The sequence below is a fragment of the Podarcis gaigeae genome, assembly GCF_964106915.1.
Source record: "Podarcis gaigeae genome assembly, chromosome: 13".
In the NCBI taxonomy this organism is placed as follows: Eukaryota; Metazoa; Chordata; class Lepidosauria; order Squamata; family Lacertidae; genus Podarcis; species Podarcis gaigeae.
In genome coordinates, this window is record NC_139689.1 from 52512771 (window position 1) to 52584859 (window position 72089).

The window sequence follows — 72089 nt, forward strand, 5'->3', positions numbered from 1 at the left end:
AGCCCCCCAATTTACAATAAGTGCCGACACAGAAAAAGGCCTCTCCTGAACTGCCATTCTCTGCACTCCTGAGGCTGCTACTCTTAACATCTAGCAGGGTCTGTATGGATGGAGACAAATATTGGGCTACCTTTGGCTAATTTATTGTTTCTACTGCATGATTTACTTATGCCTGCACAAGTCCCTTCTGGTTGCAACAAGGGGAGGGTGCACTTAGGGGCAGCACCTCCACCATGGATGAGCACATATGTATTTACCCAGCATGCAAGACATGACCAATTCGTATTTTGGGCGCTTGTTCATCATCCATTGGATCCCAGAATAAATTCATTTATCTGACAGGCAAAGATGCTCCTTTTCACTTTCAGTGCCTCTGTCAGTGTGCCACTGTTTTTCAGGGATGATCACAGTTCTGTAGAATCACTGCACCAAATCCAGGCTATGAACCAGTGTTCCCCAACCTGGTGCCCTCCATATATTTTGAACTGCAGTTCCCATCATTGCCAGCCGGCATAGTCAATGGGCAGGAATAACATGAGGGCTTGGAGGGCATCAGGTTAGAGAAGGGTTCTGTAAAGCCTCTAACGAAATTTTAAGCAGCCTACGGTAACTATAGGATTTTAACAAGGTAATCGTAATCAACACAGTCCACACCTTGGTCTGCTGGGCTTCCCAGCTCCATTCATGTGCTGGATGACAGGCTTGGTATGAATTCCCTTACCTAATCAGCCATCCCCAAGAGTTGCTTGGACTGGGCTGGACAACATTTCAATACTTGCAACCTTTCACAGCAGAGATCACATCTCTCAGAAATGTCAGTTCAGTCACCCCGAACACACGATTTCCTTTCTTAAATTTGTAGCTCTTGTCGTTTCTGAAGACCTTCCCAAATCCTTAGACCACATTTAGCTAAGGCAGAACCCCAAACATTACTTTTGTCCATTGATGCATCCCTTCATCATTGTGCTTGTATATGTGATTCAGACAGGGGAGGCTGATGCTGTTGGGATGCAAGACACAAAGTGATACCTCCCAAAGGCAGTTTTACATGGACAAAGTTTGGGGTTGCCCTCTGTGACCTGTAACTGCTAAAAGTCTGAAGAGGCATCTAGTTTTCTGAAAAATAGCCATTCACAAATTATGCCATTATGTCCTCTCTAGTGGGGAGTCTGAAATTCTTTTTCTAGGTAAGACATGTTTAGGTTTCTGGGATTACAACATACTCACACATTTCCATTAGATGTACTAAAATGGTTACATTGGCTGACCAGTCTGCTGGTTCCTGAATCTTTGTAATCTACCTGTAAAGCAGGGGTAGCTACTTTGTGGGTCATACAGCCTCCCCCCAGAAGTCCTCCTTCCTGTGGTCTGCAGGAACTCCCCCCCTCCACAATACTTGTCAATGACATCATTTGGGGGGGAGGGTTTTTTTTAAAAAAATATCCCTGTGGTTTTTCACCTTCTGCATTGTTCCTGGTTTTGCCTGACTGCCCCGCAGCTAGTTTTAGATATTTATGAATCTAGTTCCTTCCCTCCCCGTTTCACATTGTTTCTACAGCAGCTTCTGCTGCTGTTTGCTTCCATGTTCAGAGCTCAACTGGCTTTCAGTGAACACTCACCTGATTGTTGCCTACAAATTCCCTAGTGGTGTTGAGTCATTGGCTGGTGAGGCTCTAGCTGCTTGCAGGATCCATCATGGAAGTTGCCAGATGTTTTCAGTCAGGCAGCCGCTGCCAATCAACTATTGTGAGAACAAATGGGAGTGATCACATCTCTTTGTCAAGCGATGGAGAAAGCCAAAGTAGTCAGTGGCAGGCGATGGAGGCAATGAGACAATCTAACTTACATCAGCAACTTTAAGCAAAGGGCAAACATTTTTCCAGCAACTGGCCAATATTGTTGTTGTTGGCATCTACCTGTCTCAAGAGACGATGGAGTGTACCTCCGGGATGTGTGTGATGTCAAACTGTTGTTTTAGCAGCCCTGACGTGGCCTGGAGGTCCTGGGCTGCCCAGATGAAAAGACCCCTCTCTCAGCCTCACAGATGTGGTCCAAAGGAAAGCAGAGCAGTACATTTGGCACCAGCTTGGCTGCAGGTAAAAGGTAAAGGGACCCCTGACCATGAGGTCCAGTCATGGCCGACTCTGGGGTTGCGGCGCTCATCTTGCTTTATTGACCGAGGGAGCCGGCGTACAGCTTCCGGGTCATGTGGCCAGCATGACTAAGCCGCTTCTGGCGAACCAGAGCAGCGCACGGAAACGCCGTTTACCACCCCGCCAGAGCAGTACCTATTTATCTACTTGCACTTGGATGTGCTTTCGAACAGCTAGGTTGGCAGGAGCTGGGATGGAGCAACGGGAGCTCACCCCGTCACGGGGATTCGAACCGCCGACCTTCTGATCGGCAAGTCCTAGGCTCTGTGGTTTAACCCACAGCGAGTTGCTGGAAAAAGGAGTACAAGGCACCATCCAGCCACCTTAGGGATTCCACTCGGGATTTGTGTAGGCTTTACTTTATAAAAACCCTGCTCACGAATGGAACACACTCAAACAGGGTGGAAAGGGTGACATGGCTGCTGAGTGATACTGATGACTTCGTAACTTATATGTAGAACTATATGCGTTGGCAGCTAAGAAGATCAGGAGAAAAGAACTAGATAAAATAGCGGTCAATTGCAAAAGTGATTCGGACATTTAAGCTGGCATATTCTACCTGAGAACCCCCTGCTATTCTATCGTATGCAACAAATAACTTCTAGGATATTGGACTGTGGTTTATTGTATTTGCAGTGCCTGATGTTTTTATGGTTATTGTTGCTTTTCTTTTTGTTCCCTTTGTGAATGATGCCATGGCCTTTGGCTAGTGCAATAAAGTTTTGATGATGGTGTGCATGAGTAGGCAAACTAAGGCCCAGGGGCTGGATCCGGCCCAATCGCCTTCTAAATCCGGCCCACGGACGGTCTGGAAATCAGTGTGTTTTTACATGAGTAGAATGTATCCTTTTATTTCAAATGCATCTCTGGGTTGTTTGTGGGGACTGCCTGGTGTTTTTACATGAGTAGAATGTGTGCTTTATTAAAATGCATCTCTGGGTTATTTATGGGGCATAGGAATTTGTTCATCCCCCCCAAAAAATATAGTCCGGCCCTCAACAAGGTCTGAGGGACAGTGGACCGGCCCCCTGCTGAAAAAAATTGCTGACCTCTTAGTGTTTACTCCTGGGCCTTTTCTTCTCCCAAAGATATTCCGCAAGGCAGCAACACACATTATATGCCAACTGGCTAGTAAAAAGTAGATAATTTTAAAAGGTATGCTTAATAATCCACTGCGGGAGGCAGTGGTAGACAGGAGTGCCTGGCGTGCTCTGGTCCAGGGGGTCACGAAGAGTCGGACACGACTAAAAGACTAAACAACAACAACATGTTTAATAATCACTGAAGGACACGGGGCGGGTTAAACTCTGACGGTGTAGCGGTGCTTGTTGAATTTAATGAGGCAAATAGGTGTGTGATTTTGGCTTCATTATTTATTTAATGAAATTTACACACCACTTGATTGTAAAAATAATAATCTCAAAGTGGTTTACAAAAAGACAACGATAAAATCAAGAAAGATTCACAACCCTACTTTAAAACCTATAAAAGCTGAAATACTTAGAAAGTTGAGGCAATTTTAATCTATTTTAGTATCTGGGTAGGCTTGTCTAAACAAGAATGTTTTAAGTAAGAGCCAGTGAAGCCGTCTCCTTGATCTGAACAGGCAGGGAGTTCCGAAGTGTAGGCACTGACGCACTAAACGATTGAGGTCTTGCAAATCTGGAATGGGTATTATGCGGCACCTATTGCAGTGCCAATTCTGCCAACCAAAATGGCCGGGTGGGCACGTGTGGGAAAGGCTTTACTCACAGGATCAGGTGTTTTCTTAAAGAAACCATTTAGAACGTAATCATTCTCAGTTATAGAATAAAATATATATTTACTTTGTGTTTTACTTTAAAGTGAACCCTGTGCTGTTTTCTACCACATTTATCCATAGCTACTGGTTGGTATTATAACTGACAGATATATTATAATTGAAATGGTATTTAGATGGAGGTTGGCAGTGATAGAAGGATTAGATAAATATGTAAGAGTTTTGAACCTAAATTAAAGAAAACAAAACACTTTAGGTGGGTGAGTTCGCCTCCTCCAAAACAAGTAATGTTGGAGTTGAAGATGGTTCACCACAGTGCACTGCTTGCAATCTGTGCTACAAAAACAGTTTTACCCCGTGATTTCTGTAAACTGGCCTCATCCTGCTTCCTTGTGGTATAATAATAATAATATAATAATAATAATAATAATAATTTATTTGTACCCCGCCCATCTGGCTGGGTTTCCCCAGCCACTCTGGGCGGCTTCCAACAAAGATGAAAGATACACTAAAATGTCACATATTAAAAACTTCCCTGAACAGGGCTGCCTTCAGATGTCTTCTCGATGTCAGGTAGATGTTTATCGCTTTGACATCTGATGGGAGGGCGTTCCACAGGACGGGCGCCACTACCGAGAAGGCCCTCTGCCTGGTTCCCTGTAACTTGGCTTCTCGCAGCAAGGGAACTGCCAGAAGGCCCTCGGAGTTGGACCTCAGTGTCCGGGCAGAACGATGGGGGAGGAGACGCTCCTTCAGGTATACTGGACCGAGGCCGTTTAGGGCTTTGAAGGTCAGCACCAACACTTTGAATTGTGCTCGGAAATTATCTCCCATGCCTTTAGACTGTGGGAGAATGGTGCACTGATGTGGGTATCTGAAAAGGAGTTAATCCTGTGGATAGGGCCAGCATACCAGTTCCATTGATGTAGCCACAAAACACGTCTCTCCCCTATTGGTCTCTACAGCCACAGCAGACGCTGCAACCCTTCAATGGTTTGACCTTACCCCAGAAGGCACACTCCCCCAAAGTCTCCTGAGACGGACGGATGCCAACCATGCACACACAGAAAACTTGCAGATGTGCAGGATTTCACCATAAGGAGTCAGCTGCCACACCACTTGGGCTACACGTGAAAGGTGCTTAGGTTTGTTTGAAAGTGATGAAACTGGATCTAGGTCAATTGACACACTTTATAAAGACTAAATTGTGAGGAGGTATGAAGTGGAAATCACGGCAGATGGTGACAGCAGTCACGAAATTAAAAGACGCCTGCTTCTTGGGAGAAAAGCAATGACAAACCTAGACAGCATCTTAAAAAGCAGAGACATCACCTTGCCAACAAAGGTCTGTATAGTTAAAGCTATGGTTTTCCCAGTAGTGATGTATGGAAGTGAGAGGTGGACCATAAAGAAGGCTGATCACCGAAGAATTGATGCTTTTGAATTATGGTGCTGGAGGAGACTCTTGAGAGTCCCATGGACTGCAAGAAGTTCAAACCGATCCATTCTGAAGGAAATCAGCCCTGAGTGCTCACTGGAAGGACAGATCCTGAAGCTGAGGCTCCAATACTTTGGCCACCTCATGAGAAGAGAAGTCTCCCTGGAAAAGACCCTGATGTTGGGAAAGATGGAGGGCACAAGGAGAAGGGGGCGACAGAGGACAAGATGGTTGGACAGTGTTCTCATGGCTACCAGCATGAGTTTGACCAAACTGCGGGAGGCAGTGGAAGACAGGAGTGCCTGGCGTGCTCTGGTCCATGGGGTCACAAAGAGTCGGACACGACTAAATGACTAAACAAAAAACAACAATAAAGTGGAAAATTGATGCATAATCTCATTTTCCATCAGTTGGTGAAAAGTATGGCATTACTGTTGATCTCGCTGCCACATAGGGTACATCTCAAAAGTAAACTGGACACTTGCCTATGATTCCTTATAGTCATCTTCATTGCAGGATCTTCAGTTATGAAATGAAGAAGAAAAAAGAAACAGATATTTTCAAATATTACAGTTACATGTATTTGGCTTAGGTTATCGTTGACCATTGTTTTGAATCAAAAACATGGAACTGTTAAATGAAGGATAATCCCTATGTACAAAGAGATGTTTTGAGATAAATTTGGGCAGCACTTTATATTTCCACCTTAAATCCTCAGAAGATGGCACTTGCTTAAGGTTCTGAAGATGGGAATAAGATCTGCGAAAAATCAGACAAGTGAGCAGAAACAAAATATGACTTTTTGCCCCAGGGGTAATGGAGATGGAGATGAATCCTGACAGGCACACACATGACAAGGCCGAGGCAGAGCAGGAACGGGTGACTCACAAATTGTAGTGGCACGTTCTCTCCAAGGGCTTCAGTGTGCGAGTAATGCCTGAACGATCTTAGCCACGATCACATGAGGAACACAATGGCTGGCTGGCTGTTGAGCCATATAATAAAACCCCAACAAATTAAGTATAAAACAGCCTCTGGTGAGTCATAGTCCTAATTAGAAAGAGAATTAACAGGTATTAGATTAGCAAAAAACTCCCTGCTAGGAAAGTACATAGGGGACATTATTAAAGAGACTGACCTTTTTTGTTTGGTGTGTGTATGTGCGTGTTTGTTTCACTGAATTTGATCACACTTTTAATTACTCCTGCCACCATCAAGAACTAACTGGATTCTTTCAGTTAACTACTAACGAGTAGAAAGGTTTATAAATCATCCTGGAAGGCAGAGGAGCAGAAGGAATTACAGACCCACAAATTCTTACTCTGCGCTAAACATCACAAATATCATGTTTGCTTAGTTTCTCTCGAATGGGCTGCATCACTCAGAGCACTATGTATAGTTTGGCTTATTGGTTATACTTTCTTGAGTGCTTCGACAGACACTCTTCTTTTTGCTAGCTTAGGCTCAATGAATACAATTTGGCAACTGACTAAACATCTAGGATATGGTTTCCATACGTCCCCGTTTCCCAGGGATAGTCCACGGATTTACAAATCTGTCACTGGACAAAATCCGTCCACAGAATGTCCCCGGATTTCATTTAATGTCCCTGGATTTATATTTTAAGTGTTGTAGATTTATCAGTAGGGAAAGAATGTTGCGTGATTGGTTCAATGGCACAAGACTTCTGGTGAGGCAAAATGGCGGGCGCCACAGCAGCGAGCAGCACCTGAAGCCAGCCAGAGCCAATGCACTACGAGGCTGGCTCTGGGCTGCTGAGACTGCCACTGCCGCTGCCAAGGGGGAACCGGGGACACCTGGTGCATCAACTGGGGGAACCGCTGACCCCCCCACATGACCCAAATAGAGCGAGGAGTGAGAGCGCCCGGCCACCTGGCCGACTGCCCAGCGGCGCTCTGGGGCCAGGAAAAACCCTGGAGCCGACGTAGGGAGAAGGAGGAGAGGAGAAAGGAGGAGAGAGAAAGAGGAAAGAGGAAAAAGAGGGAGCCCCGACCTTGCTGCGCTGCTGCCTCCACCACTGCTGAGGAGGAGAGGTAGAAGAGCACCAGGAGGGCAAGGACATGTGGCCGAGCCCACGCCCAACCTGAGTCTACTCCACAATGGCTAGCGCTCCAAGAGAGTAGGCAGGGACCCAGAGGAAGGCTGCACAACAGAAGAGACCACAGAAGAGAACACATTACAGTGGTACCTCGGGTTAAGAACTTTGTTTCAGGATGAGAACAGAAATCGCACAGCGCAGCAGCAGCGGGAGCCCCCATTAGCTAAAGTGGTACCTCAGGTTAAGGACAGTTTCAGGTTAAGAACGGACCTCCAGAACGAATTAAGTTCTTAACCCGAGGTACCACTGTACTTCTTAATTTTTTTAAAAAATAATAACAACTTTTTTTCTCTTTTAAAAAAAAGTATCCCTGGATTCTTTGGAAAAAATCTGGTAACCTCAATCTGGGACTGAAATTCAAAGTAGTGAGGAGATCGCTCTGTCAGTGCAACCATTACTGCTTGCCTGATGGAATGAGTTCCCCAGTCCTCCCACTCTGTCCTGTTCAGGGGGATTCTCCCAACCACCATGAGCTACTTTGTGGGGTGCAGAGGACCCCACAGGGGGAAGAGAGGACGGGCATCCGTGTTGTGTTATCGGGATGTTGTAGTGGCTTCTGCTACTGCAACTACATATTTGTGTCTACCTCTATGCGTTTATAGCTGCATCTACTTGCATTCATCTCTCATGACATCTGCTCCCCCTTACGCTGCCTCTATGTCTCTGCCTCTCTCGTTTGCTACGTTTGTCTCCCTCCGCCCCACTGTTGGCTCATCCATCACCAAAAACTGGGGTCAAACTTTATCTCACATTGGTGGCTACTTTTCTTTTGAGGGCAGGGAGGGGCGGGAAGCAGCTCAAAGGCCCCCATCCAGGTATCACCCCTTTTAGGGAGTCCACACCAGTTTCTTGCTGAAAACCCCTCACTGGCTGCTCTTTTTGCATTGGGAGGGAAGCCTCACTATAGCAGTTTGGGAACATTTTTGTAGGGTCGGTTGTGTGTGGGGAAAGGACTGCTTTCCCTCCCCACACTCTGAAGTCTCTTTGATGCTTGGCTGGCACTGCAACTGCTAATTATATATTTAAAAATATGCATATTAATTGTGTCTACACACAATTAACATCAGATCGAGTTTGGGCCTTAGGGAGGTCTGAGTGTCTTGATATAAACACACACACACAGAGACCACTCGGATTCTCTGGATATACCATACATACACTTTTCCAGCTTTACTGAGAAACATATGCAGAGATAATTTCTCCATAGGTCTTTCCCCATAGTTCTTATTCATGTAATACTTAGTTACCCTAGAGATTTTTTTAAAAAATTGACTGACTCATCTTGAAAATTTTGCATGTGAATTTTCTTCCCGTAAATAAGCCCATGTTGCTGAAGCTAATTTAGTACAGGTAGACATTGAACTCAAATGCTTGATAGCAGATACAAAAGTGTTTGCTTCTACCTTTTCTCCACAACCTTCTCATTGCATGGGCTCCATGAGATATTCTCACAAATCAGTACAGTTGACCATTTTATAAAGAGAGGCTGCATGGGTAAATAGGAGAATGAAATTGTGCCATATTTTCATAAACCATACCTATTCTAGTTTGCTACTTTGCAGTTGATACAATTGGGAGTATACTAATTTTAGGGCTGTGTAAGTCCCCTGTCCCCCAATTTGGTGTTTTGGATCAGGCCCCAATTCAGTTTGGATCAATTCAGACCTGATCTGATCTGATTCCAGCCTAGAAAATCCCAGTGAATATTTGGAAATCCAAATATATGATCCTTCCATAGATTTGCACTGGGAAACCAAGAAGGTCATAATTCTTTGTTTCTTCACATAGGTGCATGGAATTTGTAGGAATTAACCACATCAAATTTCTAAAGCTTGCTTTTTTTCAAAAGATAACATAAAAAAGTGAAAGTGAAAGGACCATAAATAATTTATTCCTTGCAAATTATAGACACGTTTGGAACATGATAAGGTCTGATCTCAATTGCTGAAGGAAATTGCATCTGCCTCCAACAGTGCATATAGCTGCTGTAAAAATGAACACATTGCCTAAGTTAACTTTTCTTTTTCACACAGGATGGATCTCCCACAAACAATTTAAAATTTGGCAAAGAGAATTGGACCATTTTATTTTTAATGGGGAAAAGTCAATACTGAAAATGAACTTACTTTACATACAAATGAAAAAAGGTGGGTGAGGGATTCCAGACTTTCAGCGAGACCAACCAGCTTCATCATTTAATATTTATTAGTTTAGACAATAAAATAAAGACATGGGTGCAAATAGAAAATATTTCCGTAAATGGTCTCCTAATTAGTGTTTTACTGTAAAACCAATGCAAGAAAAATCTTTCAGTAGCTCTTTACTTATTAGTTGGATATGTAGAGGTATTACACTTATTACTCCTCATTGCAACCATAATATTTTCATCCACAATTCTATAGCAAACAAAGGCTTGAACCCTGGCAATCGTGGTGTTAGAAAGTTTTTTTCCTTCACCTACATGATTTTTTAATATATTAATGGTAGACCTGTTTCTGAGCTGGGGATTCAACTGCCAGTGTTGGTTTCAATGGTGGCAAATTTAATGATTTCGTTTAGCATGTCTGCCCCTCACTCACAGCTTTTGAAAACATGATTTCAGCAGCCTCTAATCAGGTTTAATTTCTTCATTATATACTATATTACTAGACCTCGATGGTGGAGATTTAAGTTAAGTGACCTTTTAAAAGTCTGGGAGGGAAACTGGGGAATAACACTTGATGACAAAGACTGGTCTAACCACACTGCTTCCTCTTAAATCTGAGGATGTGTGCTTAAGCTGGAACATTGTTGGGATGCAACACCTGCAAAACTTTCTCACATATTGCTCAAATCTTCAACCTCTTGGTAAGGATTACCAACAGCTGGCACATACCACCATGTGTGGTGACGGTGCTGGAAAGCATAAGCCTTTTGGGATGCCATTTTTGCTGCCCATCACCACAAGCAAGTACTAGGATGGAGTAGTCTGACTAGGGGTGAGCTAGTGGGTGGCCAGTGGTGGTGCTGCTACTGCCAGCACCTCTGCCTTGGGTGGCACCATGGCTGCTATGGGCATGTCTCATGCCAGTGCTAAGCTTCAGAAATTATACACTCACAGTATGTGGGCTGCTTGTGCACCGACAAGACTAACTGGCACACATGTGCGTGCATGCATTTCCCCCCTCAAATGCTAATCAAGATAGACACAGAACAAACATATAAATGAAATGCAAACTTAACATTAAAACTAGGGCCAAAATGGGGAGAGGGGATAAGGCATGGGTTGGCAAACTAAGGCCCATGGGCCAGATCAGGCCCAGTTGTCTTCTAAATCCGGCCTGCGGACGGTCCGGGAATCGACATGTGGATCGCCAGAGTGTGGATCGCCAGCGTGCATGTTCTTTCCCTCTCCCTCTCTCTCCCTCACACGGCGGCACTTTTCTCCTCAGGGATGGAGCAATCTTTTCCCACGCTGGGCGCTGTCGGCGGCAGGAGTCGGCTCGCCTGCCTGCCTGCCTCAGTAGGGCGGCGCTGTGAAGGGGGCATGTGATGCCAGCTGCTGCTGTGTTCTCCTCCTGCTCCCTCTCCCTCAGTCTGCTCTTCCTTCCCTCTTCGAGCCCCTTTTCTGCGCCACTTCCTTGTACGCTTTCTTTGCCACTGCCGCCTGCCTGCCTGCCTGCCTGCCTCCTGCATTCCTCCCATTCAGGTAGGTTATTGCAGTGGCCGCTGTTATGTACTGAAGTTCTCACCCTGGGCCAGCAGGGGGATATTGTAGATAGTTTTCACTCAGGTCCACATATGCAAATAAGGGATTGAAAGTGACGTTCAGTGATTGGATAGTTACAGAAAGTTGTTACTGTTGCATTGTAGTGGAGCTCTATATAAGCAGGTTGGCTGAACCCTTCAGCTCAGTTCTGTTCTGGCCTGTGAATAAACAAGAACTGTTTGAAGAATTGCTGTGTCATCTGATATGTTCACCCACATCTAAGCAGCCGCGGCCGCCACTTGTGCGTTGGCAGGCGGCTCCGTTCTTCTCCGCGATGCCTCTTGGGCAGCAGCAGGTGGTGGGTAAAAGCTCCGACGACGCCCCGGTTCCCCTACCTCCATCCATGGCTCCTCTGCCGGGGCTACTGCTTCTGTCTTCGCCGGCCAGCGCAGCCTCCAACCCCGCCATGGTGCCTGGCTGGCTGGAGAAGCCCAATTGTGGCTATTGGAATGACAACTGGGACAGGTAAAGTGAAGCATCTTTAGGCCTCTGCGGGTGGGCGAAAATTGTTCATTTCCCCCCCAAAATATAGTCTGGCCTCCCACAAGGTCTGAGGGACAGTGGCCTGACCCCCTGCTGAAAAAGTTTGCAGACCCCCTAGGATAAGGGCAGTGAGACTAACTAAGCAAAGACATAAAATTTATGTAACGCTTGATCATTAACCAACCAACTTCAAAACAGCTATCTTTTTACTTTCCAACACCACCCACTTCCAGGGCAATTATAACTAATTTAAATTACGTATTGCACACAGCTTCAGGAGAACTAAAGCCAATACAGTGCATGTGACTTAAGAACCTCTCGATTTTTATTGTACACCCCCTGACCAGTGGCATGTAGCAGACCATCACATTAAATAAAATTATGATACTGGAAACCTCTGTCTTGTGCTTTTTTAAAAAAATAAGGATGTAATTTGGATTGATTTGGGGGTGGGTCTCTACCTTTGCTTGATTTCTGTTAATGCGGAAAGGACACAGACACGTACTTAATGTATGGCAAAATACTAATGAATAATCACCATAACCTATGGCTCCTGCAACATTTTCTATTTGTGCTTTCTGACCACATATAACTGAGGGCAAATTTAAAAGGAGCCCCTGCAAAGGAAGGGGAAAATGGAGCGCTATCATAAACGAGCCCTCCACCCCAGTGAAAAATGAAGGTTTGACAGAAAGGGCTTTCAAATGAAACACAGGTGCACATTGGGAAGTTTTTTGGGGGTGGGGGGAGTTTGAGCTTTGCACTGTGGGTCAAACTGTGTAATTCGGGGGACTGGTCTAAGGACCTCTAATTATTGGCTCCAACTGCACATAGCAAAACACAGGTGTGTGCCACTAATGGAATCATAGAATCATAGCATGGTAGAGTTGGAAGAGACCCCAAGGGTCCTCTAGTCCAAACTCCTGCAATGCAGGAATCTTAACTGAAGCGTCCAAGACAGATGGGCATCCAATCTCTGCATAAAAACCTCCAAAGATGGAGAGTCCACAACCTCCGAGGGAGACCATTCCACTGTTGAACAGCTCTTACTCTCAGAAAGTTCTTCCTGGTGTTTCTCGTAACTTGAATCCATTGTTTCAGGTCCCACCCTCCAGACCAGGAGAAGGACCCGAACCATTGAATTCAAAACCCCTATTTGGCAGGGACACGTGAGGGCATGTCCCAGTGTCCCTGCCACTCCCAACCTTTCTCTGTTTGGTGCAAAGATATTAAGGGGGATTGGATTGTAAGCCTGTGTGGGTGAGCACACATGTCTCCTCTTGATTCGGAACTCAAATAAGAAAGGGTTCTGCGGAGAGAAAGAAGTAGGTTGCTGGAACCTCTAAAGCTGCTTTATAGCAGGTCAGATCAATGGTAGATTTCATTCAGCATTATCCACTGAGTCTGTTTATGTCCCACTCATTTTGCTCCATTGCAGAAGTGCATGATAATTTGCCAAGTTAAAAGGTGGCAACCCTGAGATGATGTTCTAAAGCTAACAATAAAGGGGGGGGGGAATCATCCCCCTGACCCTTGTTCGCAATCCAACAAGTGTAGAGGCTGCAGGCTTAACTTGGTTCACTGCTGCTCTCTCATCCCTCTACATCCAAAGGGCTTTGGTACCCTTTTTCTCCCTTCCTGGGGACTCCATCAAGAATCTAATTTTTGTTGTCTAGCATTTCCGTCTAGCATACACACTGGTTAACTCAAGCAGGGGAATGTTTTGTTCAAGCAAATGCTTCAGCATAAAAACGAGTGAATTCCACTAGGTGCTGACATTCCAGATCAGTCCTTAGTGGTCTGGCTGACACTGGGTTATACTTATCAAAGTTGGTTGGTAGTAGAGTGGCTTGAATTATTCATCACTACCAAGTGACTCTTCTATCTGAGAAAATTCAAGGCGGAGGTTGCTTATGCACACAGGCAATTGTTTTCAAAACAGCTGGCACGAACAAATTGCAGCAGCACCAAAATTGCAGCAAGCCTTTTAGTTTTGGGATTGTATGGGGTGTTAGGGGAAGGGGTAGTACCTCTGGTGGGGAACATGTCACACTGCTTCTGGGGTAGTTTGTCCACCTTTGGTCCCCGCCCTGTGGCTCCTAGAAGCTTTCAGCATGCAAGTGGCCACAACCTGGGAAGAAACTTCGATTGGCAGGTGAAGGGTAGCCAATGGGTCTCAAACCCTTGGTGAGTCAGGGACTTCCCTTGCATGCAAAGACAGGCTCTGACGGATTGAGCAGACAAGACTAATAGTGCGTCCAATGGTCAAGAAGGCGGTTACTGCATGTGCCATAGAAGAAAATGAGGGACAGGTGGGACTCGTCCACCTGAGAAGGTGGTCCATCTAGGAGAAGGAAAACTCTGATACTAACCCTCTGCTGCCTTGCAGGATATATTTGGGAGGAAAAAAAGCTGAGGAGTAAACCCTACACAAATCCGGAGTGGGGTTGAATGGTCATAGAATCATAGAATCATAGAGTTGGAAGAGACCACAAGGGCCATCGAGTCCAACCGCCTGCCAAGCAGGAAACACCATCAGAGCACTCCTGACATATGGTTGTCAAGCCTCTGCTTAAAGACCTCCAAAGAAGGAGACTCCACCACACTCCTTGGCAGCAAATTCCACTGTCGAACAGCTCTTACTGCCAGGAAGTTCTTCCTAATGTTTAGGTGGAATCTTCTTTCTTGTAGTTTGGATCCATTGCTCCATGTCCGCTTCTCTGGAGCAGCAGAAAACAACCTTTCTCCCTCCTCTATGTGACATCCTTTTATATATTTGAACATGGCTATCATATCACCCCTTAATCTCCTCTTCTCCAGGCTAAACATGCCCAGCTCCCTTAGCCGTTCCTCATAAGGCATTGTTTCCAGGCCTTTGACCATTTTGGTTGCCCTCCTCTGGACACGTTCCAGTTTGTCAGTGTCCTTCTTGAACTGTGGTGCCCAGAACTGGACACAGTACTCCAGGTGAGGTCTGACCACAGCAGAATACAGTGGCACTATTACTTACCTTGATCTAGATGCTATACTCCTATTGATGCAGCCCAGAATTGCATTGGCTTTTTTAGCTGCCGCGTCACACTGTTGGCTCATGTCAAGTTTGTGGTCAACCAAGACTCCTAGATCCTTTTCACATGTACTGCTCTCAAGCCAGGTGTCACCCATCTTGTATTTGTGCCTCTCCTTTTTTTGCCCAAGTGCAATACTTTACATTTCTCCCTGTTAAAATTCATCTTGTTTGTTTTGGCCCAGTTCTCTAATCTGTCAAGGTCGTTTTGAAGTGTGATCCTGTCCTCTGGGGTGTTAGCCACCCCTCCCAGTTTGGTGTCATCTGCAAATTTGATCAGGATGCCCTTGAGTCCATCATCCAAGGCATCCATGGTGCCTCCTTCCGGCAACTCCTGCAGCCAAGCTGGTGCCAAACATATTGCTCTGCTTTGCTTTGGACCACATAAGTGAGACTGAGAAAGGGGTCTTGTCTACACACCTCTCTACACACTGCCCAGACTTGCACCGCAAGGAGGACACTTCAGTGCTGAAAACGCAGTGGTTTGACTTCACCCCCTGGAGGCAGTGGGGGAGCTTCATGCTCCGGCACTGGGGGCGGAGAGCAGGCGTAGGCGTGGCTGGTGTGTGTCCTGGGGGTGTGGTGCACCACCCGCAAGGGCCTGGTGCCCAGTGTGGGGGTAGAGGAGCCAGGTGTGCTACCCCCGCTCCCTCTTCCTCTGCCAGTGCCTGGAGGTGCATGTTTATATTGGTTTCACACCAATTTAACTGTCCTGGCTCTCCCCCCTCTCTCCCAAAATCCTGGGAGCTGTAGTTTGGCGAGGGTACTGAGAATTGGGGTTGCCATCAATCTGGGGGATGGGGGGGGTGAACCTTTGAAAGCTCTATCATTGGCAGAAGAATTATAACTGCTTACGGTGTAGAAATGCTCACTATGTTTATGCCAATGGCCATTCAGATTTTTTAAAAAGACAAACCAAAAAACACAGACAGAAATTATAGCTCCAAAATGAATTGCTGGCTGGCATTTCAGAATTTTGCCAAATGATGGCAGACGTAACAATTTGAAAGCTGTACAACACCACTCACTACCAGCTAACAGAGAACTGTGTCACCAGGTGGATCACTCTGTTTTTGTTGCCTGCACAGGTATACAAAAATAGGGCAGGAGCTGTGAAGAGTAGGGCTCACTACAGAACTCACTACAGGGCTTTGATTGGCTGACCACACAAGTTGGGGAAGCTTATGCTACTTCTCTATTATCAGCCATGTGGCATGTGCCATGAGTTTCCCTCGGTCCTTTCCTTAGTAGCTGGAAAGCGAGGGCAAGACCATATCATTAATGTAGCCAAACAATATAGCCAGTGGCTCTATGGTCAGATCATAGTTATGTGTTTTATATTTATAGTTATGGGGACACTGTGGCGCTGTGGTCTAAACCACCGAGCCTCTTGGGCTTGCCAATTGGAATGTCGTGTGAATCCACACGACAGGGTGAGCTCCCATGTTCATGTCACCAAGAATTGCTTTCTGATCTGCTGTGTACATGATGAAGTCATGCAGGTATCCAATACCAGTGGAAAACTAGTCTATTAAGACTTTGTTGTGTTATGTGATGTTTTCAAACCCATTTCTAAACTTCATCTGGAATATTATGGATATTCCCTCAAATATCTTGGCACATATTTATGGTTCTATTCATGCTCATAATAATATAATTTGTTTATGCTCCCTTACCAAATGGGTACTCTTATTTGAACGTATTAAAGAGGAGAGATGAAACTGCACCATTTCATTACTTATCTGTTCATAGGATTTAATAATACCCCCTAAAAAACATTTCCTTAGTACAATTAGATTATTACTGTTCTGGGATTGCATGCTAAGCAGAGGTATTTGATCTGCTGTTTCTTGTTTGAAACTCACTGCTGTTAATAGGTACCAATCCTGATCTTAATTTCCTTCTGTACTTATTCATTGAGTGGATATTTTTGGGCATGGGTTTGATTTAATTATTTCTTTATCATACCAATTATAATTCCACAATATATTTCTAAGTTCTGTTGATACATTGTACTGGTCCATAATTCTTTATTTGAATGGAACTAAGTTCTTAAATGAGTTAAACAGCTGACTCGTAATATTTTTTTTACAAAAGGGAAGACTATTCCTCCATTATTCACTAGTTATGTCCATGTGCTTTGTTCCACCCTGATTTCTTCACTCCCCAGATAAAGGCTGTAAATATATTTTTTTTGCCGCTTAGCAATTATCTATTCTGACACATACTCAGGAACAAAAACAATTTATTGGGTTACAAAGATGCATTACAGCGGTACCTCGGGTTACATATGCTTCAGGTTACATACGCTTCAGGTTACAGACTCCGCTAACCCAGAAATAGTGCTTCGGTTTAAGAACTTTGCTTCAGGATGAGAACAGAAATTGTGCTCCAGCGGCGCGGCAGCAGCAGGAGGCCCCATTAGCTAAAGGGGTGCTTCAGGTTAAGAACAGTTTCAGGTTAAGTATGGACCTCCGTAACGAATTAAGTACTTAACCCGAGGTACCACTGTACTTTGGTTAAAGGAAGCTAAGTTTCATGGCTATAAGGCAAGCACTAAGTCCCCATTTGCTGCTGTTCCATATTTCCTTCAATATCTCCACAACAACCGTGCAGGGTAGGTTCAGCTGATAGCTGGTGATCGGTCCGAGGCAGGAAGTGAATAAAATAATTGTTAAGTTGTGGGCGAACATATCAGACGACACAGTGATTCTTCCAAGGCAGCTCTTTATTTGTAAACTGGAACAGAACTGAACTGAGGAGCTCAGTCAGCCTGCTTATATAGAGCTCTACTAGAATGCAACAGTAACCATTTTCTGTAACTAGCCAATCACTGAACGTCACTTTCGATCCTTCATTTGCATAACTATCTACAGTATCCCCCTGCTGGCCCAGGGTGAGAACTTCAGTACATAACAATAATGATGAGTTAAATGAATTTAAAATGTGGAACTATACATGTTCAGATGGCAAACTGATTTTGTTTTTGTATCTGGTTTTGCTGTAAAGAAAAAGCAGTGGAATGCAACAATTAAAGCATGGGGTAGAACGACTGCTGTCCTGTTTTTGTGTGTTCAGCTTTACAACACCCCCATCTTCAGAGTTGGGACCCTTTGGTCTGACAGATGTTGCTGGACTATAATTCCCATCAGCCCCAGCAAGTAAGTCCAATAGCCAGGGATGGTGGGACTTCCCCACATTTGTATTGTAACAAACTAATGCGCAATGATTAATTAACTAACAGCGGTGAACCAAGTTCAGCTCATTGTAGTTGGGCACATTGCCTACAATAACACAAGAGTGAATCTGTTCCATATTTTAAAATGGAGTAAGTTTCCTGTGAAGATATTCAGTCAAGTTTCACTATTAACATTAAAAAAACAAGCAACAGAGCAAAAAAACCATACATGGCAATACTTGTCCTGGAACTTTTGAAATTATTATTCATATCCAATATATTTTACTGTTTGTTTTTGTAGCTGATGAGTGTGCAGATCCCATACAAAATTATTTGTTTTACTTTTTATATATGTATACAAAAGCCCCAAAGAGATGAATTATATCCACCTCATTAATGTTATTGCTCAGAGATGGCATAACCTATGTATTCAAAATTAAGGAAGATTAAATCTCTGAGAGATATTAAAGATAATACATTATCTTATGCCGTTCACACAGTGGCACCAATCCAGCGCTATGTGTGACAGGCCAAGGCTGATTTGCATGACCTAGTCAGATATGCATGCAAAAGCCAATGTTGCCTATATTATCTTGATCAAATCTCTTTTATTTTTCCCCTCCTCCCCTCACCCAACAGTAACTTTCCTATTCCATATGTGCACACACACACACACACACACACACACACACACACACTTGCAGCTGTGGAAAAATAGGTTGAGTAGGAGAGTTGTAAAGTTAGGAAGTTAGAATCTGTTTTTAAAAGCTGCAAAAGCAGGTCTGCTTCTTTGTGAGGGGGGATGTTGTTGTTTTTTTAAAAAAAGATGAATTGAACAAATCTGTGTCTAAAGGTGTGGGATGTGAAACACAAGAGCAGTCAAGTACAACATCCCTAGAGTGGACATAAAAGGGGATGTCTGGACCAGCCAGTCGGAATTTCCTGTTCCTTCTAGGCTGGGACAGACTTCCTCTGCATGTGACTAAAGGTGGGCGTGACCTCACCTGCCCAGGTAACAAAAGAGCAGGACTGGTCAGCCATCTCTCTCTCTCTAACCACATTCGTCGAAGGAGCAACATCTGCTTAGACTAAGATGGCTTCCAGCCAAGAGAGGACAAGGGAGCTGTCTCCATATGGGATAGTTTCCAGGTGTATATTACTTTTGTAACTTAAGTCTGCCTTCTGGGATCTATCTGTGAACAGAATGTGTGTGAGTAAACTCTTTTTTATACTTTTATAGAAGACTGTGTCGTGTCTATCTTTTATGAGGGACTAAGGGGAAAATTGCCAACGAAACGTATTTTAGAGGCTTTAGCGAGCCTGAGCAAACGCATCCGCTGTGCAAGTTTAAAAAGGGGAATGTTACTCTGCTAAATTGTAGAATTTGTTAACACAAGTAGGAAAGGATATAATCAAGCAATATATTCTCTCCTGCATCCCTGAATATTCCCACAAAAGGCACTTTCAAATTAAGCCTGCCTGAACCATGTGAGGCTGGACAAAACCAACATGTATTTTCATAACAAAGCCAATCTTGTGTCATGTGAGAGAAAGCAGGAAACCACAGAAAGTCTGTACAAAGCCAGTTCACACAGTACTTTTTTTAAAAAAAACAAAAACCCATAGACTTGCTTTATGTGTACATCTACAATGGTAAAGCATGATACAAGAAACACATCTGCTCAAGGAACACATCAGCCTGGATGGCTCAGTCGGTTACAGCGTGGTGTTGACAATGTCAAACTTGCAGGAGGGCTGCATATTCCTGCATTGCAGGCGGTCGGGTTAGATCAGAACTGTGCAGACTTTTCATGTTGGTGACACACTTTTTAGACATCCATCATTTTGTGACACAGTACAGTGGTACCTCGGGTTACTGATGTTTCAGGTTACAGACGCATAGCTGTCAACTTACAGATTTGAAAATAAGGGACCAGCAGCCAAAATAAGGGACCTGCAGCCTCACCTGTTCCAGGCACTCCAGTCTTCCTGTCCTCCTGCAGTCTGGTCAAACTCATGCTGGGTAGCTTCGAGAACACTGTCCAACCAACTTTGTAACCAGAGGTTCAACTGAATAGAATCTGAATCACATGCACCACAAGGCCTATGCAGCCTCAACTTAAGATGGCTCCCCGGCCTGGCTTTGCACTGCAAAGTTTGCGGCAGCACGTGCAACAAAATGGCGTCCAGCATTCAAAAAACCCCTCAGCTTGCATTAACTAGCCACACACAAGGCATGCAAGCTCCACCCCCCAGTCATTCTTAGACTTCTTATTGGGTGAGCAACACAGCCAAGCAACACAGTTGGAGCCTCCCTCTCCCCTGGCCGGCAGGCAGGGAGGGAGAGGAGCTGCTTCCTTTGAAATTTAAGGGACATCCATCAATAAGGGACAGCAGTGGGACACGGTGCTGGAATAAGGGACTGTACCTTCAAATAAGGGACACTTGACAGCTATGCAGACGCTTCAGGTTACAGACTCCGCTAACCCAGAAATAGTACCTCGGGTTAAGAACTTTGCTTCAGGATGAGAACAGAAATCATGTGGCGGTGGCAGCAGCAGGAGGTCCCATTAGCTAAAGTGGTACCTCAGCTTAAGAACAGTTTCAGTTTAAGAACAGACCTCCAGAACAAATTAAGTTCTTAACCCGAGGTACCACTGTAATTCAGTTTCCCTAACAAACTGGAGGGTAAACTAAGCCCTTCCTGGCCCCAGAAGGAGCAGCTGACACACTAATGTGTCGTGACACACAGTTTGGAAAGCTCTGGACTAGATGATCCTCAGGGTCCCTTCGAATTCAAGAACTCTGTGAACCCAAGTGTCATGCAGCTAAATCCATATGGTTGCTGTGATGTCCCTAGGCTTCCTGTCGCTGAAGTTTGCCTCAGCATAATGTGGCAAAATATCCCAAGAATCAAAGAATACTGATTGTTGTGATGTGAGCTAGCCACACTTTTTAGAGTTGTGTAAAACTTGCAATGAAAATAATGCACAACTTAAAATATTCAATTAATGCTGAAAGTGTTGCAACTGGGGTGGGAAGGCGGCTAGTTGTTTTGGTTAATTTTTTTAAAAAAAGAATACTTATAAACTATTCAACTTTCCTGAAGTCTTGTATTTTAAAGAAAAGTCAAAACCAGTATATAACCAACAACACTTCAACAAATGCACATTTTATCTTCCTCATGTAATACCAGTAGTTTTTGATTAAATGCCTTGAAAGTTACTTGTGGCGTCTTTTCCCCCCCTAATGGAGTTTCAGTTTCTGTTCATCAAGAGAGAAATTATTATCTATCATAATGAAAAAGGAAATGCAGAACTGAAGTGTTTCGAATCATGGCTTCAATCCAGCTCACAGTTGCCTGTGCTTAAGTCCCATTGATTTCAATGGGATTGAAGTGTGATGGTTGTGGGCTGGATTGCAGCCAGACTATTTGCAACATAAAGTAGAGTTAAAAGGTGAAAATCCTTGATGGCAACGCTTCCGTAATTTTTTAAGGAGATCAAGAGTTAATTGCGATATATTCTCTTCACTGGCAAATCTGCTCTACAAACATTGTCCATCTCACTCAGAATTCTGTTTCTGGCCATAGCTAATAAGCGCTGCCACAGTCAATTAGCCAAACGCCCGTCCAGCCCATAACGATCTGCCAGATGCCTCAGGAGAGCACACAAGCAGAGATCGAAGGGAGGAAAACACCCCTTTGTGTTTGTCTTTAGCAGCTGGTAATGTGCAATAATGGCAAATTCCAAGGCATAGTAAATCCCCCATAAAAAATAATTTCAACAAAAATTGGCATTTTACCTTTGCTTTCTCTACCCCATTTATGCATCCACCTCTCCCTTCTATGCCAAGAAGGTTCAAGAGCAAGCCATTGAGTGTCATGGGCCCGCATCTGTGGAACTCCCTTCCAGTTGAGGGCACACAGCACCCCCTTTGAACTTCTGCCACTTGTTGTTGTTGTTGTTTAGTCGTTTAGTCGTGTCCGACTCTTCGTGACCCCCTGGACCAGAGCATGCCAGGCACTCCTGTCTTCCACTGCCTCCTGCAGTTTGGTCAGACTCATGTTTGTAGCTTCGAGAACACTGTCCAACCATCTCGTCCTCTGTCGTCCCCTTCTCCTTGTGCCCTCCATCTTTCCCAACATCAGGGTGTTTTCCAGGGAGTCTTCTCTTCTCAGGAGCTGGCCAAAATATTGGAGCCTCAGCTTCACGATCTGTCCTTCCAGTGAGCACTCAGGGCTGAGCTGATTTCCTTCAGAATGGATACGTTTGACCTTCTTGCAGTCCATGGGACTCTCAAGAGTCTCCTCCAGCACCACAATTCAAAAGCATCAATTCTTCGACGATCAGCCTTAACCAAAGATTACAAACATAAATAAATACTTTTAGACTTTTTAACTGAATTAATTCTGATTTTATAATTTTGATTCATTATTGTATTGGGTCCCCTGCATGCTGTTTAATCATACTGTGATTAAACAGCATACAAATGGTTGAAATTAAATGAACAAAGGAAGCGGTGTACTTGTTCACTGCCAGAACTATTGTAGGGTTGGCAGTCTAGGCGTCCAAGGCAGGAAGGCCACAAGGCTCTGCCTCCAGAACTATAATTTTGACAAGATTTGACAAATAGATTCGCTTGGGCAAGTCGCTTTTCGAGACCTTCTGGAACTGCTGCAGAGTATTAAGAAATCCGCCCAAGCCCTTCCAAAGTACATTGTCATCAGCACAGAACTATTGATCAAAAGTTCTTCTTAGCTGCCATCTCTTCCAGGTGAAAGAAAGCCTAGAAGTTGCTTATGAGCTCAATGTTATTTTAAAACATTTAAGAGGAACATTGCCTAACATATGGAGTGTTAAAAATTCCACTGGGATTTAAATTGGTCAGACTTTATTTCTGTTTCCCTCTCAATGCAGCTTTTTATGGAAGCAAACTTGATACTATTGGAACTAAGTTCTGCAGAGTTATAGAGAGAGAGGGATGCTTTGCTTAAATTTTTGATTATTTCAGGCTGGTACAAAATGCTAGTCTGAAGCAGTGGCGTAGCGTGGGGGGTGCCGGCTGCACCGGGCGCAACATCTGGGGGGGGGGGGCCAAGCGCTCGCACTCGAGTGCTAAAATCCACGGGTTAGGGGGCGCAAATTACTTGCCTTGCCCCGGGTGCTGACAACCCACGCTACGCCACTAGTCTGAAGAGTGAGATAAAATAACAAATATATAACTAAGTAGCCTTCACTCTAATAATCCTTAGTGATGCCATTACTTAGCCAAATCTGATGGTCCTAATAATGGCATACCAGCATGGAAGGGATTCATCTACATTTTCAACCTTTCAAAGAGCATAATCAAATGGAGGGCATTACTGTACAATACTGAAAGCAATATATGTATCTCACGCAGGTTAACATAACGTTGAATTGCTGGACCTGCAGCAGCAGAGAGCATTCAGTGGGTAACTTATGGGTCAGTAAGTCAGCTAGCAAGAAGGGGAAAGTCAAGGTGTTACCTAGGATATGGTTACCAGATTTTTTTCAAGGAATCTGGGGACACCTTTTTTTTTTTTAAAAAATCATGCTTTATTATTTTAGGAAAGGGTTCTTGACCTTTTTTAGGGAGGGGGAACCTCAAAGTTGTCGGGCGTGCACCTCGACACAAGGCAGGTGGAGAAGCCCATCTACAAACACACAAACACCCCCCAAAAAGAGGTTAGGGGGGGAGAGAGAGATCGAGTAAAGGCGCTCGCTGGTCTTGGGAAAACACGCATAAAAATACACACACAAGGCTCCATCTCTCTCTGTGTGTCTTGCAACGCAGTACAGCTCTTTTCTAGGCCTCTCTTTTTCAACATCTCGCTTGCCCTCCCCCCCCCAACTTGGGTGTGCAGAGCCCGCAGAAGAAGAGCCTCACTTGCTCTTCTGCTGCGGGCGGCTCTGCGCAATTTTGGGGTGAGCGTTCATCGAGGAAGCGAGCCAGAAGGAAGCTCTTTGGCTCGCGCCTCAGTTTAAATAGCCCCCCCCCCCAGCCAGCAGATTGGCTGGTTGGAACTTTGACGTGGCCGGGACCTTGGGTGCTGCTCAGTGCCATGGCACCCACCAGGTTGCTTCACAGCAAGTCCCCAGGCATAAATCAGGGGACATTAATTAAAATCCGGGGACATTCCGGGGACAGATTTTGTCTGGGGACAGATTGGTGAATCCAGGGACTTTCCCTAGGAACCGGGGACGTCTGGTAAGCCTAGGAGCCAGGGACGGTGGTGTGATCTTCACTGAGGATGCATTCTCAGATAGGTTATTTAGCTGTGAGAAAGTTTTCCTGTGAAAGTTAAGCTGAATCTAGTCCAGCTCTGAATAGGGCTCATCAAAAGGCAAAACCCTCTGTTTCTTTCTGCTCAAGTTGCAGACTGGCTTGTTCAGTAAACTTTGACCAGGATTTCCCCCCGGGGACACTGTCTGCTTTATTCAAATGCAAACAAATACCACCCAATTAATTCTGCCACTTTCCTTTTTCAGCTATGTACAGTACCTGACCTGTCTGGATGTACTACAACACAAGCTATCACAGTCTTTTGTTTTTAATGTAATTACTGCTTCAAAGCCAAATTGCAAAATATTTGGGACATTTTAAAGTGAAATTTCAAGGTCATTATATTTGCTCTGCTAATTTCCTACGGAAACCTATCGGCAGACTTGCCTTAAGCATCCGGGATACTGTTCATTAAAGTATGGCAAATTATTCCACCCCCCCCCCCCATGAATTGCTATGTTCTTTTAAAATTCCAGTCTAAAGATTCTATCCATTGTCTTTAATCTTTTTTCTTTTTCTTTTTCTTGCTTTAAACTATTCCTATTTTTTAATGGCACACTGGAAGTATCAAAATAGGCTAGGAAGAACAAGCATACATTCTGCCATCTGTTTGAAACTCATGTAATTCCAGTTTTAAATTACATTTTCATACCGAATGCTTCTGAAGGAGGAGGGGAAAGAAGAGAAAGACTGCTTTGCCGTTAATCACTTAATAAGAACCCCAACCTTCATCAACTTGATTCTGGATTCAGACATGAACTTTCGGGGGGGGGGGGGAATGTAACCAATGACCCTCTCTGCAATGGTCAGAGTTGCAATCTTTGTAGAAAACCATTGTTCAATCCCCCCCCAACTTGCCGGTAATGGCAATAGTATCCAGGAGAGCCCTGTTCTCGCCCCCCTGCATGCACCACTGCTGCTTTTACAGGAGGGAGGGAGTTTCGTAGATGCGGTGCCTTCACCAAGAATGCCCTGCTTGTTGAGTTGCAAGCTTAAGCTGAGAGAGCTTGGAGCACAGGCACCAGATCCAGTGGAACAGGAGAGGTTTCTGTGGGATCCTTGCTTTCCCATATGTATGCAAGACTCCACCAACTGGTCAATTGGTCTTCTGACCCTCTTCTTTTGTAGTGATTTCTTCTCTTTGGAGCCCAAACTATCACATTTTACCTTTCCCACAAAGCACTTTATTGGGGAAAAATGTGCAAAGGACCAAATTATGACAGGTGCCCTTTGCCCTGACTGCTTAATATCTGTTCACAGCCTCTGCCCAGATACAATATGATTTCCCCCCAGCAGTTTTCCAGTAGCAATGCTTTGAGCAGCTAAATTTACAAATCTAAATAAATGTATTAACAGTGAAAACAGGATGGAACAGCCTGGTTGGATAAGGCAGAAGTTTCATTCAGGACAAGGGAGCACCAGGGATGGTGACGAACCTGTGAGTTCTTGTCATTTGTTCCCAACAACTGGGAATTGGTTCATGAGGCTCCATTTTTAGTTTCATGGAAAGTGGCAGACACACACACACACACACACACACACACACACACCCCACCCATCTGGCAGGGTTTTCCCAGCCACTCTGGGCAGCTCCCAACAGAATTAATGATGACGATGATGATGATGATGATGATGATGATAATAATAATAATAATAATGATAATAATAAATGACAAACCATCAAACATTTAAAACTACCCTAAACAGGGCTGCCTTAACAGCCATAGACCAATTACAGTATGCTTAGATTGCATAGGCATACAAGACATTAACATTTTTCTTCTACACTTGCACCATGTCTTTGCGGTTTTGAATGTTTGCTAGAGCAGTTTTTTCCAAAACGAGTATCCATGGCACGTACCAGGTTCATATGCAAAGTACATACCAAGTGAGTGACATGTTACTATAAATATTGGTTGTTAAAAATGCAATAAATATTTCGTGTTTTATATGCCAAGCAACCATAAATTTAATATACAAAGTTTTGCAATGGTGCATAAAATGACTCCCCTCCCCCCCCCCCCCCGAATGTGTTTAGATATGAAGGATGCTCTGGGCAGGAAATAGGAAAGAAATACACTTTCTGATAACATGCATGAGGTGCCATGTTACTGAGAAGCAGCCTCAGGGCGCCATATGATGGCCTGTCATACAATAAAATGTATAAGACTATTGCAGTAAATAAACAAGCAAAACATTGGGAGAAGTAAGAGAGAACAAGATGTACACACACAGAGAGAGAGAGAGAGAGAGAGAGAGAGAGATAGAGAGAGAGGCACAAAGATGGAGGGGCAGAACTAGGGATGGCTTTCACTGAAAATCTTAATGTCGAGTTTATGCACATGGATTTTTTTCCTAACTCCTGCCTCACTCCTTGATCTTAAATCGGAAGTAAGAATTCTCTTTCCTCCTCCCCCTAGCCTGGTTCTGCTAAAAATATGAACAATTTTAGCATATACACCCCTGCTTTCCTAAAATACAGCACATAAGCAGATACATACAATAATGCCATATAAAAATTTCTATTACTTCCCAAATTATGGAACAGAAATTTAGTAGTGCATGGACCCTAACTCTCTTACACATAGGATACATGTAATATGCACATTTTTGCATATAATTAGTTGTTTTAAAACAAACACTCAACAATGCATGAGATGGTCCAATGCAGAAAAAGCTCATTGGAGTCAGAAGTGCCAAATTCCATCCATAAATCACGCCATAATTTCTTGTCCAGTTCTTGACAGAACACAGAGGGTTACCTAAGAGCAGCTAGGTTAGCGGTGGCAAGATAGCATGTGCAGCAAGTCAAGCCCAGAGTATGAGACAATGCCATTCTTGTGCTCAGAGCAGTTACAGATATGCAATCTGTTGAGCCACTGTGGACCAGGCAAGAGAGTGGGTCGGCCTTTATTCCATAGCCCAGGCATTCTGGCTCTCACAGTACAGCCAAGGACTCCCACTCTCCATACCACTTAATGGTCCCTGTGCTGAGCATTGGCCACACATACTTTGGCTCTACTGTTTATAGAGACTGAAGATCAGCCATTGAAAGAACTATAGCTGTTTCTGATCATTCATACCCTTTAACACAATCTGTCAATCATTACTGGTTCTGTGGGTCATCTCTCTGTTTTTATTATATTTTACGCATTTTGTTTCACGTTAAAGATTTTTTTCAGCTACAGCCTTTGGAAGTGAAATAAGATGCAATCTAAGCTTATGCAGCAGCCTTTGCTTGGTAGAAGCAGTTGGAATGCTGATGATTTAGATTCCAAGCTTCTTTTTCTGGTGGCACCAAAAATAAGCAGGCCACATGAACCCCATAAGAGCAGAGTGAATAATATGATGCAGGACTGGGCCACATGATGGCCATCAGGTAAAGTCACTGACACTTGGCATACCCTCCAACATTCCTTGGGCGACAATATGGACATTTCTCACTCCCTGACTCCTATCACACCACACCAACAGGACACAGCGCACACACTCTCCAGCGTCCTGAGACAAACCCTTTATCCCACTTTATTTTATTTTATTCTTTGGTAGATGTACTAAAAGAAAAACACGCACCAATAAATGCATTTTAAAGGTAAAGGGACCCCTGACCATTAGGTCCAGTCGTGGCCGACTCTGGGGTTGTGGCGCTCATCTCACTTTATTGGCTGAGGGAGCCGGCGTACAGCTTCTGGGTCATGACTAAGCCACTTCTGGCGAACCAGAGCAGCGCATGGAAACGCCGTTTACCTTCCCGCCAGAGCGGTACGTATTTATCTACTTGCACTTTTACGTTCTTTTGAACTGCTAGGTTGGCAGGGACGGAGCAACGGGAGCTCACCCTGTTGCGGGGATTCGAACCGCTGACCTTCTAATTGGCAAGTCCTAGGCTCTGTGGTTTAACCCACAGTGCCACCCGTGCCCCAAATGCATTTTAGAAAGGGGCAATATTAGATATGGATGCACAAAGTATTAAAACACACACACCAAGACTCCTTGCGCTCTGCTCCTCTCCCCCTTTCTTTCCACCCAGGGTGGCCCTGCCCTCTGCCTGCCCCCTCAGAGCCGGCGCGCCATGTTGGGCTGGGCCTCAGTGGCAGCAGCCTCACCTCCTTCTTGCCCGTTCACCAGCAGCTGCTGTGAGCTGCCCAGGGAAGGAGGGCAGCGGTGACAGCCAGGGAGAGGCAATGGGAGGATTCCCTGCAGCCGCCACCCTGCCATTGTCGTCACTCGGGACAAGCACAGGCTCATCTTCGTCCCTGAGCTCAGCAGTGGTGCTGGCAGGGAAAATCGGGACACTGGGGGGTACCTCATGGAAGTTTACTGAACATGGGATTCTCACAAAAAAAGTTGATTGAGTAGTTCAAGCAAAAAAGAGGTGCGCTCAAGTTCCTATGTACTCATATTGTTTTTGCAAATGGAGCCAAATTTCATCCTATACGGTACCCTCAGACCTATTGGAAAAGGATCTGGCTGAATGGAAGAATCCAGCTATTGTTTAGAATCTAATTTTTTCCAGAAAATATGCGGATTCCATACATGCCACAATGTGAGCGTTCTCTTTTTGTCCTGCAATTATCTGTGATTAATCTTCTTTTGGCACTGTAAGATTTGTTCCATTGCCCATAGGAATAGCTTTAAAGTTTTTTGCCTTTGTCACGTTTAATACTAACAGACACAAATTAGGGTAGAAAAGGAGCAGATCTAATTTTGTGTTATACTAGCAGACACTTGAGTCATTCTGATCCCAGCATTGGGGATCATCAGTGCTATGGCATGGTGTCTATGTCTATGGAGCACATTAAACCATTTTATAGTCTTATTTAGTCAAAGTATCAGGCAGAGCTTACATGTATTACTCTACTATTATAAGACATCATTCTGTCTTGATGGTGCCAAGGGAGGGAAATTCAATACAGTTCTCATTTAAAGGTAAAGCTGCCGAATTTGCACTGTCCTAAACAATCTAAACAATGCACGGGACGCGGGTGGCGCTGTGGTCTAAACCACAGAGCCTAGGGCTTGCCGATCAGAAGGTCGGTGGTTTGAATCCCCGCAGCGGGGTGAGCTCCCGTTGCTCAGTCCCTGCTCCTGCCCACCTAGCAGTTCGAAAGCATATCAAAGTGCAAGTAGATAAATAGGTACCACTCCGACGGGAAGGTAAACGGCGTTTCCGTGCGCTGCTCTGCTTCGCCAGAAGTGGCTTAGTCATGCTGGCCACATGACCCGGAAGCTGTACGCCGGCTCCCTTGGCCAATGAAGTGAAATGAGCGCCACAACCCCAGAGTCGGCCACGACTGGACCTAACGGTCAGGGGTCCCTTTACCTTTTTTAATGGGTACAAAAATGCTTTTACTAGGGTAAAGTGAAAACAAAATACAAAAATATTAGGCGAACATTGCTCTGCAGAGGAAAGTGCATATTAGGAGAAATTCACAAACTGATTTGGAAATGTGAAGGATTGAACAGGACTGGAAGAGAGAGGAACTGGAATGGACAGATTTGCCCACCCCTAGTGATGTTGTTGGGGCTGGTCAAAGATCTCCCAAATGCCCACAACAAGAGCAGCAGATAATGGGAGATGTCAGAAAACCGGGCCAGTGTTAGCAACCAACTTGGCATGTGGGCAAACTCATGGACCACTGGGCTGGGGCCTGCTCCTTCCCCTGCCCCCTAACAGCCTGCCTCTTGGGCCACATGGGTCCAAAGGTGTTTAGAGGAAATGAAAGTGTCAGCTGCCTGGAGCCTCAGCTGCTGCTTTGCTCTGTGGCATCTCCTGCCATCTGCCTTATACCGTAAGCCAGGCACAAGCAGGAGCACCTGAAAGAATGGCCTCCAGCTCAAGACGCTTGGTTTTTTGTCTCAGGGAATGTGGCAGAAAATTGGTCACAATGGAGGGGAATTATGGAACTGATTTCCGCAGGCCCTGAAGCAGACAAGTGGTCTGAGGAGCACAAGGCTTCACAGTTCCTGACATACATAGGCCAGAAGGGCAGAGATATTTGCAGATCACGGACTGCAAGTGGCAGGCCAGCCCCTGAGGACAACAAGAAACTTGAGATATTGTTTGCAAACTTTGAAGCATATTGCACTCCACATATGAATGTCCCTGTGCAGAGAAAACACTTTTTTGAGAGCCAACAAGGACAGGCTGAATCCATAGATGGATGGTTAACGCCGCTTTGTTTTATAGCAAGGGACTGTGCATTTCATGATGCAGATGATATGATAAAAGACGGTGGGGTTGATCTCCAAAGATATAGAAGAGGAATTGTTGCAGGGAGTCAACTTATCTTTTGAGACTGCACTAAAGATGGCTTGTGAATTGGGAAGTCCTGAAATCTTCTTCTACTGCCACTGGGGTGCGGGATTTTTCTCAGAATCAAGGCTGCAGATCCAATTAAAACCACCTCCAGTATTAAAGGGTGTGAACCCAAAAGTAGCTTTAAGGTAATGTCTAGTTTTCCCCTAAGGGAAAAAGCCCTGAGGAGCATCAGTCACTGCAAAGTGATGATATGGGTTGCTGGTGTGTGTGTGTGTAAAACTGAATGTGTGAAGTTATCAGGGAATGTTTTTGTGGTATAGTTTTTATCCCTGGTTCCCCATGTTCGATTGAAGAAAATACAAGGTCATGAAAAAGGCCCACCATCAGACACGATCAACGTGAGTCAGTCTGACAGACTTGGCTTTGAAGATTCTTGCCTTTGTCATTGCAACTGAGAGCCTTCACAAAACCCAGTTCCACATGGCTTTCCATTTAGGTATAGCTTTAGGGAATCAGTACAACAGATTCCAGGAGATGCATGTATTTATTTATTTATTTATTGTATTAAAAAAAGCTCAAAAAGTTTTGACAAATCTTTGGTGAAAAACACAGATATTGTCCGTTAACAGTGAGTAAATGTTAAAGACATCTTATCGTAAAAGTTATTTATAATAACTAAACCAATGGTCAACAATATTATACTTTCATACATCAAGATGCAACATATTAGTATGCCATATTAAAATCCACAAGCCCTGGAGCTTGGAGTAATAGGGAATTAGAGAAAGGAGCAAAAATCCACGCACAACTCATAATTACTCTACATTCCTTTGTATAGCGATTCTAAACTCTATGGTCCATTGAATAATGAAATAACCAGGCTGAAAGGTTTTAGGCAATACACCATGTAAAACCCCTCGACTTAACATGGCAGAAAATACTGCTAACATCCAAAAGACCTGTGTAAGGATATGTCCTTCTGGCCAAATCTCATGTTATTAATGCTTTTGCTTACTCTCTCATCGCTGCTGAAAATCAGCTCATGCTGTGTTGTTAAACCACTCTCCAATAAATACCTCCGTGCCACATAATATCTCTTCTGCATTGGCAAGAACTCGGTCAACTAGCGTGGCAGCGGCTGCACTTTGGAACTCCCTACCTATTGAGATTAACCAGGAGCCTCTCTTCAGTTCCCGCTAAAAACATTGCTTAGAGAAGCCTACCCAGATGCTTAGAAAAGTGAGGTAAGGTGAGGTAATTTTTATCTGTTTTAGTATTTTAACTTCTGTATGTTTCAAAGTAAGGTTTTGACTTTTTCTTGATTTTCTTGTTCTATCTTTTGTAAACTGCTTTGAAGTTTGTTTGTTTGTTTTACAATCAAGCGGCGAATAAAGTTTAGGAAATAAATAAAGAAGGAAATATTACTGTAGGGCAGTACCCCCCCCCCAGGGTACCCAAGAAGTTTAATGCAGGAACACCGTGAATAACCTTTCTTAAATTTATCCAGACATTAAGGCTACACGACAATCTAATCAAGACTTTCTCCCCTGCCAGTTTAAATTTTTTGCCCTCGCCAAATAGGGGAGAATTTTTGGAGCATCACAAACTAATAAATACCTTTCAACAAGGCTTCAGTAGTAGTGGAAGCACCCTCAAGTGGCAATCGTATGCCCTTGTCAGCTTTATAGTGATCAGGTGAACAAATAATTGATTCCAATCAGCAGCACCTGGTTTGATAATTGCTCAAGTGGATACAATTCAATAATAAAAAGCCAATTCAGTAATCTAACTCAGATTGCATTAACCTCCCATATACTGCATACGAAAACATTTGTAAAGGTGGTTTTATCATGCCTTTCTCCTGTCGCGCATTGTAATTCTGTTTGGTGATTTCAAAATTTGTTGAATCAGTGGTCACAAGAGCCTCATCCAGGCATTCAGAGTGCAAGCTAGGAGGGGAGAATGTGTACGCGAGAGAACTAGGTCCTGCCCTCGACCCCCATCACCCTCCATAGGTTCAAGGACAACCGTTGCCAGTAGGAATACCTCCAATACTCATGTGGAGGGGCGTTCCTGTGTTCCATGAGCCCAGGGGCTTCCTCAGCGCAGACAAGTCAGAGCTAATGGGTAGTGGAGCTCCCATGTCCACGCCCACAGAAAAGACAAAACAAATACGGTAAACCAAAAAGAGACCTCTCGGACCCTTGATCGTAGATGGATATGAAATACTAGAAATCATGGGACAAATGAAAGTGTGGATGGGCCCTCATGAATGTCTCAAAGAAGAATGTCTCATGGACTTGGAAGAGACACCCGAGGATCATCTACTCCAACCCCTGGCAATGCAGAAATATGCAGCTGCCCCCTACGGGCATCGAACCTGAGACCTTGGCGTTCTCAGCACCACACTCTAACCCACAAGTCCTAAGTTTCTATCACAGTGGTACCTCTGGTTAAGAACTTAATTTGTTCCAGGGCTCCATTCTTAACATGAAACTGTTCTTAACTTGAGGTACCACTTTAGCTAATGGGGTTCCCACTGCCGCCACACGATTTCTGTTCTCATCCTGAAGCAAAGTTCTTAACCTGAAGCACTATTTCTGGGTTAGCGGAGTCTGTAACCTGAAGTGTCTGTGACCCGAGGTACCACTGTATTTCTATCAGAATGGCCCTCCACCTCCTTTTGGCTTTGAGGGGAGCTCTCTCTACAACCTGATAGGCAATGTCCCACTTGGATGATCTACCAGAGGTCTGCAAAACTTTTCAGCAGGGGGCTGGTCTACTGTCCCTCAGACCTTGTGGAGGGCCGGACTATATTTTGAAGAAAAAAAATGAACAAATTCCTATGCCCCACAAATAAACCAGAGATGCATTTTAAATAAAAGGACACATTCTACTCATGTAAAAACACACTGATTCCCGGACCGTCCGCGAGCTGGATTGAGAAAGTGATTGGGCCGGATCCGGCCCCCAGGCCTTAGTTTTCCTACCCATGAGAGTCTACACTTGCTATTACACTTGAGCCCACAGATGGCCCACACTGAAAGCACGCAATGCAACATTCAAGTAACATTTTCACAATTAATTTAGCTTTACGCATTCTCAATCTCTGATCACTGCCATTTTTAAACATTCCCAAGGAAAAGCTGCAAGAGAGGAACGTCAGTCTCAAAGAGGTGGCTGAATTATCTCTCTTCTTTATAATCTTTTTAACATAATAAGGTTAAATAGATATGCATTAATAATCTGTAAGGACAATAGACATGCCAGGAGTGCAAATAAGCATATAGTAACAACCTAGTATTTATTTTCTGCGTAAATCCATCATGACAACCAAATCATGGCAATGCTTTAAGGCATCTAGAGCAGATCGACTTAGTATCCCCCCCCCCAAGTTCTTTATCAAGCCTGGGGGCTTGATAATGAGACATCATCACCCCAAACTGAATACTGTGTCTCATTATGACAAGCAAGGAAATTAAGGGATTTACACAATGGTTGTATCCTATTTCTTGTCTTTGGGGCAGAAAGAGAAGAGACATCTAACATTGGTAACCCCTTGCGAACATCTACCCAGTCAGGTGAAATAATATGAGTGGTGTAAGTCACCCAAACTGGTCCTTTGAAATATGTTACCATAAATTCAGAGAAACTGCCAGCTGCGTTACAGAAAACCACCATCTCAAAATTAGCAGCCTTTTAAGCAAAATCAAGAACCATCAAAAGATCCATCTGCATCTCTCCCTGTTGCAATCTATAATCAGCACAGCTGGTCAGAGAACAACATATATTCGGAGTATTTCTTTTGTGCATGAAGTGCAAGTTCTGATGCCCATCTTGCTAGAGTTACATCACTGGTATAGGAAAAAGGACACACAAGGTAGTTTACTAGGGTGGCTCCAAATATCATGCAATAATTGCCTTTGCAGTGGGTAGTATGCATACATGGGTCTTTCTGGAATGAATATGGAAAGCATGCATCATTAAACACTAATGTATATGCGCCAAATGAATATAGGAAGCCACTTTGAATGAGCTATAGTAAACAAACCTTATGCTACAAGAAGCATTAATCTTAGTAAGGGCCAAAGGGCATGAAACACAGGAGTTCCAGGATCAGATCTCCTGGTGTTTTTATTTTTACCTAAAAGTGATCAAAAGCAGCTGCAGAAATTGGATTAGAACAGCCACAACTGGAGAGTGGGGGCATTTATTTGCTTCCCTGCCCCCGGCTGCTATTACTCACATAGCAGGAGCAGCACATTTTATTAGGGTTTGCACCTGGGGAAAATTTATTTATTTATTTCCGTGAAGAAAGAATGGGGGAGAGAGAATGGCAAGACAAATAAGGAAAGAGGCAAAGAGGCAAAAAGCTAATAGGGCAACAAAAAGACGAGCGGTCAAGAAGCCAAAGAAGAATATTATTTGTTAAGTTGTGGGTGAACATATCAGACGACACAGCGATTCTTCAAACAGCTCTTGTTTATTCACAGGCCAGAACAGAACTGAACTGAAGGGCTCAGCCAGCCTGCTTATATAGAGCTCCAGTACAATGTAACTGTAACAATTTTCTAAAACTATCCAATCACTGAACATCACTTTCGATCCGTTATTTGCATAACTATCTACAATATCCCCCTGCTGGCCCAGGGGGAGAACTTCAGTACATAACATTATTCCTGTATAGAAAAAGAACTGGGCGGAGCTGGGAAGATATGGAGTCAAGATGCTTTCCCCTCCTCTTTGCTTGCGCACCACAAAATCAGCCTGCCATCCCCAAAGGCCTCTCTGCGCAAAAGGCGGGTGGAGCTTGGACTGAGACAGAGCCACCCAAACAGAGGTGCCGGCAGAGGAACTAAGCAGGAACAGATCTCCATCTCTGGAAGTGGCTTCCTCCTTCACTCCACCACTGCCTCAAGAGACAGGTGCAGGCAGAAGTTGCAGATCCATTCCAGCCTTTTTATTCTGCCTGTGTCTCCTCCTTGCCATGATCCTCATGAAAAAATAAAATCATGGGGTGCCCAGGCACTCCCCGCGCACCCTGTACATGTGCCCATGAGCAGAACAAATGCTCTCACCTGTATTTTTCCCCCTCCAGGGGAATAGTAGAAGTTATGGGGTAATGGTGGTTTTCTGAGAAAATGTTTCTTTCTATTTTCTCCTGCAGGGCTAATAGCAGATTGGTAGGGGCAGGAATTAGACTGGCAGAAAATGATGTTTGAGGGAAATGGTTCATCCAAGGATAGCCAGCTTGGGGCGCTCAGGATGCTGTTGGATTACAACTCCCCTCATCCTTGACCATTAGCCATGTTGACTTGGATTGATGCAAGTTGGAAGCCCAACAACATTTGGGGGTGCACCATGCTGGCGACCCTTGAGATCAAGCCACCTCTCTAGGCACAGCTAGGTAAAGGTAAAGGGACCCCTGACCATTAGGTCCAGTCGTGACCGACTCTGGGGTTGCGGCGCTCATCTCGCTTTACGGGCCGAGGGAGCCGGTGTTTGTCTGCAGACAGCTTCTGGATCATGTGGCCAGCATGACTAAGTCGCTTCTGGCGAACCAGAGCAGTGCACGGAAACTTCCAACCGGAGCGGTACCTATTTATCTACTTGCACTTTGACATACTTTCAAACTGCTAGGTTGGCAGGAGCAGGGACTGAGCAACGGGAGCTCACCCCATCGCGGGGCTTCGAACTGCCGACCTTGTGACTGGCAAGTCCTAGGCTCTGTGGTTTAACCCACAGTGCCACCTGCGTTCCTCTAAGCACAGCTAGTCCAGTCTAAATCAGTTCAGCTCTGTGGCTTGAGAAAAATAAAACTGGTGGGAAATACAAGTGTGAGCCCTCCATCACTTGATCCAGCTTAGCACAACGTTCATGCGCTTGTCCTGTTCTTCAACACTGCTGCAGGCTGGTATGGAGCAAGTTTAACAGATTTTTCCCTCCCTCGGCTATTTTTGTTACAACAGTCTAACACATCTAATTCTCTGAAAAGAGATTAATATATGCATTTGCTAATTATTTATCTGAACAGTTCTCGTGTTTATTATTTTAGGATTTAGAGAGAAAGGTCTCTCAGCCTGACCTACTTCACAGGGTTGTTGTTAGGATTAAACAGGAAGGAGAACCATGAACTTGATTTCCTGGGTGGAAAGGGAGGTTGGAATTTTATGATGAAATAATTATTATTATTATTATTTTTAAAAAAAAGATCAGGAAGAAAGTGCACATAAAGAAAAGGTGAAACAGATTATACAAGCAACATCAACATAATATGAGAAATTTATAATCCAAATATATGTCACAAATGTAGCATAATAAGAGGTGGGGAATACATAATGAAGCAGCTAATGGAGTAAGTTCGTGTTGTGCCTGGAAATAAATTCTGGGGATTTATGAATAAACATGATTCTTAATAAGGAGGCTCCCAGTGACCCGTCAATATTTATTTTAGGAAACTGAACAAAAAACCACATAACATCAATGCAGGAAACAGTCTCCTGAGCACAAAGATGGTTGGCAAGAAAATTCTTCAGCGTAAATGGAACCCCTGCTCACTGCTCAGAGTTGCCAAATGTTTGAGTAGCATTTGAAATTTGGCAGCTCTGAGGAAATCTCTTCCCAATCAGATGGAGCAATAGAAATTTCTCAAGAAACATGGCTCAATTTTCCTGATTTTTCTGACAGAATCCAAAGAATAACCACCTCCAGACTGTCAGGTTTTACTATAAGAAGGGAGCCTAGTGAGGCTAGATAGCAGTCCCTGGGCTTTGCGGCTGGCCTGGTTCAGATGAATGACATTCAGCTGAGAGCACTGATCACGGAAGTGTTTTGACAGAAGTCAATAACACCCTCCTACCTGCTTCTATGGATCAGGATGTGTAGAGCTTTGTAGAGATGGCTTAAAAGGGAAATAATACAAAGCTGTGAGGTGTAAGTCTTGTTGAGCTGCCTGGGAACTGTGTCCACTTGTCCTATCATATTCAACGTATTGGGCAATTGCCAAGAAAGTCCAACGCATTTGACTTCAACGGAGGCAACTTTGCAAAAATGAGGGGACAGAAGAAAGTCGAAAGGGAAGTCAAGAGGGTCAAATCTCTCCAGAGTGCTTGGAGGTTATTAAAAGGCACAACAACAGAAGCTGAGCTGGACTGTACACTGCGGATCAGGAAAGGGACCAGCAAGGCCAAGAGATGGCCAGCAGGGTTAATGAGCAGAGGCAAGGAAACTATGAGAAGAAAGAATGTCCAGAAGAAGAGAACAAGGAACATAAACCTTGGCAAAAGAAATGCAAACAGACAATAAGAGGTGAAAAAATTCCCAAACTATCTGAAAACATTTAGTCCAACAATAACTATTTCTTTAAAACATTAGAAGCAAGAAACCAGTCAGGGAGGTAGTCGAACCATTGGACAACAAGGAAGTTAAATATGTGCTAAAGGTGGAAAAGAAGATTGCAAAGAAGCTGAGTGAATTCTTTGCGTCTGTCTTCACTGTGACACTGTGACTTCCTTTCTCAGGAAGGGAATCTGAGGAACTGCAGCAAATCACAGTGACAACAGGTGAAGCTTTAGTGAGAAATTAAAAACGTGGAGAAATAAGGAAATCATCCACCTAAGTGTTCTTAACCCAGTATCTTCTAACAAAAATATGTAATTTTCCTCTAAGATCAGTCTTCATATTTGACACTTGGAAGGTGGCTAATGCGACAATTTTAATAATGGAATCTGAAGAAAATTAGAAGCTGGTTAATTTAGCATCTGTTCTGGGAAAACTGGTGGGAACGATGATTAAAGATAGAATTATCAGGTATACAGAAGAACAAGTCTTGCTGAAGAAAAAGAAGTATGGCTTCTGCAAGGATAAGTCTCATTTAAAAAGCCTTTTAGGGTTCTTTGAGTATATCACACATGGATCAAAAGCCCCTTAGGAGTAAGCAGTCACGGGATAAGAAAAGAGGTCAGTAGCTGGTTAAAGAACAGGAAGCAGAGAGTAGAAATAAATGGATAGTTCTCCCAGTGCAGGAATGTAGAAAGTGGAATCCCTCAAGGACTGAGATTGTAGCCTGTGCTTTGAACAACTGAACAAGGTCCCATGGTTCTAAGAGGTGAGCAATGAGACAGTCAAGTTTCCTGATGACACCAAATTACCAGCTCCTTGGAGAAAAGGTGAGATATAAATGCAATAAATAAACATCAGGAACATAAACATACTTTGCAGGAGAAAGATTAACTTTAGAACGGATGCAGCCAAAATAATCCTAGCAGAGAAGCTGATGCTTGTGTGTTTCTTTTTCTTTATGGGGGAAACCTGGAGAAGAGGAGGTTAAGGGGTGATATGATAGCCATGTTCAAATATATAAAAGGATGTCACATAGAGGAGGGAGAAAGGTTGTTTTCTGCTGCTCCAGAGAAGCGGACACGGAGCAATGGATCCAAACTACAAGAAAGAAGATTCCACCTAAACATTAGGAAGAACTTCCTGACAGTAAGAGCTGTTCGACAGTGGAATTTGCTGCCAAGGAGTGTGGTGGAGTCTCCTTCTTTGGAGGTCTTTAAGCAGAGGCTTGACAACCATATGTCAGGAGTGCTCTGAAGGTGTTTCCTGCCTGGCAGGGGGGTTGGACTCGATGGCCCTTGTGGTCTCTTCCAACTCTATGATTCTATGATTCTATGAAACAGCATCAGGGCCGGCTGGTGACAGGAGGCAGCCCTGGGACTATTCTCTCAGGAGAGGAACCAGCTGACGTAAATGTAAGGGAAAGGAAATGCCAGCTGAGAATCGGGTCCAGCTCAAGGTAGAGCATGATGGGCTCTAATATGGGTAGGCAAGCTAAGGCCTGGAGGCCGGATCTGGCCCAGTCACCTTCTAAATCTGGCCCATGGACGGTCCGGGAATCAGCACGTTCTTACATGAGTAGAAAGTGCCCTTTTATTTAAAATGCATCTCTGGGTTATTTGTGGGGCACAGGAATTTGTTCATATTTTTTTTCAAAATATAGTCCGGCCCCCCACAAGGTCTGACGGACAGTGGACCGGCCCCCTGCTGAAAAAGTTTGCTGACCCCTGAGCTCCACCCGCCCCAACACCATGTTTCCTTTAGGGAAAAAAATACTTTTGCTGATGCAGCTAAAATCTGGGGTGGGGGTCCTTGCAGAAAAAATGGCTTGGGAGGGGGGCAGTTTCAGCCCCCGTTTCCGACGGTGTGGCTAGAGAAATCTGAGAATTGCTTCCTGAAGTGCTGCTGCCCTCAGCTTCCCACTCTGACCTTTCCTGGATCCTGAAAATCTGTTTTTAGTTGTTTTAAATTTTTGTAATACTTTTCCCATTATATTGCGTTACTTATGATGCTGTAGCCTGAGTTCTTTGGAAAGAAGAGTGGGATAAAAGTCCAAACAACAACAACACAAACACTACAGGTTTGAGATTTCTTGAGGTTTTGAAGTCCAGAGTCCCTCACATGTGTTTTGGTATTGGAAGCTGACGAAATAGATTCTGATAATGCTAAGCTGCGAATCTTAAGAGCTTGGCTGATGTTTCCCAGGAAGCTCCATTTTTGGTGCCGGCAGCGGTGGGAGTTTGTAGCTTCAATTTGTACATTAGCCAGAACGTTGTAAGGCAGCCAACCCTCCTCTCTTGCAAGATTTGTAAGAGATCATTATTTAAGATTTTGGCAACTTATTATAACGGAACTATTCATCTTGCAAAATTGCCCAGACAAGCCTTATAAGGCCATTGCTAGCAGAAGGGAAGTGAAGTTGTTACAGAGCGAAGCCGGATTGGATGAAACAGAGCAGCCTCACTTTCCTATGTGACTCACAAAGGCAGTCTTTGGCCTGGAGCAAACCTATCTTCTTCTCTTCTATTCCAGCTTTGCCACTGTTGCAGTTTCTCACTTATGTTGGCCATCAACATCCCCGGGCATCTGCAAAATGAAACTCACCTGTTCCCCAAATGATGCAAGTTAGGATAGCAACTGAACACATGGAACGGATGCGCTATTTGGGAACTGTTCTCCCCGCATCAAAGACCGGAAGTGCCATGCTTGCTATCGGCAGCCATTATTTCAAAGTGGAGAATGTTTGGTGGGGTGAATTTGCTCGGCTGCCCCAGTCACCACGCCATAGTGCTGCCAGGAGAAAAGGCGGTATTAGGAAAGTCCCTATCGCACTACAGCCAGCAATGGGAACTGTAAGGAAAGCAGCTGAATCAGCAGATGTACCAGCGCAATGACCCAAACTGACTCGCAAGCCACTGGCTATGCAATGCGGCAGCTTGTTAGTGCTTCTGCACCTGATCTGAAAATGGATTTAACAGCTCAGCAATTCGCAGGATTGTTCTGCTAGAAGCACCATTTATTAGGAGTGCTATTCATTGGGCTTGGTACTTGAGATCTAGGCCAGCACAGTGGCTGAGGGACAAAACAGATGCCACAAAGGGATCTGAGTTGCATTGGAAAGGAGCACGGGAATGAAAGGGTGCTTAACCTCGGCACCCATGTCATTTATATGGTTTAACTGTCCTGTTTCCTGTTCCCTGCTCCCCCCTCCCCCCCCGGCTTAGTTAGTAGCTTCAGGGGAAGAGTTAAATATGTCCTCCTGTAGCACCAAAGGCTGCTTTAAAATTTTAAAACAGCAGAATTTAAAGGAATCTGGTCATGAGTTTCCCAGATGTTGTCTGCTTTGTGAACTGTAGCCACAGGCACACTAAGTGGCCTTATGCAAGCCACTCATGTCCTGGCCTCAGTCTTCCATCTGCAAAATGGGGATAATGATATTAAGTTACTTAGTACTAAAAAGGATTGACAGAATTGTTGATGTAATATATGTGAAACATTTTGAACGCTCCAAAGGTGCAACATAACTTACAGTGGTGATAATGATTTAGTCACTAATAAATGGACATCCTTAGGGGGCCCATTTTGAATTTGTCCACTGGGAAATGTTACTTAAAATTAATGTGTCAAGGTAAAAAAACAAGAGAAAACACCTTCTGCAATATTGACTTTTAAACGGAAAATTTCCTTGATGAGTGTGTGTGACACAGAGGCCTCCATCCTAAAACTGCTTCCCTAAGGGTAGGCGATATCTGTGTGTACAGCAACAACATGCCCTTATATTTAAAAAGCCCACCTGTTCAGAGCTGGTGTAAAGCTAAAGCCACGAGTCAGTAGGACCTGTTTTAAACCTCACATTGGCCATGGACTCACTAGACGGCCTTCAGCCTTCAGCCATCCACTTGTTCTCAGCCTCACATTTGCGTGAGGAGGATATTAATATTGCCAATACCATACAGGCCCATTTTAAGATTGTTGAGATAATGTTTTTGAGCCCTGCAAAAGCACAATATGATAGGTACTTAAACACAGGCATTCCTCCAATATATATTTTAAGCATTTGAATTCCTGCTCTTTCACAGAAAAAAAAGAAAGAAAACATCCTTTTCCCTGGCCGTCTTACGATATAATACAAAATACAACCTCAAAAAATAAATAAATCATCCTCCACCCCTTTGTTATTTTTAAAGCACTATTTCACTATTAAAACAAACAAGCCACGACTGGAGACAATGAATTAACAGCCTCACAGAGCAGGCAGCGACTGCGAGGCCATTAAGAGACTCTCCACCACGAATCCCCACAAACGGAGATTAACAGGCAATGAAATGGGATGAGTCTGCAAATAATAAACTTTCAGTTAGAGGCACAGGAATCCCGAAAAGCCTCGACAATGCATTACATGTGGGGCTGTCATTAAAGATGACTCAAAAGCTTTAACTAGTGTGGAATATGGCTGCCAGGATTTTTAAATGCTAAACACATTTGTTATTACTACAGCTATTATTCTGCCTATGTGCAGGAGGACGCTGGTACTTACCTTTAAATCCCTAAACTGGAGGAGCCCTTGGCACCTGAAGGCGTGCCAGTTCCCGTCCCTGCCTGCCCGTGTTCTGAGATCTGCTGAAGTTCTTCTGCAAGGGCTTTGCTTATCAGAGCTGCGCTTTGTAGCAATCAAGAGGGGGCTTTTCCAGTGGTGGCCCCTCCGTCATGGAATGCCCTTTGTCAAGAGGTGTGACTGGGGCCTGCGCTATTTCGTTTGTGTGTGTCAGTCTGAAGACTCCTCATGTCCATCAATGCAGATGAAATGTTTTACTCGTTTTCCTAATTGCCTGAAGCATGAAGCCCTCTGTGTATTTTTGGAACCCGTTTTGCATATTTTTATACTACCACTACTCATAATAAATAAATTAAAAAATCTATCTTAATAAGTTATGTTCTAATGTTGACATTTTATATAAGGTGATTTGCTGATGGTTATCACAAATATGTGTTTTTCTCTTAAAATGAAAATAGCCAGTGGCCCGTGTTGCTATTTCCCCCTTTGGCACAGCTGCTTCCATTTGGAAAAGGTGTTACTTTCTCCCTGCCCACAAGAGCAACACACTGTCAGTGATTCCACATACTATAGCACTAATACACCAGATTTTGTTAATTTAATCTTGACTGTTTTCTAAAGCAAGCAATTAAATCCGGCTGAGAATCTCGCAACCCTCCTGAAATCTCTTTACTTTAGCTCCTCCAAGCGCAGACCTTAAAAGCTTGATGTGAGTTCTAGTTTCAGGTGTCCCACAACACATCAGTCTGGAGCAGACGGATTCAGACACGTCTGTTCTTGTCATTTGCAGCAGCTTAAATGACACAAAAGTATTTTCCAGGGACTCTTCTTACAAAGCATTTGTGTTTGCAATTAAAATTCTTTGCCTGAAAAGGTGCCTCAGTATTTGTTGTTCCTCCACTCTTTGGCCTTTTTAAAGTACCATTTACACCACGCTGACATCTGCACTTCAATGCGATTTTACCCCTGTCCACTTTCTAAACAGCAATAATAACCACAATACAGCTGGGGAAATTAATTTACCTCTCATTGAAGCTACTAATTGCAGAGTGCATTGTCTTCCTTCTTCTCTCTTTCTCTCTCTCTCCCTGCCCCCTTTTTCCTCTGACGCACGAGCTCTGTAATAGGTGGCTGCAACTTGGAGCTTGTGAGCTTGTGTAGTAAATTGAAACCTGCTACTATATTTACACACTTTCCACATTTAGACAAAAGCTAATTTTATCTGGAGTTCTATTTGTGGGGGCTGCCAACGTCACTTTATGTTCACATGAATCTCGGGCATCATATGCTTCTTATTTTTATTTACTGAGCCTTTGCCAGATCTGCCTCCTTTCTTTTTATCCGCTTGTTTTTAAGAGAATGAAGTAATCTGTTTCAGCAGCCCAGTCTTGGAGAATGCTATTGTATAACTGCAGATTCCCAGATTATCACCAAAAGAGAGGCCACTCAGTGTTGCAGCTGGCAAACCTACTTTCCAGGACTGCCTGCTCCAATTCCCTCATACTCTGATAGTTGGCGATTTTGGAGGGACCCCCCTCCCCCCTTGGCTTATGGTCTGGATGTTTCTCTAAAATGCAGCCACTGCTGAGCGTGTCCTTGGTGTCATTGCCATCACTGCCATTTTTTCACGACACGTTAACATCCTTGGAAAACAAACGTCCGCACCCTGTGTCGGTTACGTTGCACTTTGAACAGGAGACGGGCAAATTCCAATTTCTGCTTTTTATTAATAGCAATATGTTTTTCAGCAGTTCAAGATGGGGTGAGTTTTGTTTTCACTGACGACAGTGAATGCGTTTGATTTTAATGAATAGCACAGTGGAAAACCAACTGCACCCTGAAGTCCTGAAAAATGTGCAGCATCTGAGAGATGCATAATTCATGCAACGGCAGCGAGGGTTTCCCTGGCTTTCTCTGGTAACCTCATCTGGCCCCAGAGGAACTCCCCCTTCTGAGATTCGAGTCATTCATTTTGTGTGTCAGCCTGGAATGCCAGATTCATTTGATACCTCCATCATGCATCTGGGTTTTCTGTACGCTCATATGCTCTTGTCATGATTTCTCCGGTTACTCTTGAACACTGCCAGCGGCTTCTGACTTACATAAAAGAATGAATAGCTTAACAGAGGCTAAAGTTACAGACAAAACACGCGAGGACAGATTTTCACAGGTGAGGATTACCCCACACCCTGGCACTTCACTCCAGTGGATCCCCTTTTAGTTGCTGGGTGCCTGGATGCTATTTTTGCCTTTGAAAAAAATCAGCCCCTTGCCATTTTTATAAATTAAAGCAGACGGGTTCATCCAAGTTAGAGGTACTGGACTAAAAAGGTATAAAAAATGGTATAAAAAATGGTATAAAAAATAAACGGAAGCATGCTTACATCTTTTAAAAAAACTTCTTTTTTTAATACATTAATGTTTTTAACCCAGATTACCTGATTCATTAAAGGAAATGGGACTGACAGATTTTGGGTAATTCTTGTAAAGTATGATGGTGATAACTTCTTGAAAGGCAATGACTAATCTAACATTTTACTTTCTTTTCCATTTTTGGTATATATTAGCTGAAGCAAAACTCGCATTATCTGAATATTGCTTATTCAGAACCCTTAATTATTTGAATGCACGGAATGCCCTTTGTAGGGTTTTTAGATTCCATGCTTTACTCATATTATTGAAGAAATGAACCTATGCTGCCAATTCTCATAGTGGACCAGTATAAAGTAAGCAGCACATAAGCGGCACACAAAACGCTACCAAACCATTCTACGTTCTAAATCTTATATTAATAATCCAAAAATAATCTACTACAGAAGCCACAAACAGAAAACTCATTCAAATTGTGTCCAAAGGGAAGATTCAGTCTTTAAAGATTCCTTTAGCCAGGCTCCTGTAGATATCAACAAAGGTAAGTTGGATCAAACAGAGTACCGGCGATGTTACGCTCAAGGGTTAGATATCAACGAGGATAAGTTTGATCAAACGATGTCTTGGTGATGTTACGCACAAGAGTTAGACAGGGTGCCGGCGTTTGTCACCTGTTTCGCTACTGAAGAAGCCCCAGACTCTTCATGGGCTCCTAGGAGTTGGCTCCTGTGCAAGTTTCGGTTACTTTTCAGCCATTCCCAGCAACAGGGAATGAAAAAGCAAAAGAAAACTGATTTTGCCTGAAGCTAAACATTGTAATTTTAGTAATTTTAGTGCTTCTTAGGCTTTCAATCTGTTTGAAATCTCACTAAGTAATTATTTCTGCAACAGTTTAGGGAGCTGGTTTCTTTTTTGCCCGCCCCACCACAGATTTTAGGAATCTGCAAAAGTACGCTCAGGAAAATAGTTATTCCCAGAGTTCTTTGGAGGACGTCAGAGCAATTATAGCCAGAAGTACAAGTGTGGCTTTTAAAAGTTGTGGGCTTGTTCACAAATTCACCATTGCAAGGCATTGCGTTCCCCTCTCCCCGCCACCCCCACCCATGTACCAATATAATAGGGGGCATGAGGCAATGGATATGTACAGCCTGGCATGGATATGCTGGACCTCTGTAATCCTGCCAACCCTTTTGGATGAACAGCAATACAGTTCACTTCACACACACACACCTTAGTAATTAAGACTCAGAGCAGTGGGAAGGGCATACAGCCCTGATGCCCAGCTGCGTGTATAGCATTGCCACAGAGAGTGGGAACTGGCCCTGTGTCTGTGTGCCTCACAGTGGAAGGAAAATTCACACATTGGCAGCAATCCAGCGCACAGCTGGAGCCAAGCACCATTGATTTTCAATAGGATTTAAGACCCTGTATCTATAGAATAGATGCAGACCATTGTGTTCAGGGCAATGCATGCTTTACGTTAAAAAACAACAATCCCAAACCCTCATTTAGCTTTTAACTCAGAGAAAAGTACTTGCATGTCAAATTATATTATTATTATTATTATCATCGTCTCAGGACCATTGGAGGAGCAAAACAATATTTATTTCCTTCGTTACGTTTTCAGGCTTTTAGATGCCTGGAAGGAGGTTATGGTTGTGAGAGCGTTTCTAAGCCTTTCATGAACGGTTGTTCGAAAAGAACAGACTGTGTGCTACGGTTAACTCTGCACAGGCTGCTTCCGGTAATATTTATAACAAGCAGAAAGTGAAAGAACAAGCGTGCAAGAGACTCAGATTAATTTCAAAGTTATACCGGAGTCCTTGATGTATATTGGTGGCCAGGGACATTGTTAAAAGGTGGCCTAGCCAGGGGGCCATAGCCCCAGTTCTTTTGCAACAGGCTCCAGATCTACAGTCCCATATTCTTTTTTATAATTGGGGGGGGGGGAACCCACCCCAAACCGGCACGTATCCGCTTCTATGGGCAGCGGAGTGCACTGCAAAGCACAGTGCTGATTACGCTCCAGCTATCTGCCATCTTAATCTACCCCATACCTCAATATTAACAAATGCAAATTTGTATCATGGTCCTGGGTCCCAAACTACATAGCTATGTTCTTGTTGCTACTACCTCAGCTGTGAACTCTGTCTTGCATAACCTCATTACATGGGATTCAAAGCATAAGTAGCAAATGTACGTTTGTTTCTTTCCCACTGACGCATAACAGAGTTGCTAACCAGCGGGTTTTCCACAAGAAAATCCAGTTTCAGACCTCTGTCATGCACCCCAGGGATGGAATAAGTCAGCCGGGGTGTGTTTGGCCTTAGGCAATGTCCTGTGACTGTAGTATGTCTTTGAAATTTCTTTGGTCCTCGGTGGGCAGGCCTTAAACTATTATGAAATCCTTCCTCACAATGGAACTATGATGATTTTATTTAAGACATTTGTATCATGTCTTTCCCCGTTTGTTTCTGGAGTAGGTGATCAAAAATGGTTTCAGCTGGCATAAGATCACAATTAAATACCATTAAATCACAACAGTGTCAATCACCGCCGATAATATAATAGCAGGAATATAATTTACAACATGTTCGCAGCCTGCTCTTCAGCCAGAAACTCTTCCAGATAACAGCTTACGTTTGATCAATAAAAACAGGACAGCCCTTGCCTGCAGGCTGCCAATCTAAAAGACATGGCACAAAAGGAAAAAGCGTAAGGAGGGAAGAGTTAAAGTTGCGTAATAGTTCTTATGATGATCAGCTGGAATAGAAACTGTTGAGGGAAAAGAGGAGTTCAGTGGAGTTGGGCTTTCAGCAAAGCCAATGGACTGCCCTGCTGCTTATATAATAATAATAATAATAATAATAATAATAATAATAATAATAATAATTTATTTATACCCCGCCCATCTGGCTGGGTTTCCCCAGGGCCGCCTTCAGGGCTGCCTTCAGTTGTCTTTTAAAAGTAAAATAGTTATTTATTGTCTTGACATCTGCTGGGATGGCAACTACATATGCTTCGGGTTACAGACTCCGCTAACCCAGAAATATTACCTCGGGTTAAGAACTTTGCTTCCGGATGAGAACAGAAATCGTGCTCCGGCAGCAGGAGGCCCTATTAGCTAAAGTGGTGCTTCAGGTTAAGAACAGTTTCAGGTTAAGAACGGACCTCCAGAATGAATTAAGTACTTAACCTGAGGTACCACTGTATTGGTCTCTGGGCAAAGTTTGGGCTCCTGAAGAATTGAAGCTGGCTTTCCGTTTGTCACTCTAAAAAGCGATACAGTTGTGGAGAACGTAACTCCTTTCAAGTTTGTCTTTGGGGGCTCGTGTAAGTTACAAGCTATTTAAGACAATTTTAAGTGTCAGCACCTAGAATCGTACTGATGTGAGGGCCAGAAAGACCTTATGATAATCTACATTTAGTAACTGCACCACTGGATCTCCTTTAATCAAATGTTTTAGATCCAAATTTGACAAGCAGCCCATGTGCATGTATGATATCACCCATCTACGGATGGGGTAAGGCAACATGATGTTAAACATGTCATTATTGGGCCCCTTTTGCAGGAACTGGGATTCATTTTAACGTCTCCTGTGTTCAGTGCTGCTTAGTCTGATGTGCCTTATTGAATAAATGCTGAAAATACCAGAGCCCAAGATGGTGTGGCAACAAGCCAGCCTTAACTAGTTAAACTCACAGCACTTAGCACCACTCATTAATTCTTAAAAAAAGAAAAAAGATCTCACTTCACTCCCCCCCCCCATTAAATCAAAACTTTCAGGAAGATGAACCATCCCAGAGCACAGGCCTAACTCCATTTTGGGCTGGCAGGATTAAACATTTATTTTGCATCTCACTTTTCTATTTTAAAAAATGCCCCCCCCCCTTGCTTACAATAAAATCCAAACACATGACAGAGGAGAATAGCACTATGGATATCACATTTTTCAAAAATTAGATTAGAAATAAATAAAAAGGAAGCTGGACTTAAAGTAAAAAGACAGATTTGTATAACAGAGAAAAACAAATCAGCTGAGGAGGCCAAATATCTGTTCAAATAAAAAGAGGTTTGCCTGCTGGCAGAAGGACATCCACAAGGTTCCAGACAAGTCACCTTCAATAAAGAGTCCTCAAGTTTGGGTGCAGCCAAACCCCCATCAGTGGCTGCAGCCATCTAAACCAGGTGAAGTTGCCTTGCAGCCTTCAGAGGAAGCCCTTTGCAGATGATCTTGCAGTATCCAAATGCAATGTAACTAAGGCATGTGTCACTGGGGTCAGATGTGCCATTTCTAGGCAAAGCTGGCATATTCCTGGCAACCGCAGGAACCTGAGCACCCAGGTTTAGTCGTGAATCCAGGAGCATCCTTAAACTATGAAGCTGATTTTTCAATCGGAGGGGTACAGCTTCATCCAAAGCAGATGGAACCCCAATTTCCCGATCTACCTTTCTGCTGACCGGGGGGAGCATCCACAGGATTTGGCAGGGGCCGGTGCTGGGAGTAAATAAAATACCCAACGTTTGCAGGTTGCAACAGAGAATAGGCAGTAGCAGGTGGCCTAGGGAGGCAGCAGTCTTTACCTGACTTTCCAACAGCTGTGTTACTGTAGCTTACGGGGAGGGGGAGACCAAAGTGGTGGGGAGGTCAGGATGGGAGTTTCACAGCACCTCCTTTTGAAACCATCCCTCAAGGAAGAACTGGAACTCAATCTCATATATACATTTTTTTATTAATTTTTTAACATATCATTTTCAACAATAATTAAACATACTTTTACATCTTATACCATTTTGTTTACTTTCATCCATCTCATCTGAAAATTTTCCAATCTACTCACTTAATATATATTTTTACTTTTCCTATTACATTTAAATCTCATAACTAATATCTCTGTTCTTTTCCTACTTTGTAACCTTTCGTATATTTTTCCTTACAAAACTTCTTGTAGTCCTACTAGCGTAATTTGCTGATTACAATTGCTCTTCAGATAGTTCGTATACTTTTTCCAATCTTCTGTAAATCTCTGGTCCCGCAGGTTTTGAATCCTTCCTGTCATAGTCCATTAATTTTGTCTGCCATTCTTCTTTCGTCGGAATTTCTTCTTGCTTCCATTTCTGGGCTAACAATACTCTTCCCGCTGTTGTTGCATATAAAAACAATTTAACATCTTGCATATTAATGTCCTGACCTATAATACCAAGTAAAAATGCTTCTGGTTTTTTTTAAAAAAAACAACGTATATTTTGTTGCTATCAAAGGGTTAAAGGGTAGCAGAAACGCTCTAATCACTGAGCAGCTGGAGGTCATTAGGCTTCCAGGAACATGAGTTTGTATAAATAGTCTCCTGTGTGTTTGCCCTTCCCCTTCTCCCCCTTTTTGGGCGTGTTTGCTGAGATGTGTGGTTCTTCGCCAGGGTTGTTTTTTGTTTTGTAAATAAGCCTTATCTTTGAGTTACAAACCGCATGCTCCAAGACTCCTCTTTGAAAAGATACTGCCTCTCCTGCTCTTCAACTGCTGTGCGAAATACTCTGCTGTAGTGGGACTTGTGACGATGGAAGCGCACTGGGCATTTACATTAAACTAATTAAAGTTTAATGGGACAGGTTATGGGTGTTTGTACATCAAGAAGGAGCTAAGGAGTGCAGTTCAGAGTGATTTATGAAAGGACTGGAGCGAAGACAGAAGCGGTTGCCGACAACGAAAGCCTTCAAAGCAGCTTGAGTCCTGCAATGTGCCTAGAAAAGTTTTAAACAGGCACTGAGCAGTTTGTACTCGCTGGAAGACGTCTTATTCTTCAAGGAGCCACCTCAGCAGCTGGGAGACGGTCTACAGGTGTGTGAGTATCGTTCCTAAGCCCCAGGGAGGATGGCAGAGTCCCAGGAAAGTTTTTCTGTCCCGTTTACGCGACTCAATGGGAAAAATTGGCAAGATTGGAAGGCTAGAGTAAGGGTTTGGTTGCAAGCAAAAGAGTTGTGGAGTTGCACTGAAGCACCGCCTTTACAGGCAGCTGCAGACGCGTCTGCAGAAGACAAAGCAACAGCAGCAGCTTCACAGAAACGTGACAGGAAAGCCCAAGGTCTACTAGTTTTGGCAGTGGGACCAGAGCAAATGCCTTACGTTTCTGAGTTAAAGAACACGCATGAGGTCTGGACGGTTCTGCAGCAGCTAAATTCCAGAAACACTGCGGGGGCCAAGATCCATGCTACAAGATGTTTGTTTGATTTACGTCTCCAACCGGGAGCGTGTGTGAAAGAACATATTGCCAAAATGGTGTCTGCCTTTAATCAACTAAGACAGCTGGGCATTCCTTTCTCTATGGAGCAGCAGTCATACATATTGTTGTCTTCTCTTGATAAAAGCTATGAGACTCTAGCTCTAACCTTGGAAGCTATGCCTTCAACTGAATTAACCCTTGAATACATTTCATCTCGGCTTGCAGATGAACAGGATAAAAGGCAAAGAGAAAGAGGTTTGTCTTTAAAGGGGAGTTATGCTGTGCCTAAGAGTGTTGATGCTGAGTTTGAGCACACAGTAAATGCTTTTGCAGCTAGACACTGTTTTCGCTGTGGTTCCCCTTCCCATTTAATTAGGAATTGCACACGTGAACCTGGTCAAGACAGCACCAAGGCCGTTACCCCTAGTTACCAGACAAGGAGTTCCAGGGGACGTCGAAGAAGAGGAGGAGGTCGTGGCTACTCCCACAGCACACAGCACATGGCTTCAGTAATGGCGTTGATGCAAGGGCGTGGCCAAGGCAGCAATCTACGCTGGTTGATCGACAGTGGTGCATCTCACCACCTGGTGGCGCCATCTAGTGTCCGTTTCCAGAATTGCAGACATTTGCAAACCCTTAAAGTTGTGACAATGGCAGATTCAACTAAACGTTCCTTAGAGACCGTAGGCACAGTGTTCTTGAAATGTTTGCAAACAGAAATTGATGCCTACGTGCTAAAGGGATTGAAGGGGTGTATTTTGTCTGTGTCAGAACTTGATAGAAATGGGTTTAAAACTGTGTTTGAAAATGGGGTTTGCACTATTTCAAAGAATAACGTATCTCTTTTGCAGGTGGAATGCAGAGATGGGTTATATTATTTTGAGACAAGTCCAGATGAAGTTGAACAGGTTCATGCTGGTTGTGTGAACACGCCTACCCATAATTCTTGTGTCCATTTATGGCACCGCCGTCTGGGACATATTAATTTTCAGTATGTTAAAAGGCAACCTGAATTATCAGAAGGGTGCAAAATGAACAAATGTACTAAGTATTTGGATTGTACTGCATGCAAAAGGGCGAAGGTTCATAGATGCAGCTATCCCAGTTCAGATAGGAAATCTGACAAAGTATTCCAACTTGTGCATATGGACCTATGTGGCCCAATGCCTGTTACTAGCATGGGAGGTTCGAGGTATGCACTGTGTCTCTCGGATGACAAAACAAAGGTTACATGGTTTTTTCCTCTCAAAACAAAAGCAGATACTGCAGAAACAGTTAAAAATTGGGTACATGCAGTAGAACTTGAATTCGGTACTAGAGTACTTGCTTTTCAGACAGACAGAGGGTCAGAATTTACCGGGTCTGTGTTGCAGAATTTCTTTAAGAAAAAGGGAATTAAGCATCGTCTGTCTACACCTTATTCCCCCCAAGAAGGAGGCGTGGCCGAACGTAAAAACAGGGTTCTGCAAGAGTTGGCAAACTCTATGTTGTTTGATGCTAAACTCCCTCAAAGTTACTGGGCGGAAGCCTGGCAGGCGGCTACTCATATTCTGAACCGAGTATATAATTCTGTAATTGGCACTACCCCATATTTTGCTTTATATGGGAAGAAACCCAAAATTAATTACTTTCGGGTGTTTGGATGTCCAGCCTATGTACTTATCCCAAAAGCGTTAAGGAAAAAGGGAGGTCCAAGGGCTAGGAAACTCATCTTTTGTGGGTACGAACCACACGCCAAATCTTGGAGGTTCGTGAACCCAAATGGGGATACTACAAGAGTGGTCCTCAGTAGGAGCGCTGAATTTTGTGAGCAGTCCGGATGGACTCACTTACATGCTAACCCTGACATTTTGAGAGATGATTTAGGCATTTATGCTGAGAATGAAAGTCCAGAGAGTAGTGAGCCAGAAGAGGATGGTGCACATGGTTCAGATGCAGATTCTGACCAGGCACAAGGTTCTTCTCCTAAGGTAGAAAAGCCAAAATCTAGGGGTGTTCCAACATCGCCAGTCAGTAGGCCTAGCAGACAGCAAAAGCGAAGCAGGTCACCTGCAACACCAAGCCCAAGGGAGGTATCTAAACGGAGGTCTTTATCCCTAGAGGCACATCCAGGTATAAAGTCTGAGACAAATTCTGACAGCCAACGGTCAGAGGGGGCACAAGAGGAACAATTGCGCAGGTCAAATCGTGCCACAAAGGGCAAGCCACCAGAGCGGTTTAAGGTGACAAGTGTATACGTAAATATGGCACAGTGTGAGCCAGATAGCTATATGGATGTACAACAGCTTCCAAGCTCAGAAGCCGTAAAGTGGCAGGAAGCAATGGAAAAAGAGATGGCTTCAATGAAGTCTCTCGGTGTGTTTACAAGTACAGAGCTTCCGAAAGGGCAACAAGCTGTAGGTTGTCGATGGGTATATCGTTTAAAGCCCACAACTACTGAGGAGGTGCAATATAAAGCCCGACTAGTTGCAAAAGGGTTTTCGCAGCGCAAAGGTGTTCACTATTCTCAAATCTATGCCCCTACTTCAAGATCAGAGTCACTAAGAATGCTTTTAGCCTCTTCAGCTAAGAAGGGAAATAAGCTGTTTCATTTTGATGTCAATATGGCTTATTTAAATGCAGACTTACAGGAGGAAGTCTATATGACACCACCACCAGGTTTTGAAGGAGACAAGCCAAACCAGGTCTGGCGCCTACACAAATCCATTTATGGGTTGAAACAGTCCGCCCGTAATTGGAATTCCTGCTTAAACGATGCTCTAGAGAGCATGGGGTTCAGAAAGAGCACAGCAGATGCGTGTCTTTATCTAAAAGGCTCGGGATGTGAACAAGAAGCAGTCTTGATATTCGTTGACGATTTATTATACAGTGGAAAGGATGATAAACTTGCACAACAATTTGCCACAAAGCTTGGAGAAAGGTTTCAGATAAAATCACTAGGCAATGTATCTGTTTATCTAGGAGTTAAAATTCAGCAAGATGAAAATGGGAACTATTGGCTCAGCCAAGAAGCTAAGATCCAGCAGTTGCTGGAAAGGTTTAAAATGGACAACTGTGCTGGTGTTAAAACCCCAATGGAGCTAAGTTACATAAAGGATGCTCAAGCCGAGCAACAGACAGAGTTCAGTAATCCTGGGGTTTACCAGTCAGCGATAGGCAGTCTACTCCACATTGCACAGTGGACTCGGCCCGATATAACATATGCTGTCAACATGCTGTGTAGACAAGCTGAAAAACCATCAATGCATGCTTGGCAAGGAGTAAAAAGAGTTTTAAGGTATCTCCAAACTACCAAAAGGTTTCGCTTAAAACTATCAGCAGAGGGCAGCACACAACTTGAATGTTGGGCCGACAGTAGTTGGGCAGATGCTGGACCAGATAGAAAATCAGTGTCAGGAATGGCGATAAAATTTGGAAATGCACTAATTGGTTGGAGATCAAGAAAGCAGTCACTTATAGCTTTAAGTTCAACTGAATCTGAGTTCAATGCATTATCAGATGTATGTAGAGAACTGGAATTTTATAAGCAACTGGTACAAGAATTGTTTGGAGAATGTTCCCTACCTATCAGAGTGTGGGAAGACAACCAACCTTGTATTAAACTAGCTAAATCAGGTCAATTCAAGGCCCACACAAAACACTTGGATATCCGTTATCAAAATGTATGCCAAAGTGTAAAACAAGGTTTAATTGAACTAAAGTATTGTCCAAGCCAAGAAAATCTCGCAGACGGTTTTACGAAAGCTTTGGGTCCGCAATCTCATAAATGTTTCTGTTCAGGTTTAAATTTGAATTAAGGTTGGTACAGCTCAGTGTTACGAGCGAGAGGGGGTGTTGCTATCAAAGGGTTAAAGGGTAGCAGAAACGCTCTAATCACTGAGCAGCTGGAGGTCATTAGGCTTCCAGGAACATGAGTTTGTATAAATAGTCTCCTGTGTGTTTGCCCTTCCCCTTCTCCCCCTTTTTGGGCGTGTTTGCTGAGATGTGTGGTTCTTCGCCAGGGTTGTTTTTTGTTTTGTAAATAAGCCTTATCTTTGAGTTACAAACCGCATGCTCCAAGACTCCTCTTTGAAAAGATACTGCCTCTCCTGCTCTTCAACTGCTGTGCGAAATACTCTGCTGTAGTGGGACTTGTGACGATGGAAGCGCACTGGGCATTTACATTAAACTAATTAAAGTTTAATGGGACATATTTCAACATCTTTTTCATCTCATTATGTATCATTTCCCAGAAGTTCTTTACTTTCTTACATTCTCACCACATATGGTAAAATGTTCCTTCTTTTTCTTTACATTTCCAACATTTGTTATTTGTCTTAAATGTATAAGACAAATAAGATAAGAACTGGAACTCATTCCAATCTGGCAGGTCAGAAGGATATCATGATTGATGGTATTGAAAGCAATTGAAAGATCCAGCAGAGCAGGACACCTCATCTGTCTTGGTAAAGGTCATCCCTCAGGATAACCAAAGCAGACTCCATCCTATAACTAGGCTGATGATGCCACCACCGTTAAGCCACTGGATCCACTGCCTTTGATGCAGTCACCTATTGTGGAGACCTACTCAAAGACTCAGGTTAGCCTGTTCTGCATATACCTTCTCTGGGCTTGCCTACTGCTTGGCATCCATCTGTTTCGGGAGACAATGGAGGAGTTTAGTTTGGGGGGTGAAGTCAAACTGTTGGCAGGTTATAGTGCCTGCTGCAGCTGTAGAGATTGATATGGGAGAGACATGTTTCATTGCAGATGGAGCAGGTGAAGCGTCTGGTGGTGGTGGTGCAGATGCACCATAGTATTCCTTCTCTCTGCAATCCTCCCAGTGGTCATTCACTGGCCTGACTGTCTCTAGGCACTGCAAGGGAGTCCCACACTGTGGGGCAGGGCCAATAACACTGCCGTGGACTTGACCATCCAGCATGGATTTACAAATTCTGGCAGAGGATGTGCAATAAGGGAGAACAGAGCTATTGTCTCCGGCCAAGGCCTGACAGCCTGAATTGAGATCAATATCAAAGATATCCAGCTGATGTCTGGCAAATTAACCTGCTAATCACAGGTTTGTACAAACTGAAGAACTTCCTCACCCGCACATATCCACCCAAACCAGAACTTGCAATCTCAGTTCCTGGTTGTGGAGAAATATTATCAGAATGGGCCCATGACATGCCTAGTTTCCGATGGGTTCTGAGCTAGGGTTGCCATATGTCTGGAATTTCCTGGACATATCCGGAATATTGCAGTTGTCAACAGTGTCCTGGCAGAAATTGGTAAAATGTCCGGGAAAATCCTAACATATGGCAATCCATGTCAGCAGTGTCGTTTTTACCGATCTTCCATAAAAATAGCTGAATAATGTCTTTTTTGTTATTTTGCCAAAAAAGCTCAACAACTTTTCTGTCCAGATTTTCACTGTTTGAAATATGACAACCCTATCTGAGCACGTTTTGAAATACATGAGAGGTGAGTGCAGCGCGATCCTTTGAACATCCTAAGGGAACATTGCTTCGACCTCTCAAGCCTGGAGGCACCTGGTCACTAAGCGGCAGCCATAATCCTCTCTCAGCACACTGCAGGACTCAGCACAACCCCATTGGGCCTTCTTGAAAGGGACTTTACCTGAGTTGTTTTTTGCTATCTTACTTTAATGTTTTGATGGCTGTTCTGTAATTCTGTTTTTTGTTAAACTTGTTTCAGTTTTTCACATCTGTACTTTGATTTTGTTCTTCGGTTTAATTTGATGAATATGATTTGTTTTTATACAGCTGTTAACTTATTTGCTAGCCACTTTGGCTTCCTTTGGGAAATTATTAAAATTGTAATACTGATAATCACTCCTGGCCAGTTGGTAGCTAAATCAGCAAAGGGATGCTATAGACACACACACACCGAATTCTGCATTAACTATTGAGATCAGAGCACAGTAATTGCTCCATGAAGAAAATTAACAGTGTGGCAAGACTACAGGAGTGGATAATTGGTTCAGTTCTTCCACCAAACATGTCTATAAATTCAGCACACATTAGTTCAGAAACCTCAGGGCAAATTTCAGGAGACATAAAAAGTGAGATGGGAAATCATCGTGGTCGTGCCAGATTCCTGGGTCTCTCTTTTAAGACTGTGTAAAAACTCTCTTTGCCCACCTGCCTTCCTACCTGGTAATATCAAGGCCTGGCACACCTTCACAGTCACTCTACACCCAGAGTGACATTTGCAAGGCTGAGTTTTCTCTCCCGCCTCTTCGCTGCGCACATTCTTTGCGGCTCTGCGCTATTCATTTCCCTCTCCAAGGAATACATAACAGTCAGCCAGCCACCCTGGGCTGCCGTGATACTGAGTCACAAGTCATCAAAGATCATTTTCAATTGCCCCCTGCTTTTATCTTACGACGGAGGTATCTGATATTGTTCCTTCTGCTCCCTTGAATGTCAAGGAATTTATTCCTTCTCCCCAGAGAATGTCATCGTGTTTCAATTTATCTGAAGCTTTTTTTTCCCTTTTACAAATTGTTCAGGAGTCATTCCTGTGCTCATACCCAAAAGCAAAAATATGAAGTGGCTGTATTGACTTGCAATGAAACATAGTATTTTGTGTGTGCGTGTGTGCTTTAATTGGTCTCCTTTGCGTTCTCTGCTAGGATAATCATTAGTACATGACTGGCCAACATGTGACACAAAAGTCATGTACTCTTGATTCATTGGGAAACACTTGAGGAAATACCGTATTATTAATAACAAGGCTGTCAACCAGAGAAAGGATTTGTAGCTGGTGAATAATTTCCCCCTTTAATGGACTGATTCAGCAATCCAATCTCAATAAAATGTGTGTATTAGCAAAATGTCAGTAGCAGTGCATTTTCTGAGATATTAAACATAATGCACGATAACTTGCAATTTAACATAGAAAAGGAAAAGAAAGGCTTTCTCCCTCCGCTGTACACTAAAATAAACTTGGGTGTCCTTACTTTGTATCTTCACTTATTTAAACTGGTCCCCACTTTAGCCAATCAGCCAAGTTGGTTATTCTATTGATTAAACTTATTGAAAGCTACTAGTACTACAAACAAACAGACAGATAAATTGCTGCCTGGGTCAGCTCCCCAGAAGCAAAACCTCCCCATAGCAGGGGAGTCTGTGTAAGTATTGCAGCGCACACCAGAGCGCTCTTGACTTGGGGCACACTTTCTGACAGATTAGCCACCACGGCATTTATGGCCTTCCTAAAGATCTGCCTCTTTAGATCAGCTTTAGTTTTTTGAAGATGTTCTAGGGCTGCTACGCTTCTATCATTCATAGACACATATAAAGCAAATATAAAGGCACTGTGACAAGGTGGGGGAGGGGCAATGTAGCCAGTGAACATGGAAAACGCTGCTATATTCAGTCAGCTCAGATGACTGTTACCACCGGCTTTCAAATCCAGGGATGTGAAAACTTTGCAGATTAAGCCAATAGCCCTGGTTACAGTGTTCTGTGCAGCTGAGTGAATAATTCACAATTAATAATATATGCCACAGTGTTCATCTCCTCCATGTGTGGGATTTTCTGTTCTGCTTCCTTGACTTGACAAATTTTTCTGCTTCAGGTTCTTAGATACGATCTGGGCATCTCAATATTGCAGTGATGGATCTGAGACAGCATGCAGTGGTGATTTCTGATACTGAACTTGAAGAGTCTTACGTCCACGAACTTTAGATAGCCATATATTGCTTCAGTTAATTGTTTTCTTCCTGTTTCCCTTTCCCCACCACCACCATCACTGCACATGCTGTAGAGGGAATTGAGGGGCAGATAGAGCTCACCAACCTGGGAAGGTAGCCCATCTAGGAGAAGGAAAACTCTGGTCCTAAACCTCTGTTGCCTTGGAAGAAGAAAAGGCTAAGGAATAAACCCCCCACAAATCCAGAGTGGAATCCCTAAGATGGTTGGATGGCGCCTTGTGTGCCTCCTTCCAGCAATTTCCTCAGGCAAGCTGGTGCCAAATGTATTTCTGTGCTTTGCTTTGGAACACATCAAGGAGACTGAGAGGCAGGTCTTGTTGTCTAGGCAATCAACATTTGATGATCTCCCTCTACCTGTCCACAATATAACGTGTCCTTTCATACTGCATCACGGTGTGGTACGCTGGTTTGACATCAACTGATAGGAAGTGCCTACAGAGGGTGATGAATATAGCACAAGATATTATGGGCTGTTCCATGAATCCGCGGGATGAAATAGCGGAAGGACGTTGCCTCAGGAGAGTGAGGAAAATTCTCAGGGATGATTCACACCCTGGCCGACACTTTCTTGATCTCCTGCCCTCGGGCAGAAGATATAGAAGCCTGATTAGTCGTACCAACAGGGTAAAGAACAGCTTCTATCCGCGGGCTGTTAGGCTGCTGAATGTAAAGATAACTACAGGGCAACTGACTTTCGGGTTTGGTGGGTGTGCGTCAGTAAACAAGGGGAATTAAGACTAAGAGAGCTGAGTGGGGGGTGCTTGTGTAATCTCACTGTATACAAGTTGTACAGGTGACAATAAAGTATTTCAGTTCAATCCAGAACCTCCAGACACACTGTCCATTGCCTCAGGGAGATCACTTCAGTGCTGCAAACACAGTGGTTTGACTTCAGCCCACAAAGGCACGCTCCATGAACTCTTGAGACGGACACACGCCAACAACAACAGGTATTCAGAGTGCTCTTGTGCCAAGGCTTGCTTTGTGGCTTCCCATGGGCTTCTGGTTGGCCTCTGTGAGAACAGCATGCTGGACTATATGTGTGTTTCGCCTAAACAATAGGGATTTTTCTTACATTGCTAGAGCAAAACGAATGAACAAATACCATTTGCCAATCCCTTTTATTCATTTATTTTTAAAAAGAAATCTTCTAACATGCGCAGCTTCAGATTTAAAACTCAGTTAAATCCTTGCATCTTTATTACAGTGGAATAAAGTGGAATTTTCTCTATGGGAAGTATTGTTCTATTGAACTGAATTGCCGTTGCTCTTTACTTACCTCTGGGAAAGGCTGCAGGGGAGCGGGGGAGGCCATGAGGGTGCTGGGGTTGTCACTATGTTTTATTGTTTGCCTTCAACAGCAGCCCAGAGGACAGGTGACGTTTTCCCTAAGCATAGAGATAAAGTAATAGGAAACACGTCACCTGGTAAATGTCCTTGTTTCATGTCTGCTGTGGCAGACTTTGATAAGAACTCAGATGAAGATTATGGTCTTAAGATGTTTTGCACTTTTATGAAGGATGTGAGTTCACAGGTTTGTGGACTGTTTAAATTAGGCATTTCCAAAGTTTGTCACAGTGAAGGGGGGAAAAATCTCAACAGAAAACTGTTCAAAGTAAACCAAAATAAAGACAGTCCAGATGGTAGCATTCGCTCCCATCAAAGAGACAGACAGACTAATTAAAAAAAGGAGAGGAGAAACAGGAACATACAGGAAAAGAGTTTCCCAGGATTGTCAACCAACCAGTATTTTACTGGTTCAACCACTAAAACTATGTTCTCTTACGTCACCAATGGTCAAACCTTTTGTTTGACGTATCCTAGACTCATGTAGTTGGAAGAGACCTCAAAGGGCGTCTGGTCCTGGCATTCTAGGGGACCCATGGCTGCAGCATCACAGAGAGGTGGCCAGCCAGCCTCTGCTTAAAAAACACTAATGGGGGTCCACCATCTCCCAAGGCAGCCTGCTCCACTGTCAAACAGCTGTAAACAGTATGAAGAACTTTCTGATGGTAAGTCTCAATGGTTTTCTTGAACTTTGAACCCCTGGTTCAGGTTTTTCCCCCTGGAGCAGCCTTCCTCAAACTTGGGTTACCAGATGTTCTTGAACTGGAACTCCCATCATCCCCAGCCATTGGCCATGGTGGCTAAGAATGATGGTGGCTGTAGCCAAACAACCTTGGGTCACCAAGGTTGAGAAAGGTTGCTTTGGAGCCACAGAAAACAAATTTGCTCCTTCATCTGTCAGCAGCTTCAGGTGGCGCATCCAACCTCAGCCCCTCTCCTCCCCCACTGCTGCCAGCCTCGCAGGGGCTTCTCCGGTGCCACCAACACATCCCCACTGCTCTCGCTGCTGGCAGAAGCACAGGTATGATGGCAGAGGCAGGGAGAGGTGGGGAACCGGATCGGGGCCGGGCAGGCGGCAGCAGCAGTGGGGCATTTGGCCTACAGTGACAAAATGTCTCTGGCTAGCCCTGTCTATCAGGCTAGTTATGTTGTCAGAAAAGAGGAAAAAACCACGGCTTATCCATACTTAATGTTTGCCCTGCTCTTTCCAGGGATGGATCTACACTTAAAAGCTCCATGTCCAACTGTGGTGAAGCTTTTTTTGCCCTGGACTTTCCCTATGAAAACCTGCTCTTTAAAGCTGAGGAACAACAATTGGAAATTCGGGTTTTCCGCAGCCCCAGACAGATGCCAGCAACAATAACAATTATAGAGTATTTTTTTTTGGTATTCCATGAAAGCTTATGCAATAATAATTTGGTTCGTCTTTAAGATACATCGGAACATATTTTATGCTATCTCATTTCATAAAATAATTTTCCACCAGTGCTAGATTGTTTAAAAACACACACCAAAAAAACCTGAAATAGTTTAATAATGTCCAAACTAACATATTCTAGAAGACCAAGTAATGGTAACAATGCAAGTTTCTAGAGAGTGGGTCATTATTTGTGATGCTTTGGATGACAAATGTTCAGCTATACAGTGGTACCTCGGGTTAAGTACTTAATTCATTCCTGAGGTCCGTTCTTAACCTGAAACTGTTCTTAACCTGAAGCACCACTTTAGCTAATGGAGCCTCCTGCTCCTGCCGCGCTGCCGGAGCACGATTTCTGTTCTTATTCTGAAGCAAAGTATTTAACCTGAAGCACTATTAGCGGAGTGTGTAACCTGAAGCGTATGTAACCTGAGGTATCACTGTATAATGAGTATGTTTATACAGAGACTACATAAAAACAACACAGAGAATATAGTTAAATCAATAACTTTAAACAAAATGTTTATTAAAACTAAAATAACATGAACTGCACTTGATCCTGGAAATATGAAGCTATTGTCTCAACACCATGCACCCCATTAATAAAAAAAGATATTTACATTAAAAGTTGGGGAGACTGCCCATTCATTTCCGTTTTCCCTTTAAAAGAAGGTGGGTAATCATTTCTCTTTAAAGGGTGACAATTCCACTATTTGTAAATTCTTCTTCCGAGGAACAGACCAGATTGCCTGGATCTTTTCGTTGTTGTTCTGGCTTCAGTTTCAGAACTGAATGCACTCCTTCTGCTCCGTCTGTTTGAGTTTTGACAATGCAATGGATGGAGCTGGAGGAAATCCCATGGATAAGAGTGGCCCAAGCTTCTGGTTTATCTCAGTTTAAATTACATTTTTACCTAATAGCTGTATACATCAAGAGTAACTTTGTGTAGCTATCTACTAGAGGGAAGCACACTTTTTAACAAAACTATGTTTTATTTCAAAGTGCTAAAATTGGACCTGCAAAATTTGGGCTGCAGCTGTTATCTGTACATATTTATCTGAGAGAAATTGAAGCATCAGTGAATTCTGCAAGACTTTCTTCCGGAATAATATACATAGTATTGGGCTTCACGTTGAATAATGGGTTGGGATAGTTGGTAAAAAAACCTTTAGCTAAAGGAAAATACCTTTGATGAAACCTGGTCTCCCCTTTTTTTCATACGCAAGGGGGAAAAGAAAGTAGAATTCCTTCACCAGCCCCGCTGGTGGATTCTGTGGAGAATCTGTATGGAAAGCCAGTGTTTTGAGACCATGTAAAATGATGCCATAAATTAATGGTATATTCTTTTTTTATCTGTGACTGTATTCTATAATTAAAAAAAACCATTTGACCTAAAAAGAGTGTTCTTTTTATTTCTAGTACTTAGATGCTGTACCACCCATTCCTCATCATGATAGAGATAAAGGCATGCTAACTCACAGGCTACAAAACCCAAACAGGAGCAGCTAGAATAACAAACAGCCACTGAAATAAACTGTCCCAAAAAAGATCGAAACTGAGTCCCAGCATTAACTCCATTCCAGCTGACTTCAAGAACCATCTTAGGCAGAGGTGGATTTAGGGCAGCCGGTTCTGCCGCACTGCGAAATAAGGGGAAATGTTTGGATAATCTGCACAGGTCACAGAGGCAGTGATGAAGCTACCTGCAGTGGGAGCGGCGTACCTCTGGGGGTGTGGCTGGCGCGTGTCCCAGGGGGCGTGGTGCGCCACCCTTGGGGGGCATGGTGTGTGGCAAACAGCGCGCATCCCGGGGCATGCGCAGCGAGTAAACGTCCTGGGGGTGTGTGGCAAGTGCTGAGCATCTAAGGGGGAGGGGCCCCCCGCGCTGTCACCCCCCGGGAAGGCACCCGAGGCGGACCACCCCCCTGACCCCACCTTCGTCTGCCAGTGCACAGAGTCCAGCTTTCCTTGTTACAAAATTTAGTAAAGGTAAAGGTACCCCTGCCCGTTCGGGCCAGTCTTGCCAGACTCTAGGGTTGTGCGCTCATCTCACTCTATAGGCCAGGAGCCAGCGCTGTCCGCAGACACTTCCGGGTCACGTGGCCAGCGTGACGAAGCTGCATCTGGCGAGCCAGCGCAGCACACGGAACGCCGTTTTACCTTCCCGCTGGTAAGCGGTCCCTATTTATCTACTTGCACCCGGGGGTGCTTTTGAACTGCTAGGTTGGCAGGCGCTGGGACCGAACGATGGGAGCGCACCCCGCCGCAGGGATTCGAACTGCCGACCATGCGATCAGCAAGTCCTAGGCACTGAGGTTTTACCCACGGCGCCATGTTACAAAATTTAGGTTACCTTTATAGATACTCTATATCTATAAATATAGATAAATAAAAGGTAAATTTAGGTTACCTTTATAGATACTTGTGTGTGTGTGTGTGTGTGTGTGTGTGTGTGTGTGTGTGTGTGTACATACATTCCTGATGACAGTCTTGGGAACAACATACTTTTATTTTTAACGCTCTCCAGTTTGCCCTCTTGCAGCCACACAAGCATATCCTAGTGAGGGTTCCCATGTGACACTTCAGGTGATGGCTGCTGGTATCCCCACCTTCGCTTTTGGCTATGCTTTGAATCCCCTTGTTAATAGATATGCAAGGGACATCTTACCTTTCTAGATGCTATTTCTCTTGAGCCAGCTGTGGCACTGTGAGTGACACATGACTGAATGGGCTCATGTTCTCTGCTGAGCGGCAGATCTGGTTTCACTGGGAAGCCGCCCAAAACTCTCGCCCAACAGAGACAGCTGCTCAGGAAGCAACAGAGTATGCACATGCTCTCGTTATATAAATCCTGTGATGTGGCCCCTTCTTTGAGAATGCAGGTTGAGGGGCCGAACTGCTCAGTTAGCAGATCAGATTTGCTAATAACATGAATTCTGAACACTTGATTCATGTGTGATCATGTGACTAGGGGGCTTAGATACCCTGTTGCCCAATAAACAACAGCCCCCTGCTCCCAGTGCCAGACATCTTCAACCTTTTATTTATTTTTATTTCAGAGGTCTGTAGGCCGCCTATCAAAAATACGCCCAGAGCTGTTTAAATCAATAAAAATATAATACACTGCAATAGAATAAAAATCAAATGTAATTAAAAACTAATTCGGTAACTCTAAAACACAGAGGAAAAGAAAAAGGGCAGTACTGAATTGTTACAACTGTTCCATAAAAATCTGGCTGTAATAATCATTAACTAACCATTCTTAACTCCAGCCTTGCTACAAAAGATTTCTGGAGGAGGTGTGTCTTAGTCTGTTTCCTAATATCAGCAGGAAGGGAATTTGACAGGTGTGGAACCAGCCCCAATAGGCTCCATGCCATATACGTCGCCCTGTTCAGGTACCGCTCAGACAGCCCTTCCCTACATCTCAAGGCACAGGCAAGTCTGTATGGCAGCAGGCATTCTCTCATATATTCTGCCCCTCCCAGCCCCCCTGGCTATTCAGGGTTTTAAACACAAACACAAGTAATAACCAATGTAGCTGTAGTAATAGGGGAATTATATGCAGCCTACCAGTGGTCCATGTACCGTATTTTTCGCCCTATAGGACGCACCGTCCCATAAGGCGCACCTAGTTTTTTTTGGGGGGGAAATAAAGGGGAAAAAAATATTCCCCCCCCCAGGCGCCGGGCTGGGGCGGGGGACGCCCGCCGGAGCTTCCCCTGACCCCAGCCCCCAAACAGGCAGCTCTCTGCAAGCCGTGGGAGCCCAGGGCTGGCTCCCGCTGCTTGCGGAGAGGTCCGCGAAGCCTGGACGCACTGAGCTCAGCGCGCCCAGGCTTCCGCATGCAGGCACCTCTCCGCAAGCGGCGGGAGCGCTCCCCCCGCTTGCGGAGAGGTCCGCGAAGCCTGGACGCGCTGAGCTCAGCACGCCCAGGCTTCCGCATGCAGGCACCTCTCCGCAAGCGGCGGGAGCGCTCCCCCCGCTTGCGGAGAGGTGCGCGAAGTTTGGACGCGCTGAGCTCAGCGCGCCCAGGCTTCCGCATGCAGGCACCTCTCCACAAGCAGCGGGAGCGCTCCCCCCGCTTGCGGAGAGGTCCGCGAAGCCTGGAGAGTGAGAGGGGTCTGTGCGCACCGACCCCTCGCGCTCTCCAGGCTTCAGCGAAAGCCTGCATTCGCCCCATAGGACGCACACACATTTCCCCTTCATTTTTTGAGGGGAAAAAGTGCGTCCTATAGGGCGAAAAATACGGTAGGCTGTTGCATTTTGCACCAATTCAAGTTTTTTGTTTTGTACTCCCCCTATCCCTTTCCCAGCACAGGTCATCAGCCTAAAAGCAGGCCTGAATCCAGATTGAAATGAGTCCAGATTTTCTCCAAGTATGTCTAAAGCTGCCACACTGCCTTTTTGAGCACCAGAAAGTACCCACGGAGGGCATATCTCTCTGTGTGTCTATCAAAACAAAACAAAAATCCTCCTGCCCCACACTCCTACCGCTCTCATTTTTTTTTATAAGATATTTATTAAAAATTTTAGAGGTACAAAAAGAGAAAACAAAAAACATCATTTTAAACAAAAAAAAAGATAAAGTACAAAAAAAGAAAAAAGAAAAAGAAAAAAGAAAGAGCAGAGAATTAAAATCCATTAAACTAAAAGAAAAAACAAGGAAAAATACAACAAATCTTCCCATTACTTATCTTTCATTAGCTTATTTCCCTGACCTCCTCGCACCTCCCTTTTTTGTATTCTAGGTCAATTATCCATTCCAGCAAATCCTTTCCCTCTTTTCAAAATTTTATCCTGTAATTTATCTTGATATTAATATAACTTTACTCTCCCTCCTTTCCCCAATTAACAGTCTGCTTTTTCCTAAATCTTGTAACATTTCTGCTAAAATCACATAAATTCATTCCAACATTATTCTAACATTCATTAATTTTGCAATGTTTCTGTAAATAGTCTTTAAATTTCTTCCAATCTTCTTCCACCGACTCTTCTCCCTGGTCTCGGATTCTGCCAGTCATTTCTGCCAGTTCCATGTAGTCCATCACCTTCATCTGCCATTCTTCCCGGGTGGGTAGATCTTGTGTCTTCCAATACTTTGCAATAAGTATTCTTGCTGCTGTTGTAGCATACATAAAGTTCTATCCTTCTTTGGCACCAATTGCCCCCCACCCCTATCTCCTCCTGCCCATGGGAGTTCCCCAGTATGCTTCATTTGGTTTCTGGGGGGGGGGGCAGGGGACAACAGCCATACATTTTTGGGACAGCCAAGTCTTGGAAGGGGAGCCCCTGGTCTGACTGGAGACACCTAGTTAATGACGGGATCTGATTCAGAAATGTGAGAACCTTCCTCAAATCGGTCCAAAGCCTCCTTTTGTAAAAAATCCACTTTTCCAAGACTTTTAGGCTGTTTGAAGACACAACTGACACAGGAAATCTGTGACAGGTTCTCCTGGTGTTGTTGTTTTTTAAGCTTAGAAAACGGTGAGACTGATACAGCGGTGCTGGAGGAAAGGGGACAGTTAACCCACTCCCTGCCTCATTTCCCTGACCAAAATCATGTCCTGAACCTGACATCAGCCATGCTGCGTCTTGCGCCGCCTGCATTTTATATTTTGCAACAGCGCTTGCTGTTGTTGTTGTTGTTTTAGACAGGCATAAAATCAAAGAAGCAGGGGATACTTGATGCACAGTGCATACATGCATTTCCTAAGGTGTGTAAGTAAATGGTGGTGTTAAGGCAGGCCTAACTAAATTTCGCTGTTAAGTTTTGTGCATTCCTTTTTCAGTAGTGGAGTTTTCATAATGCTTTGTGTAAAATAGCATTGGGAAAGTTAACTGGCAAAGTACCAGTGGAAATATTTGTGAATTTCCCACAGCTGTTGTGACTGCTAATGTATCTACCTCACAAAACGTCTAGATTTGTGCATCGCTTTAGGGGTTTTTGAAATCCAAAAGACCAGTTAAACCTTAACTGCTTTTCCACTTTCGAGTTTTGTTAGCTTTTGCTATGTGGCACTCATTTTTCTTCTGTAAAACAGCCAAATAATGGTTTGCTCTGCCTCTTAGGTAGTTTTCTGAAACCAGATAAAAATGAAGGCGTGTGAAGTTTTCCCTTTAATGTCATCAGCCATCATTTCAACATTCGGTAGTTTTAATATATTATGTAATGGATGAGATACCTGTGTTCTGAGACCTGGACAGGTTGGATCTTAAATGCTTCAGTTTGAGGGACATTGGGGGCACCAGAGGGAGCAAAAAGCTCCACCCGCCCCATAAATAGTTCCCCCACTGCTTGGAACTCTTTGGTTCCCTGAAGGTAAGAAATGTTTCAGTTACAAATTACATATTAATCACAAACTGGAAATTAAAAGAAGGTTACAATCCCAAGTATGCATGCTTAAATGTCAACACCATAAAAACCACTAGGATTTGCTTCAGAGAAATTATGTTTAGAACATGAAAGTTAAATACATTCATTTATTATATTTCTATCCCTCCACTTCCTCCCAAAGGAGCCAAGGGCAGCAGACAACAAAGTGATAACATAATAGAACTGAAAATGAAATGAAAACATAAAAATATAATTAAGAACATCTAAAAACATTTGAAAACAGTCACAGACCTGGGCAAACTAATAATTTCAAGGTAGCCAGGAACAGTATTTGTCAGCTGTCAAATGCTCACGTGAACAGGAATGCTTTTAGGGTGCTCCTGGGCGTTAATGGTGATGGAGACAGATGCTTCTCACCAGGAGGGGAGACCCACAAATGGGGAACTAGCACTGAGAAGGCTGTGTGTAGGGGGAGTGTCAATAAGGCAGCATCAGCAATAGTGTCTCCCACGCTATCTGTAGGGCCTGAGATGTTTAATGCTAAGAGGTGTGTTCTTTTAGGTACTTGGGTCCCAAGCCAATTAGGGCTTTGTGCACTAGTACCAGCATCTTGAACTGGGCCCAGTAACTTACTGGTAGCCAGTGCAGTGCTTTCAGGACCAGTGGCATGTGCTTCTATTGGGCTGCCCCACTAACCAACCCAGCAGACCCATTCTGCACTAACTGGAGCTTCTGCACAGTCTTCAAGAGCAGACTGTCATAGTTCAGGAAGGAAGTCACAAGCGCCTGGTCCAGGAACAGCCATTGCTGGTGAAGCAGCCTAAGCTGAGCACAAGCATTTCTAGCCACAGAAATCACTTGGGTCTTCACTGACAGGTTAGAATCCAGGAGTAGTCCTAGAGAACAAAGCTGTGCCTTCAGGGCAGGCGCAACCCCTTCCAGACCAGGTCATCCAGCTGATTCCTAGGCAAGGGAACCATTCGCTCACAGGGCCACCATCGTAACAGGATTAAACCTCAGTTTATTGGCCCCCCATCGAGCCCCTCCCTGGTTTCAGGAAACAATCCAAGACCTATGTAGCCTTTCCGAATTCAGATGGAATTGATAGAACTGCATGCCACCAGTTTGCTTTCAGAATGCATAAAACTCCTTCTGAACGACTTCATGAATCTCTTCTAAATTCTTTTAGGTTTCTTCAAAACTCTTCCAGCATTTTGCTCAAATAGCAACCTCCAAATTCAACTTGAATTTTGCCTGCCCCACTAGTCCCCTTCAGTTGTCATGAGCTTATTCTTAGTTAGCTGTAGCTCACAGCTCCCTTCCCCTCCTGCTCCTCCAGTTTTTACATGTTAGAAGGTCTCCCTTTCTTCTTGGTGCACAATGAGCCACCTTCCAGCCCCTCAGGGCAGTGGGAAGAACAGCTTTGTTCATGGCTAGCACCTAGAGGCCCTCTCCCAAATTGCTCCCTCACACCCCAGCTAGTACGATATTTTGCTAGCTTTTAAAGCTGAATGTAATCTAACAAAGACCCGGGTAACTACTAAGCAGTGAGTTGGACATTGATACCAGGGAAAGTCGTAGAACAGATAATTCAACAGTCGGTCTGTGAGCACTAAGACCCAGCATAGGTTTCTCAAAAATTAGTCATTTCAGACCAATCTCATTTCTTTTTTTGATGGAGTTACCAGCTTGGTGGATCAGGGGAATGGACATGGTGTATATTGTCCCTCAATGTACACTATGTCCATTGCGAGGAAGCCGGTGGGTTGAACAAGGGAACTGTTAGGTGGATTTGTAGCTGGTTGACTGACCAAACCCAAAGAGTATTTGTTAACAGTTCCTCATCATCCTGGAAAAAAGCGACAAGTGGGATGCCACAGGGTTCTGCCCTGCGCCCGTTGTTCTTCAATGTCTTTATAAACAACTTGGATGAAGGAATTGAGGGGATGCTCATCAAACTTGCAGATGGCACCAAACTAGGAGTGGTAGTTAATGCTGCAGAAGATAGAATAAGAATTCAAAATGGCCTTAAGAGATTGAAGAACTGGGCCCAAACTAACAAAATGAATTTCAATAGGGACAAATGTGAGGTTCTACACTTAGATAGGAAGAACCAGATGAGCAAATATAAGATGGGCTTACTAGCAGTACATGTGAAAAGGATATTGGGGTCTTAGTGGACCACAAGTGTAACATGGCTCAACAGTGTGATGCAGCAGCAAAAAAGCCGGCCACACCTGGACTACTTTGTCCAGTCCTGGGCACCACAATTTAAGAAGGATGATGACAAGCTGGAACATGTGCAGAGGAGAGCAACCAAGATTATCAGGGGTCCAGAAACCAAGTTTATGAGGAACGGTTGAATAAATTGGGTATGTTTTGCATTGGAAAGAGGAGAGTGAGAGGAAATATGATAGCCATCTTCAAAAATCTCAAGGCCTGTCACATGGAAGAGGGAACAAGCTTGTTTTCTCCTCCTCTGGAACCAATGGCTTCAAGTTACAAGAAAGGAGATTCCGACTAAACATCAGGAAGAGCTTTCTGACAGTAACAGCTGTTTGACAGTGGAATAGGCTCCCTTGGGTGGTTGTGGGCTCCCTTTCTGTGGAGGTTTTTAAGCAGAGGTTGGAGGGCCATCTGTCATGGATGCTTGAGTTGAGAGTCCTGCATTGCAGGGGGTTGGACTAGATCAGTGTTTCCCAACCTTGGGCCTCCAGCTGCTACAACTCCCATCATCCCTAGCTAGCAAGACCGGTGGTCAGTGATGATAGGAATTGTAGTTCAAAAACAGCTGGAGGCCCAAGGTTGGGAAACACTGGACTAGATGACCCTAGAGATCCCTAATGACTCTACAATTCCATGATTCTATCAAAGTTACCCAACAAATAACAAAAAATTAAAAGAATCATATTTAATATTCTTTACCCAGAGTGGCATACTTGAAAGAAATGATCCAATATTAACTGTAAATTAAAAACACGCACAAAATGAAACCAGGCACTGCAGTGGATATGGTTAGAGACTTCATTAGTGTGACTCTAATATACACTCTCTCACACCACCACCAGGAAGCAAGCACACTGTTCCCTCCCTTCTAACACGACCAGTGACAGGATGATTTTATGAACATTGCAGTGGATCTGGAACATGGGCACTAAGTGCCCATGGGAAAACATTGTTCTTTCATGCAGCCTCAAGTAACCTAGCTGAAATGCAACCACAGAGGCAGTCCCAGCATGAAGTAGCTGTCTTCGTTTACCCTCTTTCTCCCAGCCAAATTTCTCCAGGCAGAATGGTGGAAATCAGCTGAGAGGCATCCCAATACTCTTGGCACCTTTTCGGTGGACATGCTCCCCAGAGGCTCACCCCAAATGTCTGTGCCTTCGCTACTCACATTGCCCACCAGAATACAGGATACGCGGGTCATCTGATCCAGAGAGAAACTGCCCAGGGCAGATAATGTATCCCCCCAACACACAGGCCATGTGACATACGGGAGGCCGTATGTCTCGTAGCAAACTCTTCGCCTTGGCAGGGCTTCCTAAGTCGTGCTTTGACAGTGGCTCTCTCTATCAATCTATTTTAAAGCATCACTTCTTTGTTGTAGTTTTCCAGGGCTCCAGACTTTTGTCTGGAGTAAGCCTGATATCTGACAAAGTCAAAGTTTTTCTCAGCTGGAAGTGTGGCATCTGAAACAGATGTTATGGAAAGAATATACTTCCGTGCATTGCAACGGCTTTGTGCACGATGTGTTGTGTTTTCTTCTTTTTTCCACAGAATCCAAATTTTTCTGTTGTTGTGACTACACCTGTACACATTCCAAACGCTGGAAGGCCTGGGTGAATGCTTTTCTGCTTCCATCTACCTATTGAGGAAGAGCTTAGCCTAGCACATTCCCTTCTAAGGAGACTAGAGGTTTGGTCCAGGGGTGCCAGCTTGATTAAACTATTGGGGGGTCCAGGTAAAACCCACCCTGCATAACTGATCACATGGTGCAGCACACACCCACACCATTTGAATGGCAATGCCCATCAACTTTGAGAGGACAGCCCCCTCAGATATTTTATTGGGGGAAGGGAAAAGGGACCTCAGCCCCTAGGAGGCTCCTAGGGTTTGATCAGAGGTCCTGGATTGATACAACAAAGGCCCTATCATTTCCTCTGCATTTCTTTGGGAAAAGGTTATCAGCTGTCTCCAGCATCACTCACAATATGGAGTATGGAGGTATGTATACAAAACAATAATTAACAATATGAGTAGAAGGAAGTGGGCT

The 72089-nt window shown here is 44.0% G+C and overlaps 1 long non-coding RNA gene across 1 annotated transcript; it reads right to left on the reverse strand.

Annotated features, from left to right (window-relative positions):
• Positions 1 to 8962: 8962 nt before the first annotated feature.
• Positions 8963 to 43563, reverse strand: LOC310830318. The gene is made up of 3 exons (XR_014557579.1): positions 43430 to 43563; positions 10311 to 11375; positions 8963 to 10222 (listed from the first exon to the last, which is right to left on the reverse strand). It is a non-coding gene; the product is annotated as an uncharacterized lncRNA (long non-coding RNA).
• Between the last annotated feature and the right edge of the window lie 28526 nt (positions 43564 to 72089).